The following is a 72,089-nucleotide window of genomic DNA, read 5'->3' as shown; positions in this document are numbered from 1 at the left end:
GCTTTCAATCTGTTTTAATTCTGCATTATCTAGGTTTTTGCAACCTGCTGCTGAAATGGTATATTAAATGTGCATGATTTTTGCTGTTTACAGCTTAGGATTACATTTACCACTAAAGTTTGAACATACTTTCCATTTAGTTTGTTTTAAACCACATAAAATAAGAGGTTTCAGCATGTAGGAAGGCTGTTTTCAAAACATTCAGCGTTGACTGTGTTTGCCTGACAGGCATGGGGCTTATAAAAAATGAGAAAATGGCGAAAAATTAAATTTTCAAGGAAACTAAAAACCAACACCTTTCCTGTATTTCAAATGCATCCCAATGCTACAACAAATGCATCAGAATATGTCTAGGTGCAGTCAAACCCTAACCCTAACCCTAGCTCGGGCACTTCTGGAACAAATTTTAAAATCCTGGTCTGCTGAAAAAGTGCTACAAAAGTTAGTAAAATGAGTACAAATTGTTCAGAAACATTCACAATGGCAGTATTTCAGTACTTTAAAGGTATCTGCTTTCAATCTGTTTTAATTCTGCATTATCTAGGTTTTTGCAACCTGCTGCTGAAATGGTATATTAAATGTGCATGATTTTTGCTGTTTACAGCTTAGGATTACATTTACCACTAAAGTTTGAACATACTTTCCATTTAGTTTGTTTTAAACCACATAAAAAAGAGGTTTCAGCATGTAGAAAGGCTGTTTTCAAAACATTCAGCGTTGACTGTGTTTGCCTGACAGGCATGGGGCTTATAAAAAATGAGAAAATGGCGAAAAATTAAATTTTCAAGGAAACTAAAAACCAACACCTTTCCTGTAATTCAAATGCATCCCAATGCACAACAAATGCATCAGAATATGTCTAGGTGCTGTCAAACCCTAACCCTAACCCTAGCTCGGGCACTTCTGGAACAAATTTTAAAATCCTGGTCTGCTGAAAAAGTGCTACAAAAGTTAGTAAAATGAGTACAAATTGTTCAGAAACATTCACAATGGCAGTATTTCAGTACTTTAAAGGTATCTGCTTTCAATCTGTTTTAATTCTGCATTATCTAGGTTTTTGCAACCTGCTGCTGAAATGGTATATTAAATGTGCATGATTTTTGCTGTTTACAGCTTAGGATTACATTTACCACTAAAGTTTGAACATACTTTCCATTTAGTTTGTTTTAAACCACATAAAAAAGAAGTTTCAGCATGTAGAAAGGCTGTTTTCAAAACATTCAGCGTTGACTGTGTTTGCCTGACAGGCATGGGGCTTATAAAAAATGAGAAAATGGCGAAAAATTAAATTTTCAAGGAAACTAAAAACCAACACCTTTCCTGTATTTCAAATGCATCCCAATGCACAACAAATGCATCAGAATATGTCTAGGTGCTGTCAAACCCTAACCCTAACCCTAGCTCGGGCACTTCTGGAACAAATTTAAAAATCTTGGTCTGCTGAAAAAGTGCTACAAAAGTTAGTAAAATGAGTACAAATTGTTCAGAAACATTCACAATGGCAGTATTTCAGTACTTTAAAGGTATCTGCTTTCAATCTGTTTTAATTCTGCATTATCTAGGTTTTTGCAACCTGCTGCTGAAATGGTATATTAAATGTGCATGATTTTTGCTGTTTACAGCTTAGGATTACATTTACCACTAAAGTTTGAACATACTTTCCATTTAGTTTGTTTTAAACCACATAAAAAAGAGGTTTCAGCATGTAGAAAGGCTGTATTCAAAACATTCAGCGTTGACTGTGTTTGCCTGACAGGCATGGGGCTTATAAAAAATGAGAAAATGGCGAAAAATTAAATTTTCAAGGAAATTAAAAAAACAACACCTTTCCTGTATTTCAAATGCATCCCAATGCACAAAAAATGCATCAGAATATGTCTAGGTGCTGTCAAACCCTAACCCTAACCCTAGCTCGGGCACTTCTGGAACAAATTTTAAAATCCTGGTCTGCTGAAAAAGTGCTACAAAAGTTAGTAAAATGAGTACAAATTGTTCAGAAACATTCACAATGGCAGTATTTCAGTACTTTAAAGGTATCTGCTTTCAATCTGTTTTAATTCTGCATTATCTAGGTTTTTGCAACCTGCTGCTGAAATGGTATATTAAATGTGCATGATTTTTGCTGTTTACAGCTTAGGATTACATTTACCACTAAAGTTTGAACATACTTTCCATTTAGTTTGTTTTAAACCACATAAAAAAGAAGTTTCAGCATGTAGAAAGGCTGTTTTCAAAACATTCAGCGTTGACTGTGTTTGCCTGACAGGCATGGGGCTTATAAAAAATGAGAAAATGGCGAAAAATTAAATTTTCAAGGAAACTAAAAACCAACACCTTTCCTCTATTTCAAATGCATCCCAATGCACAACAAATACATCAGAATATGTCTAGGTGCTGTCAAACCCTAACCCTAACCCTAGCTCGGGCACTTCTGGAACAAATTTTAAAATCCTGGTCTGCTGAAAAAGTGCTACAAAAGTTAGTAAAATGAATACAAATTGTTCAGAAACATTCACAATGGCAGTATTTCAGTACTTTAAAGGTATCTGCTTTCAATCTGTTTTAATTCTGCATTATCTAGGTTTTTGCAACCTGCTGCTGAAATGGTATATTAAATGTGCATGATTTTTGCTGTTTACAGCTTAGGATTACATTTACCACTAAAGTTTGAACATACTTTCCATTTAGTTTGTTTTAAATCACATAAAATAAGAGGATTCAGCATGTAGAAAGGCTGTTTTCAAAACATTCAGCGTTGACTGTGTTTGCCTGACAGGCATGGGGCTTATAAAAAATGAGAAAATGGCGAAAAATTAAATTTTCAAGGAAACTAAAAACCAACACCTTTCCTGTATTTCAAATGCATCCTAATGCAAAACAAATGCATCAGAATATGTCTAGGTGCTGTCAAACCCTAACCCTAACCCTAGCTCGGGCACTTCTGGAACAAATTTTAAAATCCTGGTCTGCTGAAAAAGTGCTACAAAAGTTAGTAAAATGAGTACAAATTGTTCAGAAACATTCACAATGGCAGTATTTCAGTACTTTAAAGGTATCTGCTTTCAATCTGTTTTAATTCTGCATTATCTAGGTTTTTGCAACCTGCTGCTGAAATGGTATATTAAATGTGCATGATTTTTGCTGTTTACAGCTTAGGATTACATTTACCACTAAAGTTTGAACATACTTTCCATTTAGTTTGTTTTAAACCACATAAAATAAGAGGTTTCAGCATGTAGGAAGGCTGTTTTCAAAACATTCAGCGTTGACTGTGTTTGCCTGACAGGCATGGGGCTTATAAAAAATGAGAAAATGGCGAAAAATTAAATTTTCAAGGAAACTAAAAACCAACACCTTTCCTGTATTTCAAATGCATCCCAATGCTACAACAAATGCATCAGAATATGTCTAGGTGCAGTCAAACCCTAACCCTAACCCTTGCTCGGGCACTTCTGGAACAAATTTTAAAATCCTGGTCTGCTGAAAAAGTGCTACAAAAGTTAGTAAAATGAGTACAAATTGTTCAGAAACATTCACAATGGCAGTATTTCAGTACTTTAAAGGTATCTGCTTTCAATCTGTTTTAATTCTGCATTATCTAGGTTTTTGCAACCTGCTGCTGAAATGGTATATTAAATGTGCATGATTTTTGCTGTTTACAGCTTAGGATTACATTTACCACTAAAGTTTGAACATACTTTCCATTTAGTTTGTTTTAAACCACATAAAAAAGAGGTTTCAGCATGTAGAAAGGCTGTTTTCAAAACATTCAGCGTTGACTGTGTTTGCCTGACAGGCATGGGGCTTATAAAAAATGAGAAAATGGCGAAAAATTAAATTTTCAAGGAAATTAAAAAACCAACACCTTTCCTGTATTTCAAATGCATCCTAATGCAAAACAAATGCATCAGAATATGTCTAGGTGCTGTCAAACCCTAACCCTAACCCTAGCTCGGGCACTTCTGGAACAAATTTTAAAATCCTGGTCTGCTGAAAAAGTGCTACAAAAATTAGTAAAATGAGTACAAATTGTTCAGAAACATTCACAATGGCAGTATTTCAGTACTTTAAAGGTACCTGCTTTCAATCTGTTTCAATATTGCATTATCTAGGTTTTTGCAACCTGCTGCTGAAATGGTATATTAAATGTGCATGATTTTTGCTGTTTACAGCTTTGGATTACATTTACCACTTAAGTTTGAACATACTTTCCATTTAGTTTGTTTTAAATCAGATAAAATAAGAGGATTCAGCATGTAGAAAGGCTGTTTTCAAAACATTCAGCGTTGACTGTGTTTGCCTGACAGGCATGGGGCTTATAAAAAATGAGAAAATGGCGAAAAATTAAATTTTCAAGGAAACTAAAAACCAACACCTTTCCTGTATTTCAAATGCATCCTAATGCAAAACAAATGCATCAGAATATGTCTAGGTGCTGTCAAACCCTAACCCTAACCCTAGCTCGGGCACTTCTGGAACAAATTTTAAAATCCTGGTCTGCTGAAAAAGTGCTACAAAAGTTAGTAAAATGAGTACAAATTGTTCAGAAACATTCACAATGGCAGTATTTCAGTACTTTAAAGGTATCTGCTTTCAATCTGTTTTAATTCTGCATTAACTAGGTTTTTGCAACCTGCTGCTGAAATGGTATATTAAATGTGCATGATTTTTGCTGTTTACAGCTTAGGATTACATTTACCACTAAAGTTTGAACATACTTTCCATTTAGTTTGTTTTAAACCACATAAAATAAGAGGTTTCAGCATGTAGGAAGGCTGTTTTCAAAACATTCAGCGTTGACTGTGTTTGCCTGACAGGCATGGGGCTTATAAAAAATGAGAAAATGGCGAAAAATTAAATTTTCAAGGAAACTAAAAACCAACACCTTTCCTGTATTTCAAATGCATCCCAATGCTACAACAAATGCATCAGAATATGTCTAGGTGCAGTCAAACCCTAACCCTAACCCTAGCTCGGGCACTTCTGGAACAAATTTTAAAATCCTGGTCTGCTGAAAAAGTGCTACAAAAGTTAGTAAAATGAGTACAAATTGTTCAGAAACATTCACAATGGCAGTAATTCAGGACTTTAAAGGTATCTGCTTTCAATCTGTTTTAATTCTGCATTATCTAGGTTTTTGCAACCTGCTGCTGAAATGGTATATTAAATGTGCATGATTTTTGCTGTTTACAGCTTAGGATTACATTTACCACTAAAGTTTGAACATACTTTCCATTTAGTTTGTTTTAAACCACATAAAATAAGAGGTTTCAGCATGTAGGAAGGCTGTTTTCAAAACATTCAGCGTTGACTGTGTTTGCCTGACAGGCATGGGGCTTATAAAAAATGAGAAAATGGCGAAAAATTAAATTTTCAAGGAAACTAAAAACCAACACCTTTCCTGTATTTCAAATGCATCCCAATGCTACAACAAATGCATCAGAATATGTCTAGGTGCAGTCAAACCCTAACCCTAACCCTAGCTCGGGCACTTCTGGAACAAATTTTAAAATCCTGGTCTGCTGAAAAAGTGCTACAAAAGTTAGTAAAATGAGTACAAATTGTTCAGAAACATTCACAATGGCAGTATTTCAGTACTTTAAAGGTATCTGCTTTCAATCTGTTTTAATTCTGCATTATCTAGGTTTTTGCAACCTGCTGCTGAAATGGTATATTAAATGTGCATGATTTTTGCTGTTTACAGCTTAGGATTACATTTACCACTAAAGTTTGAACATACTTTCCATTTAGTTTGTTTTAAACCACATAAAAAAGAGGTTTCAGCATGTAGAAAGGCTGTTTTCAAAACATTCAGCGTTGACTGTGTTTGCCTGACAGGCATGGGGCTTATAAAAAATGAGAAAATGGCGAAAAATTAAATTTTCAAGGAAACTAAAAACCAACACCTTTCCTGTATTTCAAATGCATCCCAATGCACAACAAATGCATCAGAATATGTCTAGGTGCTGTCAAACCCTAACCCTAACCCTAGCTCGGGCACTTCTGGAACAAATTTTAAAATCCTGGTCTGCTGAAAAAGTGCTACAAAAGTTAGTAAAATGAGTACAAATTGTTCAGAAACATTCACAATGGCAGTATTTCAGTACTTTAAAGGTATCTGCTTTCAATCTGTTTTAATTCTGCATTATCTAGGTTTTTGCAACCTGCTGCTGAAATGGTATATTAAATGTGCATGATTTTTGCTGTTTACAGCTTAGGATTACATTTACCACTAAAGTTTGAACATACTTTCCATTTAGTTTGTTTTAAACCACATAAAAAAGAAGTTTCAGCATGTAGAAAGGCTGTTTTCAAAACATTCAGCGTTGACTGTGTTTGCCTGACAGGCATGGGGCTTATAAAAAATGAGAAAATGGCGAAAAATTAAATTTTCAAGGAAACTCAAAACCAACACCTTTCCTGTATTTCAAATGCATCCCAATGCACAACAAATGCATCAGAATATGTCTAGGTGCTGTCAAACCCTAACCCTAACCCTAGCTCGGGCACTTCTGGAACAAATTTTAAAATCTTGGTCTGCTGAAAAAGTGCTACAAAAGTTAGTAAAATGAGTACAAATTGTTCAGAAACATTCACAATGGCAGTATTTCAGTACTTTAAAGGTATCTGCTTTCAATCTGTTTTAATTCTGCATTATCTAGGTTTTTGCAACCTGCTGCTGAAATGGTATATTAAATGTGCATGATTTTTGCTGTTTACAGCTTAGGATTACATTTACCACTTAAGTTTGAACATACTTTCCATTTAGTTTGTTTTAAATCAGATAAAATAAGAGGATTCAGCATGTAGAAAGGCTGTTTTCAAAACATTCAGCGTTGACTGTGTTTGCCTGACAGGCATGGGGCTTATAAAAAATGAGAAAATGGCGAAAAATTAAATTTTCAAGGAAACTAAAAACCAACACCTTTCCTGTATTTCAAATGCATCCCAATGCACAACAAATGCATCAGAATATGTCTAGGTGCTGTCAAACCCTAACCCTAACCCTAGCTCGGGCACTTCTGGAACAAATTTTAAAATCCTGGTCTGCTGAAAAAGTGCTACAAAAGTTAGTAAAATGAGTACAAATTGTTCAGAAACATTCACAATGGCAGTATTTCAGTACTTTAAAGGTATCTGCTTTCAATCTGTTTTAATTCTGCATTATCTAGGTTTTTGCAACCTGCTGCTGAAATGGTATATTAAATGTGCATGATTTTTGCTGTTTACAGCTTAGGATTACATTTACCACTAAAGTTTGAACATACTTTCCATTTAGTTTGTTTTAAACCACATAAAAAAGAAGTTTCAGCATGTAGAAAGGCTGTTTTCAAAACATTCAGCGTTGACTGTGTTTGCCTGACAGGCATGGGGCTTATAAAAAATGAGAAAATGGCGAAAAATTAAATTTTCAAGGAAACTCAAAACCAACACCTTTCCTGTATTTCAAATGCATCCCAATGCACAACAAATGCATCAGAATATGTCTAGGTGCTGTCAAACCCTAACCCTAACCCTAGCTCGGGCACTTCTGGAACAAATTTTAAAATCTTGGTCTGCTGAAAAAGTGCTACAAAAGTTAGTAAAATGAGTACAAATTGTTCAGAAACATTCACAATGGCAGTATTTCAGTACTTTAAAGGTATCTGCTTTCAATCTGTTTTAATTCTGCATTATCTAGGTTTTTGCAACCTGCTGCTGAAATGGTATATTAAATGTGCATGATTTTTGCTGTTTACAGCTTTGGATTACATTTACCACTTAAGTTTGAACATACTTTCCATTTAGTTTGTTTTAAATCAGATAAAATAAGAGGATTCAGCATGTAGAAAGGCTGTTTTCAAAACATTCAGCGTTGACTGTGTTTGCCTGACAGGCATGGGGCTTATAAAAAATGAGAAAATGGCGAAAAATTAAATTTTCAAGGAAACTAAAAACCAACACCTTTCCTGTATTTCAAATGCATCCCAATGCACAACAAATACATCAGAATATGTCTAGGTGCTGTCAAACCCTAACCCTAACCCTAGCTCGGGCACTTCTGGAACAAATTTTAAAATCCTGGTCTGCTGAAAAAGTGCTACAAAAGTTAGTAAAATGAGTACAAATTGTTCAGAAACATTCACAATGGCAGTATTTCAGTACTTTAAAGGTACCTGCTTTCAATCTGTTTTAATTCTGCATTATCTAGGTTTTTGCAACCTGCTGCTGAAATGGTATATTAAATGTGCATGATTTTTGCTGTTTACAGCTTAGGATTACATTTACCACTAAAGTTTGAACATACTTTCCATTTAGTTTGTTTTAAACCACATAAAATAAGAGGTTTCAGCATGTAGGAAGGCTGTTTTCAAAACATTCAGCGTTGACTGTGTTTGCCTGACAGGCATGGGGCTTATAAAAAATGAGAAAATGGCGAAAAATTAAATTTTCAAGGAAACTAAAAACCAACACCTTTCCTGTATTTCAAATGCATCCCAATGCTACAACAAATGCATCAGAATATGTCTAGGTGCAGTCAAACCCTAACCCTAACCCTAGCTCGGGCACTTCTGGAACAAATTTTAAAATCCTGGTCTGCTGAAAAAGTGCTACAAAAGTTAGTAAAATGAGTACAAATTGTTCAGAAACATTCACAATGGCAGTATTTCAGTACTTTAAAGGTATCTGCTTTCAATCTGTTTTAATTCTGCATTATCTAGGTTTTTGCAACCTGCTGCTGAAATGGTATATTAAATGTGCATGATTTTTGCTGTTTACAGCTTAGGATTACATTTACCACTAAAGTTTGAACATACTTTCCATTTAGTTTGTTTTAAACCACATAAAAAAGAGGTTTCAGCATGTAGAAAGGCTGTATTCAAAACATTCAGCGTTGACTGTGTTTGCCTGACAGGCATGGGGCTTATAAAAAATGAGAAAATGGCGAAAAATTAAATTTTCAAGGAAATTAAAAAAACAACACCTTTCCTGTATTTCAAATGCATCCCAATGCACAACAAATGCATCAGAATATGTCTAGGTGCTGTCAAACCCTAACCCTAACCCTAGCTCGGGCACTTCTGGAACAAATTTTAAAATCCTGGTCTGCTGAAAAAGTGCTACAAAAGTTAGTAAAATGAGTACAAATTGTTCAGAAACATTCACAATGGCAGTATTTCAGTACTTTAAAGGTATCTGCTTTCAATCTGTTTTAATTCTGCATTATCTAGGTTTTTGCAACCTGCTGCTGAAATGGTATATTAAATGTTCATGATTTTGCTGTTTACAGCTTAGGATTACATTTACCACTAAAGTTTGAACATACTTTCCATTTAGTTTGTTTTAAACCACATAAAAAAGAAGTTTCAGCATGTAGAAAGGCTGTTTTCAAAACATTCAGCGTTGACTGTGTTTGCCTGACAGGCATGGGGCTTATAAAAAATGAGAAAATGGCGAAAAATTAAATTTTCAAGGAAACTAAAAACCAACACCTTTCCTGTATTTCAAATGCATCCCAATGCACAACAAATGCATCAGAATATGTCTAGGTGCTGTCAAACCCTAACCCTAACCCTAGCTCGGGCACTTCTGGAACAAATTTTAAAATCCTGGTCTGCTGAAAAAGTGCTACAAAAGTTAGTAAAATGAGTACAAATTGTTCAGAAACATTCACAATGGCAGTATTTCAGTACTTTAAAGGTATCTGCTTTCAATCTGTTTTAATTCTGCATTATCTAGGTTTTTGCAACCTGCTGCTGAAATGGTATATTAAATGTGCATGATTTTTGCTGTTTACAGCTTAGGATTACATTTACCACTAAAGTTTGAACATACTTTCCATTTAGTTTGTTTTAAACCACATAAAAAAGAAGTTTCAGCATGTAGAAAGGCTGTTTTCAAAACATTCAGCGTTGACTGTGTTTGCCTGACAGGCATGGGGCTTATAAAAAATGAGAAAATGGCGAAAAATTAAATTTTCAAGGAAACTCAAAACCAACACCTTTCCTGTATTTCAAATGCATCCCAATGCACAACAAATGCATCAGAATATGTCTAGGTGCTGTCAAACCCTAACCCTAACCCTAGCTCGGGCACTTCTGGAACAAATTTTAAAATCTTGGTCTGCTGAAAAAGTGCTACAAAAGTTAGTAAAATGAGTACAAATTGTTCAGAAACATTCACAATGGCAGTATTTCAGTACTTTAAAGGTATCTGCTTTCAATCTGTTTTAATTCTGCATTATCTAGGTTTTTGCAACCTGCTGCTGAAATGGTATATTAAATGTGCATGATTTTTGCTGTTTACAGCTTTGGATTACATTTACCACTTAAGTTTGAACATACTTTCCATTTAGTTTGTTTTAAATCAGATAAAATAAGAGGATTCAGCATGTAGAAAGGCTGTTTTCAAAACATTCAGCGTTGACTGTGTTTGCCTGACAGGCATGGGGCTTATAAAAAATGAGAAAATGGCGAAAAATTAAATTTTCAAGGAAACTAAAAACCAACACCTTTCCTGTATTTCAAATGCATCCCAATGCACAACAAATACATCAGAATATGTCTAGGTGCTGTCAAACCCTAACCCTAACCCTAGCTCGGGCACTTCTGGAACAAATTTTAAAATCCTGGTCTGCTGAAAAAGTGCTACAAAAGTTAGTAAAATGAGTACAAATTGTTCAGAAACATTCACAATGGCAGTATTTCAGTACTTTAAAGGTACCTGCTTTCAATCTGTTTTAATTCTGCATTATCTAGGTTTTTGCAACCTGCTGCTGAAATGGTATATTAAATGTGCATGATTTTTGCTGTTTACAGCTTAGGATTACATTTACCACTAAAGTTTGAACATACTTTCCATTTAGTTTGTTTTAAACCACATAAAATAAGAGGTTTCAGCATGTAGGAAGGCTGTTTTCAAAACATTCAGCGTTGACTGTGTTTGCCTGACAGGCATGGGGCTTATAAAAAATGAGAAAATGGCGAAAAATTAAATTTTCAAGGAAACTAAAAACCAACACCTTTCCTGTATTTCAAATGCATCCCAATGCTACAACAAATGCATCAGAATATGTCTAGGTGCAGTCAAACCCTAACCCTAACCCTAGCTCGGGCACTTCTGGAACAAATTTTAAAATCCTGGTCTGCTGAAAAAGTGCTACAAAAGTTAGTAAAATGAGTACAAATTGTTCAGAAACATTCACAATGGCAGTATTTCAGTACTTTAAAGGTATCTGCTTTCAATCTGTTTTAATTCTGCATTATCTAGGTTTTTGCAACCTGCTGCTGAAATGGTATATTAAATGTGCATGATTTTTGCTGTTTACAGCTTAGGATTACATTTACCACTAAAGTTTGAACATACTTTCCATTTAGTTTGTTTTAAACCACATAAAAAAGAGGTTTCAGCATGTAGAAAGGCTGTATTCAAAACATTCAGCGTTGACTGTGTTTGCCTGACAGGCATGGGGCTTATAAAAAATGAGAAAATGGCGAAAAATTAAATTTTCAAGGAAATTAAAAAAACAACACCTTTCCTGTATTTCAAATGCATCCCAATGCACAACAAATGCATCAGAATATGTCTAGGTGCTGTCAAACCCTAACCCTAACCCTAGCTCGGGCACTTCTGGAACAAATTTTAAAATCCTGGTCTGCTGAAAAAGTGCTACAAAAGTTAGTAAAATGAGTACAAATTGTTCAGAAACATTCACAATGGCAGTATTTCAGTACTTTAAAGGTATCTGCTTTCAATCTGTTTTAATTCTGCATTATCTAGGTTTTTGCAACCTGCTGCTGAAATGGTATATTAAATGTTCATGATTTTGCTGTTTACAGCTTAGGATTACATTTACCACTAAAGTTTGAACATACTTTCCATTTAGTTTGTTTTAAACCACATAAAAAAGAAGTTTCAGCATGTAGAAAGGCTGTTTTCAAAACATTCAGCGTTGACTGTGTTTGCCTGACAGGCATGGGGCTTATAAAAAATGAGAAAATGGCGAAAAATTAAATTTTCAAGGAAACTAAAAACCAACACCTTTCCTGTATTTCAAATGCATCCCAATGCACAACAAATGCATCAGAATATGTCTAGGTGCTGTCAAACCCTAACCCTAACCCTAGCTCGGGCACTTCTGGAACAAATTTTAAAATCCTGGTCTGCTGAAAAAGTGCTACAAAAGTTAGTAAAATGAGTACAAATTGTTCAGAAACATTCACAATGGCAGTATTTCAGTACTTTAAAGGTATCTGCTTTCAATCTGTTTTAATTCTGCATTATCTAGGTTTTTGCAACCTGCTGCTGAAATGGTATATTAAATGTGCATGATTTTTGCTGTTTACAGCTTAGGATTACATTTACCACTAAAGTTTGAACATACTTTCCATTTAGTTTGTTTTAAACCACATAAAAAAGAAGTTTCAGCATGTAGAAAGGCTGTTTTCAAAACATTCAGCGTTGACTGTGTTTGCCTGACAGGCATGGGGCTTATAAAAAATGAGAAAATGGCGAAAAATTAAATTTTCAAGGAAACTAAAAACCAACACCTTTCCTGTATTTCAAATGCATCCCAATGCACAACAAATACATCAGAATATGTCTAGGTGCTGTCAAACCCTAACCCTAACCCTAGCTCGGGCACTTCTGGAACAAATTTTAAAATCCTGGTCTGCTGAAAAAGTGCTACAAAAGTTAGTAAAATGAGTACAAATTGTTCAGAAACATTCACAATGGCAGTATTTCAGTACTTTAAAGGTATCTGCTTTCAATCTGTTTTAATTCTGCATTATCTAGGTTTTTGCAACCTGCTGCTGAAATGGTATATTAAATGTGCATGATTTTTGCTGTTTACAGCTTAGGATTACATTTACCACTAAAGTTTGAACATACTTTCCATTTAGTTTGTTTTAAATCACATAAAATAAGAGGATTCAGCATGTAGAAAGGCTGTTTTCAAAACATTCAGCGTTGACTGTGTTTGCCTGACAGGCATGGGGCTTATAAAAAATGAGAAAATGGCGAAAAATTAAATTTTCAAGGAAACTAAAAACCAACACCTTTCCTGTATTTCAAATGCATCCCAATGCTACAACAAATGCATCAGAATATGTCTAGGTGCAGTCAAACCCTAACCCTAACCCTAGCTCGGGCACTTCTGGAACAAATTTTAAAATCCTGGTCTGCTGAAAAAGTGCTACAAAAGTTAGTAAAATGAGTACAAATTGTTCAGAAACATTCACAATGGCAGTATTTCAGTACTTTAAAGGTATCTGCTTTCAATCTGTTTTAATTCTGCATTATCTAGGTTTTTGCAACCTGCTGCTGAAATGGTATATTAAATGTGCATGATTTTTGCTGTTTACAGCTTAGGATTACATTTACCACTAAAGTTTGAACATACTTTCCATTTAGTTTGTTTTAAACCACATAAAAAAGAGGTTTCAGCATGTAGAAAGGCTGTTTTCAAAACATTCAGCGTTGACTGTGTTTGCCTGACAGGCATGGGGCTTATAAAAAATGAGAAAATGGCGAAAAATTAAATTTTCAAGGAAATTAAAAAACCAACACCTTTCCTGTATTTCAAATGCATCCCAATGCACAACAAATGCATCAGAATATGTCTAGGTGCTGTCAAACCCTAACCCTAACCCTAGCTCGGGCACTTCTGGAACAAATTTTAAAATCCTGGTCTGCTGAAAAAGTGCTACAAAAGTTAGTAAAATGAGTACAAATTGTTCAGAAACATTCACAATGGCAGTATTTCAGTACTTTAAAGGTATCTGCTTTCAATCTGTTTTAGTTCTGCATTATCTAGGTTTTTGCAACCTGCTGCTGAAATGGTATATTAAATGTGCATGATTTTTGCTGTTTACAGCTTAGGATTACATTTACCACTAAAGTTTGAACATACTTTCCATTTAGTTTGTTTTAAATCACATAAAATAAGAGGATTCAGCATGTAGAAAGGCTGTTTTCAAAACATTCAGCGTTGACTGTGTTTGCCTGACAGGCATGGGGCTTTTAAAAAATGAGAAAATGGCGAAAAATTAAATTTTCAAGGAAACTAAAAACCAACACCTTTCCTGTATTTCAAATGCATCCTAATGCAAAACAAATGCATCAGAATATGTCTAGGTGCTGTCAAACCCTAACCCTAACCCTAGCTCGGGCACTTCTGGAACAAATTTTAAAATCCTGGTCTGCTGAAAAAGTGCTACAAAAGTTAGTAAAATGAGTACAAATTGTTCAGAAACATTCACAATGGCAGTATTTCAGTACTTTAAAGGTATCTGCTTTCAATCTGTTTTAATTCTGCATTATCTAGGTTTTTGCAACCTGCTGCTGAAATGGTATATTAAATGTGCATGATTTTTGCTGTTTACAGCTTAGGATTACATTTACCACTAAAGTTTGAACATACTTTCCATTTAGTTTGTTTTAAATCAGATAAAATAAGAGGATTCAGCATGTAGTAAGGCTGTTTTCAAAACATTCAGTGTTGACTGTGTTTGCCTGACAGGCATGGGGCTTATAAAAAATGAGAAAATGGCGAAAAATTAAATTTTCAAGGAAACTAAAAACCAACACCTTTCCTGTATTTCAAATGCATCCCAATGCACAACAAATGCATCAGAATATGTCTAGGTGCTGTCAAACCCTAACCCTAACCCTAGCTCGGGCACTTCTGGAACAAATTTTAAAATCCTGGTCTGCTGAAAAAGTGCTACAAAAGTTAGTAAAATGAGTACAAATTGTTCAGAAACATTCACAATGGCAGTATTTCAGTACTTTAAAGGTACCTGCTTTCAATCTGTTTTAATTCTGCATTATCTAGGTTTTTGCAACCTGCTGCTGAAATGGTATATTAAATGTGCATGATTTTTGCTGTTTACAGCTTAGGATTACATTTACCACTAAAGTTTGAACATACTTTCCATTTAGTTTGTTTTAAATCACATAAAATAAGAGGTTTCAGCATGTAGAAAGGCTGTTTTCAAAACATTCAGCGTTGACTGTGTTTGCCTGACAGGCATGGGGCTTATAAAAAATGAGAAAATGGCGAAAAATTAAATTTTCAAGGAAACTAAAAACCAACACCTTTCCTGTATTTCAAATGCATCCCAATGCACAACAAATGCATCAGAATATCTGTAGGTGCTGTCAAACCCTAACCCTAACCCTAGCTCGGGCACTTCTGGAACAAATTTTAAAATCCTGGTCTGCTGAAAAAGTGCTACAAAAGTTAGTAAAATGAGTACAAATTGTTCAGAAACATTCACAATGGCAGTTTTTCAGTACTTTAAAGGTATCTGCTTTCAATCTGTTTTAATTCTGCATTATCTAGCTTTTTGCAACCTGCTGCTGAAATGGTATATTAAATGTGCATGATTGTTGCTGTTTACAGCTTAGGATTACATTTACCACTAAAGTTTGAACATACTTTCCATTTAGTTTGTTTTAAATCACATAAAATAAGAGGATTCAGCATGTAGAAAGGCTGTTTTCAAAACATTCAGCGTTGACTGTGTTTGCGTGACAGGCATGGGGCTTATAAAAAATGAGAAAATGGCGAAAAATTAAATTTTCAAGGAAACTAAAAACCAACACCTTTCCTGTATTTCAAATGCATCCCAATGCACAACAAATGCATCAGAATATGTCTAGGTGCTGTCAAACCCTAACCCTAACCCTAGCTCGGGCACTTCTGGAACAAATTTTAAAATCCTGGTCTGCTGAAAAAGTGCTACAAAAGTTAGTAAAATGAGTACAAATTGTTCAGAAACATTCACAATGGCAGTATTTCAGTACTTTAAAGGTACCTGCTTTCAATCTGTTTTAATTCTGCATTATCTAGGTTTTTGCAACCTGCTGCTGAAATGGTATATTAAATGTGCATGATTTTTGCTGTTTACAGCTTAGGATTACATTTACCACTAAAGTTTGAACATACTTTCCATTTAGTTTGTTTTAAATCACATAAAATAAGAGGTTTCAGCATGTAGAAAGGCTGTTTTCAAAACATTCAGCGTTGACTGTGTTTGCCTGACAGGCATGGGGCTTATAAAAAATGAGAAAATGGCGAAAAATTAAATTTTCAAGGAAACTAAAAACCAACACCTTTCCTGTATTTCAAATGCATCCCAATGCACAACAAATGCATCAGAATATCTGTAGGTGCTGTCAAACCCTAACCCTAACCCTAGCTCGGGCACTTCTGGAACAAATTTTAAAATCCTGGTCTGCTGAAAAAGTGCTACAAAAGTTAGTAAAATTAGTACAAATTGTTCAGAAACATTCACAATGGCAGTATTTCAGTACTTTAAAGGTATCTGCTTTCAATCTGTTTTAATTCTGCATTATCTAGCTTTTTGCAACCTGCTGCTGAAATGGTATATTAAATGTGCATGATTGTTGCTGTTTACAGCTTAGGATTACATTTACCACTAAAGTTTGAACATACTTTCCATTTAGTTTGTTTTAAATCACATAAAATAAGAGGATTCAGCATGTAGAAAGGCTGTTTTCAAAACATTCAGCGTTGACTGTGTTTGCGTGACAGGCATGGGGCTTATAAAAAATGAGAAAATGGCGAAAAATTAAATTTTCAAGGAAACTAAAAACCAACACCTTTCCTGTATTTCAAATGCATCCCAATGCACAACAAATGCATCAGAATATGTCTAGGTGCTGTCAAACCCTAACCCAACCCTAGCTCGGGCACTTCTGGAACAAATTTTAAAATCCTGGTCTGCTGAAAAAGTGCTACAAAAGTTAGTAAAATGAGTACAAATTGTTCAGAAACATTCACAATGGCAGTATTTCAGTACTTTAAAGGTATCTGCTTTCAATCTGTTTTAAGTCTGCATTATCTAGGTTTTTGCAACTTGCTGCTGAAATGGTATATTAAATGTGCATGATTTTTGCTGTTTACAGCTTAGGATTACATTTACCACTAAAGTTTGAACATACTTTCCATTTAGTTTGTGTTAAATCAGATAAAATAAGAGGATTCAGCATGTAGAAAGGCTGTTTTCAAAACTTTCAGCGTTGACTGTGTTTGCCTGACAGGCATGGGGCTTATAAAAAATGAGAAAATGGCGAAAAATTAAATTTTCAAGGAAACTAAAAACCAACACCTTTCCTGTATTTCAAATGCATCCCAATGCACAACAAATGCATCAGAATATGTCTAGGTGCTGTCAAACCCTAACCCTAACCCTAGCTCGGGCACTTCTGGAACAAATTTTAAAATCCTGGTCTGCTGAAAAAGTGCTACAAAAGTTAGTAAAATGAGTACAAATTGTTCAGAAACATTCACAATGGCAGTATTTCAGTACTTTAAAGGTATCTGCTTTCAATCTGTTTTAATTCTGCATTATCTAGGTTTTTGCAACCTGCTGCTGAAATGGTATATTAAATGTGCATGATTTTTGCTGTTTACAGCTTAGGATTACATTTACCACTAAAGTTTGAACATACTTTCCATTTAGTTTGTTTTAAACCACATAAAAAAGAGGTTTCAGCATGTAGAAAGGCTGTTTTCAAAACATTCAGCGTTGACTGTGTTTGCCTGACAGGCATGGGGCTTATAAAAAATGAGAAAATGGCGAAAAATTAAATTTTCAAGGAAACTAAAAACCAACACCTTTCCTGTATTTCAAATGCATCCTAATGCACAACAAATGCATCAGAATATGTCTAGGTGCTGTCAAACCCTAACCCTAACCCTAGCTCGGGCACTTATGGAACAAATTTTAAAATCCTGGTCTGCTGAAAAAGTGCTACAAAAGTTAGTAAAATGAGTACAAATTGTTCAGAAACATTAACAATGGCAGTATTTCAGTACTTCAAAGGTATCTGCTTTCAATCTGTTTTAATTCTGCATTATCTAGGTTTTTGCAACCTGCTGCTGAAATGGTATATTAAATGTGCATGATTTTTGCTGTTTACAGCTTAGGATTACATTAACCACTAAAGTTTGAACATACTTTCCATTTAGTTTGTTTTAAATCAGATAAAATAAGAGGATTCAGCATGTAGAAAGGCTGTTTTCAAAACATTCAGCGTTGACTGTGTTTGCCTGACAGGCATGGGGCTTATAAAAAATGAGAAAATGGCGAAAAATTAAATTTTCAAGGAAACTAAAAACCAACACCTTTCCTGTATTTCAAATGCATCCCAATGCACAACAAATGCATCAGAATTTGTCTAGGTGCTGTCAAACCCTAACCCTAACCCTAGCTCGGGCACTTCTGGAACAAATTTTAAAATCCTGGTCTGCTGAAAAAGTGCTACAAAAGTTAGTAAAATGAGTACAAATTGTTCAGAAACATTCACAATGGCAGTATTTCAGTACTTCAAAGGTATCTGCTTTCAATCTGTTTTAATTCTGCATTATCTAGGTTTTTGCAACCTGCTGCTGAAATGGTATATTAAATGTGCATGATTTTTGCTGTTTACAGCTTAGGATTACATTTACCACTAAAGTTTGAAATACTTTCCAGATAGTTTGTTTTAAACCACATAAAAAAGAGGTTTCAGCATGTAGAAAGGCTGTTTTCAAAACATTCAGCGTTGACTGTGTTTGCCTGACAGGCATGGGGCTTATAAAAAATGAGAAAATGGCGAAAAATTAAATTTTCAAGGAAACTAAAAACCAACACCTTTCCTGTATTTCAAATGCATCACAATGCACAACAAATGCATCAGAATATGTCTAGGTGCTGTCAAACCCTAACCCTAACCCTAGCTCGGGCACTTCTGGAACAAATTTTAAAATCCTGGTCTGCTGAAAAAGTGCTACAAAAGTTAGTAAAATGAGTACAAATTGTTCAGAAACATTCACAATGGCAGTATTTCAGTACTTTAAAGGTATCTGCTTTCAATCTGTTTTAATTCTGCATTATCTAGGTTTTTGCAACCTGCTGCTGAAATGGTATATTAAATGTGCATGATTTTTGCTGTTTACAGCTTTGGATTACATTTACCACTAAAGTTTGAACATACTTTCCATTTAGTTTGTTTTAAATCAGATAAAATAAGAGGATTCAGCATGTAGAAAGGCTGTTTTCAAAACATTCAGCGTTGACTGTGTTTGCCTGACAGGCATGGGGCTTATAAAAAATGAGAAAATGGCGTAAAATTAAATTTTCAAGGAAACTAAAAACCAACACCTTTCCTGTATTTCAAATGCATCACAATGCACAACAAATGCATCAGAATATGTCTAGGTGCTGTCAAACCCTAACCCTAACCCTAGCTCGGGCACTTCTGGAACAAATTTTAAAATCCTGGTCTGCTGAAAAAGTGCTACAAAAGTTAGTAAAATGAGTACAAATTGTTCAGAAACATTCACAATGGCAGTATTTCAGTACTTTAAAGGTATCTGCTTTCAATCTGTTTTAATTCTGCATTATCTAGGTTTTTGCAACCTGCTGCTGAAATGGTATATTAAATGTGCATGATTTTTGCTGTTTACAGCTTAGGATTACATTTACCACTAAAGTTTGAACATACTTTCCATTTAGTTTGTTTTAAACCACATAAAAAAGAGGTTTCAGCATGTAGAAAGGCTGTTTTCAAAACTTTCAGCGTTGACTGTGTTTGCCTGACAGGCATGGGGCTTATAAAAAATGAGAAAATGGCGTAAAATTAAATTTTCAAGGAAACTAAAAACCAACACCTTTCCTGTATTTCAAATGCATCACAATGCACAACAAATGCATCAGAATATGTCTAGGTGCTGTCAAACCCTAACCCTAACCCTAGCTCGGGCACTTCTGGAAGAAATTTTAAAATCCTGGTCTGCTGAAAAAGTGCTACAAAAGTTAGTAAAATGAGTACAAATTGTTCAGAAACAATCACAATGGCAGTATTTCAGTACTTCAAAGGTATCTGCTTTCAATCTGTTTTAATTCTGCATTATCTAGGTTTTTGCAACCTGCTGCTGAAATGGTATATTAAATGTGCATGATTTTTGCTGTTTACAGCTTAGGATTACATTTACCACTAAAGTTTGAACATACTTTCCATTTAGTTTGTTTTAAACCACATAAAAAAGAGGTTTCAGCATGTAGAAAGGCTGTTTTCAAAACTTTCAGCGTTGACTGTGTTTGCCTGACAGGCATGGGGCTTATAAAAAATGAGAAAATGGCGAAAAATTAAATTTTCAAGGAAACTAAAAACCAACACCTGTCCTGTATTTCAAATGCATCCTAATGCACAACAAATGCATCAGAATATGTCTAGGTGCTGTCAAACCCTAACCCTAACCCTAGCTCGGGCACTTCTGGAACAAATTTTAAAATCCTGGTCTGCTGAAAAAGTGCTACAAAAGTTAGTAAAATGAGTACAAATTGTTCAGAAACATTCACAATGGCAGTATTTCAGTACTTTAAAGGTATCTGCTTTCAATCTGTTTTAATTCTGCATTATCTAGGTTTTTGCAACCTGCTGCTGAAATGGTATATTAAATGTGCATGATTTTTGCTGTTTACAGCTTAGGATTACATTTACCACTAAAGTTTGAACATACTTTCCATTTAGTTTGTTTTAAACCACATAAAAAAGAGGTTTCAGCATGTAGAAAGGCTGTTTTCAAAACTTTCAGCGTTGACTGTGTTTGCCTGACAGGCATGGGGCTTATAAAAAATGAGAAAATGGCGTAAAATTAAATTTTCAAGGAAACTAAAAACCAACACCTTTCCTGTATTTCAAATGCATCACAATGCACAACAAATGCATCAGAATATGTCTAGGTGCTGTCAAACCCTAACCCTAACCCTAGCTCGGGCACTTCTGGAAGAAATTTTAAAATCCTGGTCTGCTGAAAAAGTGCTACAAAAGTTAGTAAAATGAGTACAAATTGTTCAGAAACAATCACAATGGCAGTATTTCAGTACTTCAAAGGTATCTGCTTTCAATCTGTTTTAATTCTGCATTATCTAGGTTTTTGCAACCTGCTGCTGAAATGGTATATTAAATGTGCATGATTTTTGCTGTTTACAGCTTAGGATTACATTTACCACTAAAGTTTGAACATACTTTCCATTTAGTTTGTTTTAAACCACATAAAAAAGAGGTTTCAGCATGTAGAAAGGCTGTTTTCAAAACTTTCAGCGTTGACTGTGTTTGCCTGACAGGCATGGGGCTTATAAAAAATGAGAAAATGGCGAAAAATTAAATTTTCAAGGAAACTAAAAACCAACACCTTTCCTGTATTTCAAATGCATCCCAATGCACAACAAATGCATCAGAATATGTCTAGGTGCTGTCAAACCCTAACCCTAACCCTAGCTCGGGCACTTCTGGAACAAATTTTAAAATCCTGGTCTGCTGAAAAAGTGCTACAAAAGTTAGTAAAATGAGTACAAATTGTTCAGAAACATTCACAATGGCAGTATTTCAGTACTTTAAAGGTATCTGCTTTCAATCTGTTTTAATTCTGCATTATCTAGGTTTTTGTAACCTGCTGCTGAAATGGTATATTAAATGTGCATGATTTTTGCTGTTTACAGCTTTGGATTACATTTACCACTAAAGTTTGAACATACTTTCCATTTAGTTTGTGTTAAATCAGATAAAATAAGAGGATTCAGCATGTAGAAAGGCTGTTTTCAAAACATTCAGCGTTGACTGTGTTTGCCTGACAGGCATGGGGCTTATAAAAAATGAGAAAATGGCAAAAAATTAAATTTTCAAGGAAACTAAAAACCAACACCTTTCCTGTATTTCAAATGCATCCCAATGCACAACAAATGCATCAGAATTTGTCTAGGTGCTGTCAAACCCTAACCCTAACCCTAGCTCGGGCACTTATGGAACAAATTTTAAAATCCTGGTCTGCTGAAAAAGTGCTACAAAAGTTAGTAAAATGAGTACAAATTGTTCAGAAACATTCACAATGGCAGTATTTCAGTACTTCAAAGATATCTGCTTTCAATCTGTTTTAATTCTGCATTATCTAGGTTTTTGCAACCTGCTGCTGAAATGGTATATTAAATGTGCATGATTTTTGCTGTTTACAGCTTAGGATTACATTTACCACTAAAGTTTGAACATACTTTCCATTTAGTTTGTTTTAAATCAGATAAAATAAGAGGATTCAGCATGTAGTAAGGCTGTTTTCAAAACATTCAGTGTTGACTTTGTTTGCCTGACAGGCATGGGGCTTATAAAAAATGAGAAAATGGCAAAAAATTAAATTTTCAAGGAAACTAAAAACCAACACCTTTCCTGTATTTCAAATGCATCCCAATGCACAACAAATGCATCAGAATATGTCTAGGTGCTGTCAAACCCTAACCCTAACCCTAGCTCGGGCACTTCTGGAACAAATTTTAAAATCCTGGTCTGCTGAAAAAGTGCTACAAAAGTTAGTAAAATGAGTACAAATTGTTCAGAAACATTCACAATGGCAGTATTTCAGTACTTTAAAGGTATCTGCTTTCAATCTGTTTTAATTCTGCATTATCTAGGTTTTTGCAACCTGCTGCTGAAATGGTATATTAAATGTGCATGATTTCTGCTGTTTACAGCTTAGGATTACATTTACCACTAAAGTTTGAACATACTTTCCATTTAGTTTGTTTTAAATCAGATAAAATAAGAGGATTCAGCATGTAGTAAGGCTGTTTTCAAAACATTCAGTGTTGACTGTGTTTGCCTGACAGGCATGGGGCTTATAAAAAATGAGAAAATGGCGAAAAATTAAATTTTCAAGGAAACTAAAAACCAACACCTTTCCTGTATTTCAAATGCATCACAATGCACAACAAATGCATCAGAATATGTCTAGGTGCTGTCAAACCCTAACCCTAACCCTAGCTCGGGCACTTCTGGAACAAATTTTAAAATCCTGGTCTGCTGAAAAAGTGCTACAAAAGTTAGTAAAATGAGTACAAATTGTTCAGAAACATTCACAATGGCAGTATTTCAGTACTTTAAAGGTATCTGCTTTCAATCTGTTTTAATTATGCATTATCTAGGTTTTTGCAACCTGCTGCTGAAATGGTATATTAAATGTGCATGATTTTTGCTGTTTACAGCTTAGGATTACATTTACCACTAAAGTTTGAAATACTTTCCAGATAGTTTGTTTTAAACCACATAAAAAAGAGGTTTCAGCATGTAGAAAGGCTGTTTTCAAAACATTCAGCGTTGACTGTGTTTGCCTGACAGGCATGGGGCTTATAAAAAATGAGAAAATGGCGAAAAATTAAATTTTCAAGGAAACTAAAAACCAACACCTTTCCTGTATTTCAAATGCATCCCAATGCACAACAAATGCATCAGAATATGTCTAGGTGCTGTCAAACCCTAACCCTAACCCTAGCTCGGGCACTTCTGGAACAAATTTTAAAATCCTGGTCTGCTGAAAAAGTGCTACAAAAGTTAGTAAAATGAGTAAAAATTGTTCAGAAACATTCACAATGGCAGTATTTCAGTACTTTAAAGGTATCTGCTTTCAATCTGTTTTAATTCTGCATTATCTAGGTTTTTGCAACCTGCTGCTGAAATGGTATATTAAATGTGCATGATTTTTGCTGTTTACAGCTTAGGATTACATTTACCACTAAAGTTTGAACATACTTTCCATTTAGTTTGTTTTAAATCAGATAAAATAAGAGGATTCAGCATGTAGAAAGGCTGTTTTCAAAACATTCAGCGTTGACTGTGTTTGCCTGACAGGCATGGGGCTTATAAAAAATGAGAAAATGGCGAAAAATTAAATTTTCAAGGAAACTAAAAACCAACACCTTTCCTGTATTTCAAATGCATCCTAATGCACAACAAATGCATCAGAATATGTCTAGGTGCTGTCAAACCCTAACCCTAACCCTAGCTCGGGCACTTATGGAACAAATTTTAAAATCCTGGTCTGCTGAAAAAGTGCTACAAAAGTTAGTAAAATGAGTACAAATTGTTCAGAAACATTCACAATGGCAGTATTTCAGTACTTTAAAGGTATCTGCTTTCAATCTGTTTTAATTCTGCATTATCTAGGTTTTTGTAACCTGCTGCTGAAATGGTATATTAAATGTGCATGATTTTTGCTGTTTACAGCTTTGGATTACATTTACCACTAAAGTTTGAACATACTTTCCATTTAGTTTGTTTTAAATCAGATAAAATAAGAGGATTCAGCATGTAGAAAGGCTGTTTTCAAAACATTCAGCGTTGACTGTGTTTGCCTGACAGGCATGGGGCTTATAAAAAATGAGAAAATGGCGAAAAATTAAATTTTCAAGGAAACTAAAAACCAACACCTTTCCTGTATTTCAAATGCATCCCAATGCACAACAAATGCATCAGAATTTGTCTAGGTGCTGTCAAACCCTAACCCTAACCCTAGCTCGGGCACTTATGGAACAAATTTTAAAATCCTGGTCTGCTGAAAAAGTGCTACAAAAGTTAGTAAAATGAGTACAAATTGTTCAGAAACATTCACAATGGCAGTATTTCAGTACTTCAAAGGTATCTGCTTTCAATCTGTTTTAATTCTGCATTATCTAGGTTTTTGCAACCTGCTGCTGAAATGGTATATTAAATGTGCATGATTTTTGCTGTTTACAGCTTAGGATTACATTTACCACTAAAGTTTGAACATACTTTCCATTTAGTTTGTTTTAAATCAGATAAAATAAGAGGATTCAGCATGTAGTAAGGCTGTTTTCAAAACATTCAGCGTTGACTGTGTTTGCCTGACAGGCATGGGGCTTATAAAAAATGAGAAAATGGCGAAAAATTAAATTTTCAAGGAAACTAAAAACCAACACCTTTCCTGTATTTCAAATGCATCCCAATGCACAACAAATGCATCAGAATATGTCTAGGTGCTGTCAAACCCTAACCCTAACCCTAGCTCGGGCACTTCTGGAACAAATTTTAAAATCCTGGTCTGCTGAAAAAGTGCTACAAAAGTTAGTAAAATGAGTACAAATTGTTCAGAAACATTCACAATGGCAGTATTTCAGTACTTCAAAGGTATCTGCTTTCAATCTGTTTTAATTCTGCATTATCTAGGTTTTTGCAACCTGCTGCTGAAATGGTATATTAAATGTGCATGATTTTTGCTGTTTACAGCTTAGGATTACATTTACCACTAAAGTTTGAACATACTTTCCATTTAGTTTGTTTTAAATCAGATAAAATAAGAGGATTCAGCATGTAGAAAGGCTGTTTTCAAAACATTCAGCATTTACTGTGTTTGCCTGACAGGCATGGGGCTTATAAAAAATGAGAAAATGGCGAAAAATTAAATTTTCAAGGAAACTAAAAACCAACACCTTTCCTGTATTTCAAATGCATCCCAATGCACAACAAATGCATCAGAATATGTCTAGGTGCTGTCAAACCCTAACCCTAACCCTAGCTCGGGCACTTATGGAACAAATTTTAAAATCCTGGTCTGCTGAAAAAGTGCTACAAAAGTTAGTAAAATGAGTACAAATTGTTCAGAAACATTCACAATGGCAGTATTTCAGTACTTCAAAGGTATCTGCTTTCAATCTGTTTTAATTCTGCATTATCTAGGTTTTTGCAACCTGCTGCTGAAATGGTATATTAAATGTGCATGATTTTTGCTGTTTACAGCTTAGGATTACATTTACCACTAAAGTTTGAACATACTTTCCATTTAGTTTGTTTTAAACCACATAAAAAAGAGGTTTCAGCATGTAGAAAGGCTGTTTTCAAAACATTCAGCGTTGACTGTGTTTGCCTGACAGGCATGGGGCTTATAAAAAATGAGAAAATGGCGAAAAATTAAATTTTCAAGGAAACTAAAAACCAACACCTTTCCTGTATTTCAAATGCATCCCAATGCACAACAAATGCATCAGAATATGTCTAGGTGCTGTCAAACCCTAACCCTAACCCTAGCTCGGGCACTTCTGGAACAAATTTTAAAATCCTGGTCTGCTGAAAAAGTGCTACAAAAGTTAATAAAATGAGTACAAATTGTTCAGAAACATTCACAATGGCAGTATTTCAGTACTTTAAAGGTATCTGCTTTCAATCTGTTTTAATTCTGCATTATCTAGGTTTTTGCAACCTGCTGCTGAAATGGTATATTAAATGTGCATGATTTTTGCTGTTTACAGCTTAGGATTACATTTACCACTAAAGTTTAAACATACTTTATATTTAGTTTGTTTTAAATCACTTAAAATAAGAGGATTCAGCATGTAGAAAGGCTGTTTTCAAAACATTCAGCGTTGACTGTGTTTGCCTGACAGGCATGGGGCTTATAAAAAATGACAAAATGGGGAAAAATTAAATTTTCAAGGAAACTAAAAACCAACACCTTTCCTGTATTTCAAATGCATCCTAATGCACAACAAATGCATCAGAATATGTCTAGGTGCTGTCAAACCCTAACCCTAGCTCGGGCACTTCTGGAACAAATTTTAAAATCCTGGTCTGCTGAAAAAGTGCTACAAAAGTTAGTAAAATGAGTACAAATTGTTCAGAAACATTCACAATGGCAGTATTTCAGTACTTTAAAGGTATCTGCTTTCAATCTGTTTTAATTCTGCATTATCTAGGTTTTTGCAACCTGCTGCTGAAATGGTATATTAAATGTGCATGATTTTTGCTGTTTACAGCTTAGGATTACATTCACCACTAAAGTTTGAATATTCTTTCAATTTAGTTTGTTTTAAACCACATACTGTATACATTGTAACCTGTGAAACATGAAAATTTAAAGTTGAAATCAGATTCCATGCCAATCATTACTCATCCTCTTAATTTCTTCTTTTTTCTCATGTTTCCTTAATTCCATCAATCTTCCTTGCTTTTGTTATAATCCTCTTTTATTGCTGATAGCAGTATTATTAGTGGTAGTCATGACTAGCAATGACATCAGTAGAAAAGCATTTTCAAGCTGTAGGGATGGTACTTTGCAGACTTGCTCAGACTCAGCTCTAAATCTTACAAGGATGAATTCTGAATCAGCTCAATTTAGGAAAAAAGAGCACAATTCTTTTGAAAAATTAAAACTGAAATACTCAGAATCTTTTGGTATACAAGGCATGGACTTCAAACACTGTGGTCTATCAAAGAGAAAATCAATGGTTATGCACTGTATAAGGAAGAACCTGACTTCTAAAATAGGACATTATCCTGCCTTGCTGCAAGTATTCAAAATTACAGGTACAAGTACAGTGGAAGCTTAAGAAAAGTGATGTTAAATGTAATAACTATGAAACATGTAGAGCAATTATGTAAAAAATACAGCATGCTGTAGCACCGGTGACGTGTAACAATTTATCATGTATACTCAAAACCGAGCCAAGACTGAAGCCACATTTTCTTCAGGTTTTACCAAAAGTAAGAACCAAACTATCATCATTTTGGAAAGACACAAAGGTTAATGGTAAGTGCTGTGTGTGTGTGTGTGTGTGTGTGTGTGTGTGTGTGTGTGTGTGTGTGTGTGTGAGTGAGTATTTCTGTGTTGGAAACAAGGATGTTTTTTTGTCAAACTTGAACATAATTATACTTGTTTTGGCAGGTCTTCTCCAAACAGTCAGGAGGAAAATGCTTGGGACAGAAGTTCCAGATTCTCCACATGGATGAATCACTGTCCATTGTGATGGATGTGTAATGTCACGCAACCGCTTGAAATGTATCCAAGACCTGTGGTTGACGTCAATAGACAACATCTGATGTGGTCAATGGAAATCCAACGGTTGAAACAAACAAATTATGCCTAATGGTCATAATGTTTTGATGAACTTAAGACTGAGACTAGCCTTTGCTTTTTCCTTTTTCAGTTTTCCTCCAGATAGATTTAAGGTGACAAGAGTGAGAAATGAAAGGTGTGATAGAACCTGATATAACCAGATAAATAATAGCTCATTTTGCCAGGCGCAAAAACGTGGAATTTGAATTCTTTATTATTCCGTAAAGAATGCTAACATACTTTATAATCAATGACAAAGAATATTCAACTTCCCACATACGGCTACAATATGATATAATACAGTGCAACTGACATCTGAATATAATATTTTTAAATAAACAGAATTGCTAATCCTGGTATCATGCAAGAACAAGAACATTGACTCATAATATTTGGCATGTTTGCTATTGGCTTCACTTACAGCATGTTAAAGGTCTTTCTAAACTCAAGATGAGGTCTTCTCCATTCCTCAATGAAACCAACATTGTTTATACGTTCAAATGTGTCAGTTCCTTGTCCTGAATTTTTCAATTTTCCTCTGTATGAACTGTGCTGCTGATGTGCTATGGGTGGTGCTCATTATATTCACCAAGCAGAATCTTGGTATTATTAAGTCAGCAGAATGCTTTTTTTTTCTCTGTGCTTAAGCCAGACATACAACAGTGACGCCTGTCTTTCTTAAGACTCAGCAAAAAAGTTTCTGCACTCATTTCATTTTAGTGACAGACATTGCAAACATGTTAAAATCTGTTTTCTTTCTGTGCCCAGTCTGCTTAAAATTATTTCTCCACATCCAGTACCCCGTTTGACAACATCCTGAATAATGGATTTGTGGGCATGTTGCTATCTTCTACTGTGGTGCCCTCTTTCCCCTCAAGTGACAGCTGTATAATTGTCATGTGTCCCTCATTATGATTCAGAATTATGACATGAGGTTTTAGTTTTGCCTGTGAAGCATACAGCTATTGTGTGTTTCAGAACTTAATTTTCAAACGGACCTCATAGAACTGCTCATAGAAACACACTCTTTTGTGTTTGCTCTCAAGTATTATGCACTACATTGCCAGCAGCCATATCGCCCCGCAACTCACAGCTGCCAGCCCACTGAAGCACAGCAGGTGTGAGCCTGGCCAGTACAGGGATGGGAGACCTCCAGGGAAAAACTTGCGGGTTTTCCAAGTTGCGGCTGAAAGAGGTGTATTTGGGCCAGTAAGAGCCGCTCACCCCGTGGTCTGTGTGGGTCCTAATGGCCCAGTAAAGTGACGGGGACACTGTACTGTTAAAAGGCGCTGTCCTTCAGATGAGACCTAAAACTGAGGTTCTGACTTTCTGTGGTTATTTAAAATCCCAGGGGGTTTCTTGAAAAGAGTAGTGGTGTTACCCTGGTATCCTGGCCAAATTTCCCATTGGCCTCTACCAATCATGGCCTCCTAATAATCCCCATCTATGAACTGGTTTCATCACTCTGTTCTCCTCCCCACTGAGAGCTGATGTGTGGTGAGCATACTGGTGCACCATGACTGGTGGATGCTGCACATTGGTGGTGGTGGAGGGGAGTCCCCATTACCTATAAAGCGCTTTGAGTGGGGTGTCCAGAAAAGTAAGTGTAAGCAATTAATATTATGTAGGACTGTGCCATCAGTGTGAGCAATCCTGTTCCTGTGTTACCAGGTGCATTGTGGTTTTACTCTGAAGCAGTACTTACTGTATGTGTATGCTCTAGGTCTTTTTGAAAATTGACATCTGTGCAGTATACGATAAATCAGATAAGCACAATAAAAATATCAGAAGATTCACAACACTTCTACTTATCATAGTTCACATTATCTTAATAGTACTGTTATTGAAAAGAGTAACATTACTCCTTTCTCGGAACAATTACATTGAAATTGAAATTGATATTGTTTTATATGCTCCAATCAGTGCACTGTATAGTAACAGTTAGAACAGGGTTAGAACTTGCCTGCACTGTTCCAGAAAGTTGTTGTAAAATTTTAAACATTTTTAAACAATTTTGAAAAACCTTGAAACAGAGTTCCTTGTATTTCTTACCAATTATACTGTATGTGTGACCAAATCCTCAGTGCAGAAAACAGTAAAAAAAACACTTAAGATTAATAAGATTAATTAAGAGCTCACATAGCGTGAAATACTAGAATACTGTAAACAGAGGTAATCGAGGACTAGGACTGGGAAATTCCTGTAGATGGTATTATGAAGGTTCAGAGGAATGAGCAAATTTTAGGCTAGTACAGGCCTATAACCCTGGAGTACAACTATGAGAGTCCTTATAAGGTAATAAGATACTTGAGGAGTGAGACTGGAAGTGCTTGCCAGATTACTGAGAGAGGTCTGTTGCTGAGACTTGGCACATGTTTGTGTTCAAAGATACAAATCAGTTGTTCAGGGGTACACATTTCTGTTTGGCTTAGATGCTATGTAAGTGTTTGACCTTATGTACAGGTCAACTAGAAGATTTTTTTTTCATTCATGGATGTGAGAAGAAAAGAAAAAGGCTGAAATTCACATTTGTTTCTGCCCTGATATACAAGATAAATTAGGCAGTATTCACTTTTCTTTGCTCTTTTTTTTGTGTGTTCTACTTTCTCTTCAGTAGCACACACAGAGGGTGGAAATACTGTGATTGGGAGGGAAGCTAACAATTCAAATGGATGGAAAAAAGATCCCTACAGTAACTAGTTGTCGGTGCTGTATGAGTACATTAAAATAAATTAAATTAATCCTCGCAAATTTAGAACAGTATTGAAAAGAACTTGAAAATATTCTGTGTAAATGCTGAAAATCTTGAACCTTTTGAAAAAAAAATGTCTACATAGTAATAAAGGCCAATGTCTTTTGTAGGGCAGCAGGGTGGTGCAGTAGTTAGTATTGCTGCCTTGCAGTGTTGTGGCCCTAGGTTTGATTCCAGACCTGAGGTGCTATCTGCATGGAGTTTGCATGTTCTCCCTGTGTTCACATGGGTTTCCTCCAGGTGCTCCAGTTTCCTCCCACAGTCCAGAAACGTGGGTAATTGGCTTCTGGGAAAATTGGCTTTGGTGTGAGTGTGTGTGTCTGTATGTCTGTGTGTGCCTTCAGATGGCCTGATATACAGAGTGTGTATCCTTCCTTGCACCTGTTGCTTGCTGGGATAGGGGCTTCCCTATTCCCTGCTCCCCTGCAATCTCATAATGGTTAAAGCTGTCAGATAATTGATGTTTTCTTTTTGTATATCTGTTCCTTAGTAGTTTGCTACCTAGACATGACTGAAATTCCAAAGGCTGTCAGAGCGCAAAACCAAGACAACCCACTATTCTTTACTGCTGGTTTTGATTTTAGTTCAGGAAAAAATGAAAACACAGTGCTTTCCCACTGTCATCCTCTGAAACTCGCTACAGACACTTATGACACACACAGACATTGTAAAAGTTGTTTGTCCCACAGTGAACATGGTTAAGCTATTGACTATTGTCATGATGTGAGATTGGTAGCTGTGCCCTTTTTTTAACATTGCCAGATGTGCCATTTCATCCTTGAACAGAGTACATTTTGTCCATCAAATCTGTCTGCAAGCTATTTCAAGAGTACTGTACTGACTTTTGCAGAGTAATCGCATTATAGCGCAACAGAAGCATCTGGAGGTCTGGACCTGCAGAGCTCTGCAATGTTTGTATCTGGAGCTCAGGTCTGTGATGTGCATTTGTCATTACCGTGATAAAAAAATCCAGTGGAAAATTATAGCACAAAGAGAGAGCCTATTGATCTTGCAAAATCTGCTTTCTGTCATTTTAAGAAAGATTTGCACAACTCGACAAACTTCTGCACAACAACTGACAGATATGAACCAGATTTTGAATTATTGGTAGGGATTCTTGCACTTACTGATGTACAGTCCTTTTGTACAGCATTTTTTTTGTTCTACAGTACCAGCAATTCAGTGGCTTAGCGTATAAAATATGCTATGTTACTGCTACTCTAAAATGAAATTTCCAGAGAAGTTTTGTTTTTATTCTTAAATGTGAAATATCACTCGAATGCATCATTTTGTGTAGACAGATAAAACACTCCCTGCGAGCATCTTTGTTTTGATCATACCTGAAGGAAAAAAAAAGTTACCTTAACCGCAGCACATGGTCAAACAGCTGCAAAAGCATGAAATACAAAGCAGCTTTTTGTACGAAAGCAGTTTTACTGCAGCTTAAAGCAATCCAAGGTTAAAAAACAGACCACCACCTCCCTTGCCAAAACCTTTAATGCTGAAGTATCTTAGAAATCTAACTTTTTTGACTGTTAAAAAAAAAGGCTTCTCTTTTGACAGTCCTCACCTTAATATTGAAAAATAGCTAAAGCTACTTTTTTGTACTGAAAATGAGGTTTTAAAGTTGGTTTTACTTTTGCAGAAAAAAATGACTGATTCCACTGTGTAAAGTGAAATGTAATTGAATATGATGTATGTGCACCTAAATACACAATACACCTTACACAGTTCATTTTGTGAAAGGTATTCCCGAGTTCTTCATTCATGTTCCTTCCTCTATGTTAGTTAAATGAGTGACTGTAGCAGTTAGTACAGTATGTTAATATTTTACCTAAATGTGCATGTCTTTTTCTACCTACGTTTTATAAGTGATTTAGTCACTGTACCTCAACACCATAAACAGATTTTGACTTATTTCTCCATTTCCAGTTTCTGGGCATAATTTGTAATAGTCATTGTCTATTATTTCACATATACTACACAAATCTTCCTGCTGTGTAATCCCCAATGCGCAACACTATCTTTTGTGTTGAAATCAACAATAGGGTAGTGTTTAAAAGTTAATATCAACCTCAGCATATTCCTTTTAGAAAAGACTTAACTCTGAAATATACTGTAAACGTATAAACTTTATTTTCAGAATTCATCATTTAACCCTTTGGAGCATGCTGTATATATTGATTTTACTTTCTGAAAGCTTTTAAAATTGTCTAAAAGTGCGCTGTTCAATTTTTCATGAGACTCTCCGCTCTTTAAGGACATTTTAAGGCGAAACTTCTGGCACAGCATGTGCTGAAATGTTGTAAATGAACAACAGGACCAAAGATTCTGAGCCCAGCAGTGTCTTCCGAGCTGGAGGCCTAAGAACTTAAACACATTTCGGCTGACAGTGAGTGATGAAGGGCCATTACAACAAAGTATAACAGTTTACAATTTCTTTTTATAACAATAAATCTCTGTGTCATGAGTAAAAGTAAAAACGTAAGGCATGCCTGGCATTGTACCAATTACGCAGATATATTTTTTGTTGTTTTTAGAGTGAGAGGAGGGGCAATGAGATAGATTCTTTAATTTCCCTTGGGATCTAAGGACAGTTGAGGAATTGCTATCTGCTTAGTATTGCTTTTTCATTGGAGATACAGAAATTGCACAGGGAGTCTATAGCTTTGCTCTTGAATAATTAAATTGTTTTCTCTTCTGTAGAACAAGAGAAACCCGGAATAGCTGACTTTGAGGAGCAATTCAGTCCACCAAAAACAAAGATGTCAATATATGAAACATCACGACAAATTCTTAATTAATTCACCAAAGATAGAACTTGAACTACACTCCTGAGTGCCATTGTTTAAAGCTGATGTCACTTTTGTTTTGACATATGCTTTCTTACAAAAGGCAAAAACTGCCAACACAAAGACACTTGGGATGATAAGAGAATCATATGTCTATTCAAAGTGTATGATGACTCTGGAACATGCGTCATCATAATGAAACGTGCCAGGCCTTTTTTTTTCCTCTTTCCGCATTTAAGTGATCTGTTCTTTTCTTTCAGGCCCCCTCCAAGATCCTAGAGCAACTCAGTGGTCCCCACTCTGGGAAGGCTACTCTTCACCTAGTTTCACAGCAGTCAATATAGCTCCACCATTAACTCTTTGCTCGCCCTCTTCATTAAATCACCAGACACTAGAGCATTTGTATACACTTTCTGGGACAGGAGAACTTCACTCATTACTCTACAACACCTGCTTTAACTCCAAAACACTGGAGAGCTAAACTCGGCTTAACCCTTAACGTTAGGTCTTTAAATCTCCACTTAATCACTATTCACATTACAAAAGGTTTGTTCAATACTCTAGCATCCCAGTTCTCCATTGTCATATCAATAAGCATTACAACCTCTTCTATCTCACCCTTCACCAAGCACCAGATCTTGATGAGCAACCACTTACTGTTCGCCTATTACTAAAACTTCTAGCTAATCCTGTTTGGCCAGGGACATACTGCTCTAAAATGTGACCCCATGACACCGCAGTCACTATGATGTGAAATTAGATAGGCAGTCTCAGACTGCTTTCCCTCCATCTGCAAAAAATGACACAGGGTGATAATCAAGATACAACCTGTGCCATCTAGACTCCTCTGTCTCACGTATAAGAGAGGTACACTCCTACAATAACCAGTAGTAACACCTACCATTAGCACTGGTTCAACTGCAACCCCATTGAACCTAGCAAACAAATACCCATCAGCTGCTTGTCCAGTACCTCAGTACAAAGGTAAGCTGTATTTTCTTAAGAATCCATCACTGAGTATAACAGGCCTGTAAGCCAGCTCAATCCAATGGTATAAGAACTTTACACAGTACTACTCTCATCTATTCTGTCATATCAGGCTACACTCCTGACAGAATGAAGCCTATGTCCTCCTGACTGCTCTTATAAGCCTCACAATAATCCCGGAGGTGTAAGCAATTACACAAAGCCTATCCCACCAGCATCTGTCCTAGTTACTCATTTTGAACAGCTGTGTCTCATTTAACAGGTTCTTCCAATGAACAGCCAGTCAGCCTGATGGAGTGTTTCATTGTTTGAGGCGACCATGCATGTAGGATTCTGAACGGATGGGATTTTGGAGTGGCACCAGGTAAGATATGACAGAGAAAAATGTATCCTCAACTGTATGGAAAAGTACTGTAAGAACAGTACTTTGAAGACCTTCTGCTTATGTGTACTCATCACTACTCCTTCATAATAACAATATTGGCATAGAGTTAGAAAAATTGGTGATTTTCTGAGCAAAGAATGAGTTGGGGTTTAATCTGGGAGAGGTTTTCATGACTAATCAAAATAAGGATTGATATTTTATACATTAGACTGCTGCAATGTTTGGCCTTATGTAGAGAAAAGTATATTTCCTAACTTTGCCTTAAAGGATTCATCATTATACACTATGACAAAAAAAAAGAAATGATCTGAAATGCTATACCCTTAAATTGCTGAAACCATTTGTACTTTTTCTTTTAGTATCCTAATTGTGTTATTGGCCAACCAGTTTGTGACCGTTTTCTGTAGGAATGCCAGGATATGCAGCGTCATGTGATTATGAAAGCACCAATCACTTTCAACCTGGTTTCCATGGCTGCAGTGTCATACAGACTACAGCTTTCAGCAAGCTTTTTTTGTTTTCTTTGTAAATGTTGGAGTGAGGGCCAAAATACTTAACAAAACCGGAGTTATTAATTGAAAGACAGATTTGTTTGATTTGCATTTGTTTTCAAATATTATATATGCTGTTATACTGATGCTACTTGTAATGTAAGTGAATGTCAAAGATACAGTTTCATAATGTGTAGCATAGCCCTGTCATATAAAAAATGCAGCAGCTCAGGGGGAAAAACATTAGTACCTCTTTGTTCCCTCCTGGAGTCATTTCAGGGAATAACATTTCAGTGCTGGTAGCCTGTACCTGATAGAGAGCAAGGCCATTAACTAATATACTGTAAATGTAATCTTTATTTATAAAACTACATTTTGTCAGTGATAATAAAATAAAGGGGTTGTAGGGAACTGTGAAGTAATACCTCATTCAAGCTGTGAAAGGGAAAGGCTTAACTTTATTCTGTTATATGAATAAAAGGTCTCTTTTGGCACACAGACACCGTACTTTACTAGTGAGAGCCTGGAGATCCTGGAGAGTCTAAAAATGTTAATGAGAAGAAGAAACTGTGTAGAAGAACAGAAGAAACTACTGCTCGTTAGTGGGACCAGTAGGGATCACTCAATCTATGTAGACCCTAAAATCCCAGTATAGTGATGGGGACACTATACTGTAAAAAGGAGCCATCCTGGCCAGCATCCGGGCCAAATTTTCTCCTGGCCTTTACCAGTCATATCCTCCTAATAATCCCCAGCTACAAACTGGCTTCATCATTGTGTTCATCTCCCTACTGATAGCTGGTGTGTGGTGAGCATACTGGCACATCCAGGTGGGGCTACACACTGGTGGAGATGGAGGGGAGTCCCCATTACCTGTAAAGTACCCAGAAAAGTGCTAAATAAAGGTAAAGATTATTATTATTTCCAACTGACTACTGAGTATCCAATACACTTATGATACTTACAATACTTCAGAAGTATTATTGAAAGACAAGTGTAAAAGTGGCAAATAATCACATTGAAAGTTACCAGAACTTGATTTCAACTACAAGGTACCTACAGTACACTGATGGCAGCAGCTGTACGTTCGCTTACTGGAACAGTGCTCAAGATGATGTGTTAATTTAAAAGTCTAAGAAATATACAAGGTTTTCAAAAGAAATACCGATTGAGCGCATTAACCTATTCTACGGACTGCCCTTGCAAGAATTACCTGTGTTTGCATGGGAACCTGCTAAAATAACACTCAACACCTGAAGAAAGAACAATTCGATCCGTCAGTAACACAAGAATAGTACCCGGTTTAAATGCACAGACCTGAAAATAAACCTTAATCCCCCAATTGTTAGTACAATACATTTAGAATCAAAACATATCTTTACATCCTTTGGTTGGAACAAGTAAGAGATTTAACATTGTTCTTAATAACCACTCCTCGTTCCCTTTAGGTAATGGAAACCAAAACATCAGTTACTGAACGTCTACCAAGCACCGACTGAACCCAGGGAATAGCCATAAAAATGTGCAAGACTTCTGAGGAGCAAGAGTACACAGACAGCTTGATAATTTCATTGGATGATAATACAGTTTACACAGTTGGGAAAGGTACAATCAAAAACCTAAGAGCTCTGCTATTTCTAAATGCTGGGTTCCAAGCTGAAGCCATTTTAAATGTTACCCCCACTGATCACTGAAATAATCAATAGTCACTGAGAGAGTGCCATACAAAATGAAACACCTGGAAATACGTTCCATTTTTCCTTGCTCCTTCTACAATTTCAGTTTCTTGAATATGCCTTAGCGAAGTGTTTATTAAGAGGTCAATGCCATCAAGAGGTTGAGAACATATGTTTCTATTTTTAGTTCTCTGCCAAAGAATTGGATACTATGCTCCTTTTGCTTGTAAACATTGTAAAGCTAATCCTACCTTTTGTTTGCAAAGCAATTGGAGTTAATGACTCTCATTTTTAATTGCTAAAAACAAACCATTAGTTAATATTTAACAATGGTGGCAGCTTTTTCATTCTGTTAGGATTCTTTGATTTCAGGAAATGTCAGCTGGACACATTATCCCAGGAATGCAACAGATTAATACAAAGTCTGTGTGTATTTGTACGATATAAGACATTTTTAAATGCTTAGTTTTGTCAGGTTTAGCTAAAAGAGTTTGCTCAGTACCTGCTTATACAAGTATACCCTTGAGAGTGACATTTAATATATTACAATATATTATAATATTAATATGCTGTATATCTATATATTTTACAGTGGTGTGAAAAAGTGTTTGCCCCCTTCCTGATTTCTTATTTTTTTGCATGTTTGTCACACTGAAATGTTTCAGATCATCAAACAAATTGAAATATTAGACGAAGATAACACAAAATGCAGTTTTTAAATGAAGGTTTTTATTATTAAGTAACACTTTTTCACACCACTGTATATACATCTTTTGTATTCATATACAGTATATAGGCCAAAGTGCCTAAATAAAGTCATTTTGAAGCCAAAAAGTAAGTGAAATATGTTTTTTTTTAATTATTTTTGTTCATTGAAATGTTTCTAAACAGCTTTTGTATCCTGGAGAGACTTGTGTTTATTTGTATTCATGCATATTCATTTACAGCCATTTTGCAAGACCCTTTAGTCACAGCTGCATTTGACTGGCTGTCACCTACTTTACAAATGTTTGAAAATCAACTAATCATATATAATCAAAAGTAGGTAAGGGTAGTCTTATCAGGTAAAAATATAAATTAAGCTAGTGGTTTATATGAATATTAATTATGTTTTAAATAATTATGGAGGTGATTAGGATATTTCTGAAGAAATATAAACATGAATGTGTGAAAAATAGGCAATACTGTGGAGTGCTACATTGTTTCCTAGATGTCTATAGTACCCCACAGCTCTTATACCCTTGAGACTGACTGGTCAGCTGCACAAACGGGTAGAAAAATAAGTCACTGGAATTTTTTTTTAAGGTATTAACATTATTAATAAAAAGATGTATACTGGGCTTCCTATAAGATATGTTCTACAAAAATGTCAATGTGTTATTTCTCACCTTCTTAAGATTTTAAAGACATGACAATTATAGTCTTTAGTATTTATTTCAGACATTAGTTATTAATTACAGGTTCCATTAAAGGCATAGTGATAGACACATAAACTTGGGGTCCATTTCTTCTGAAGCACCTGGACATGCAGGATCATCTGCTTTTTGTGATGTGAACGTCCACAGTGATCATCACAAACAGCTAGAGGATGTAAATATTTCATTTTTGACTCCCTCATTGTGAGACTGAAAAGTAACAAAGACTACCAATGTTTGAAAAACATGTAAGAAAACTCCCACTATTAAATGAGAAATCTGTGCATTGTGTGATAAATATCAGAGAGGGAGAAGAATACATTCTTTATATGCAACCATGTATTCTACTAATCTTTTGGAAATTACTTTTTTTTTAATGAAAAGGCTGTGTATAAGTGAAATTTGCTGATCTTCACAAATTCCTGAGGGAGTTAAGTGGACTTACAGCTGAGGTAAGTTAAGCATCATAGTTCATACTTGTTCTCTATTGTGACAGCTACACTTGAATGATTTAATGGTGTTTTAAAAGCTATTATTAATGCAAATTTGGATAACTTAAAATATTAAGAAAATGAAGGCTTAAAATGCATGGGAGTGTGAGAAAGCAATTCTTTATTATCCTATGCGTTGGACTAAAACTAGCCAAAAAATCCAAAAGCACTTCAAGAAAAGTCTTAATTAGGGTTTAAAGCTACAATTTAAAAAAGAAGAAAATGTGTGTAAGTTTTTGGCGCAAAATAACAAAAACCTACAATTAGAAATTCACAAAACCTGGTCTGGCTTAACCATGCAATCTCCTCTTAAGCAAGAATAACAGGGCGACAATGTTAAAATTTCATATTTACCGACATTTAAAACCACAAACTTTCGCAAGGCTGCTTCTCATACTTCTAAGTTTTATCCCTTTGCTGTCAGCAAAATTTTGTTAAATTCTGGCATCTAGAGAACGGAATATGCAAAGCAGCTATTGGCAATCGGCACAAAACTAATTTACATCTTCAGCTGCACTGAAATGTGGGAGTAAAACTTAAGAAAGAGCACTCCATTAAACAATGACAAATACACATACATGAAAAGACAACAGACAAGAGTTCTGTTTTTTTGTTATGAAGTTGGGAAAAAAAAACATAATATGGAACTATTGCTATAAGTGCAGGCAGTCTTAACCTGTAGAAATCATCAGTTTCTTTGTATCTGCACATTGCCTTGGGAGATTAAATCTGGGAAGAGCCATTGCTAGACAGCTTTAATTATTTGCTGTATTCCAAGGTCTTTCTTTTACTTCATTTGGCAAGATCAGTCCATCTGGAAAGCATTACAGGAATACAGACTGCTTGCTGTCTTACTTTCCATTTTACCAGATAATTTACTGAACTGTCTGTAAGCTCCTGAATTTCAGGAATGATACAGACTTGTGAGAGCTGATCACGCCTGTCCCAGTCAATGGAACACCACACTGTGTTTTGAGAAGTTACAACACGACAGCACAGGAAGAAGTGTGGCTTTTTCCGCAGGCTAGGTTTCATGATTGATTAGCTTGAGGGAGAAGCCATGATTTCAATATAGAGAGAAAGATATGGTGGTAATTGTGTGGCCTGGAACATATGTTCCAGGCCACCCCCGAAGTAAAAGCAAACAAGCACAAACAAGGCCACACACATAGGCAGCAGTCTTACCTGTCTATCTTACTGGAGTGTCAGCGCTGATAGAGGAGAGTGACAAATGTGGGTCTTCACGTTTGCGAGCACACTGAGAAAGGCCATGGCTCTGGTGAGTCTCAGCTCGCCTCAGGATACACAAGCTAATTGATCAGCCTCAGCCAGGCCTCCATTAAGATAACGACAGACACCTGGGAGTAAGTGAGTGAAATGGCCATCAGGGAAATGTGCAGGGCCTTGGAGCTCAGACAGCCTGACACCCAGCAACAAAGGAAAAGCCAAATCAGAGGACTTGGAAAAGGAGAACGTCATCTCAGTTTTTCCAGGCAGGATATTTGGCTTTCTTGTTTGCGCAATGGCATTAATTCTTGTTGGGTCAAGAAGTATTTTTACACCTGAAAGGATTTTATTAACATAAATTACTAACATGAATATCAATATTCTTTTCTAAAACAAAAGTATTCCCCGGTGCCACCTGCTTTGTCGGTCACTGAAAAAAGAAATTGAAATTTCACAGGACACTGTTACAGGTACAGTATGACTGCTGTGAGATGAGGTCCATAGTTATAACACACCCACTCTCACTCTTTTCATTCAATTTTTTTTTTCTGAGGAGGACTTTTTGTTATCGGAGTGAAATATTAACATTGCGCAAAACCGGCTGCATTAAAAACAGGGAGGAGCCAGGGAAGGATACAAAATCACCAGCTTCAAGCGGCAGTTTGAGGAGGTCGTGGAGTTCTGCTCTTAAAATATTGCACGTATGTCTGCCATGGATTTGTATCATCAGTCATCATTAAAAAAAGTGGAAAAATGAAGTGTGGAAGACCATTGTCCTCAGCTGTGAGAAAGGCCAGTGATGAAGCAGAGAGACAACATGTTGTGTTGGGGAGCGTAATGCTGGCAAATGGCAGTAAAATAATATCCCCAAGGAAAAGCATTTTACCACTTATTATGGGCGGATGTTTTTTTGACCTTTTTCTCAAACCAAAATATTTCTATTCCTCTATTCTTGGAAAACCGCTTATTCCTGGCAAGGACTGTGGCAAACACAGACTCCATCCTGGAAGTATAGGGCACAAAGCAGGGCCACACCCTGGATGGCAGGCCATGCACACGCACAGCGACAAATCTGAGACGGTTCGAGAGGGCAGGAAACTTGAAAACGCGCACAAACACGAAGAGCGAGCATGCTCCATGCACAGGAGTCTCAGTGTGAAATCAAATCCAGAATCCAAGAACTGTAGGTAGCCGTATTAACCACAACGCCACTGTGCCAACCCCCTCCCCCCCAGAAAAACCTGCAGCTTTAAATAAATTACCTTACAGTGTGTTCATCATGAATAATTTTACTTCTTTCTGACAAATGTATTAAACCAGGAGGTGCTAACAAGAGTTTTTTTAGGTGTATGTTTGCAGTTACCTGATCTGTACAGAAAGAAAAACCTAGGGATATTTCTGCATTCAACACAACAGTTTTGGCCACTTTGAGGTGTCCAAGCTGGCTCCTGGGAGGCCAGTTTGTCGCAGGTTATCAAGGTCTCTTCTGCAACGGCTGAAGAGGTGACTGGTTTTGCTCATTAAGAGCTGGATTGAAATGAAATCCCACCAGGTCCAGGACTAGACCTCTTCTTTCCAAATCTTTATCCTTGCTTGACTGCTGTCAGGTCTAATATACAAGAAAATAGCCAAACTACTGACATTCATGTTTCAACAGAAAAAAACAAAAAACAAATACAGACTAAAGTGCGACTAAAATGCTAGTTTGGAATGGAGCAGGCACATTTGTTGGCTTTATCAGCCTGCTTTTCATCTATTTATCTCTCTAATTGAAAGGGTATCATTTCCATTTGGCCTTAAAAAGTGGAATCCACTCTGTGCAAGCTTTCTGATAACTTAATCCACACTGATACTGGCTTTCTTCCTCTCAAGTAAGAGGGAGGAACACTTAAGACTGTTCTCCCCCATCCTGAGTGGCAGCAAGGTTCAATCACACTTAAACAAGTCTAAGTGACTCATGGGGCTCAGAGAAAAGGCAGCACTCCTAATAACAACAGCTGGTCAAGATCAGCAGGTAGAGAATGCATTTCACCTTGCAATTTTTTTTTGTATACCTCGCTGCACAAATATAAGAAATGGTTGCTTTTTTTATTCTAGTTTCTTTCTTTTAGTACAGCTTGATAACGGTGTGCAGTTTTGCATGCATTCAATGCTGTACAATATCTAAATAATTCAGCATGGCATTGAATTCCACATACTCTTTAAGTGTGGGATAACAAGGTTCCATCAGCAATTATCAAACACTGAGATTGTGAAAAATCTATGCATGACGTAAAAAAAAAAACTACCACTTTAAATTTTATAAATCCCATAGATAGATTAAGGGACAAGAAATGGTGTATAGATGAGGGTTAATCTTTTATAGAGATTATGTCTGTTGTACATGCTTTTTAGAAGTCAAAAGCAAGACTCAGGCATAACAATCACAATCACAATCTTACCTTCTTGAATTTCTGGTAATGCATGTCTGTTTTTTTATTCATTCACTGAATGCTGACAGGTATTCCCATTTTATTTTTCAATTAAACTTAAAATGTTCTTTATTTATGTACCAAATGACTATAATTACTCTTGGTTTCTGTTCAGAAAGTGATGTTAAGAATAATTCAGAGACATTCACAACCTTGAGAACTGAACATTAAAAACAGAATTCTGCACAATTACTTAAAAGAGTAAAACAACAGACAGGCAGTTTCTACAAATCTATTCTGAGTCTCTAATTGCATATCTTTGAGATGGTTTCTATAAAATATTGCACAATAAACTTTGTTAACTGCTGCAGGTCAAAATTAAACAGATTCTGTTAACAAATATCAGATTTTTAAAAATCAAGTTGCAACTTGCTTCTTACTTTAGAAATCAGGGTGTTCGCATCTTCTGAAGCAAAAGGGTGCCACCCTGGATGATGGATGATATATCCCTCACACAAACAATAGAATGTCAGAGATAATGAGCTCATCTTGGTGTGACAATACACATACAAAGCAAAAGACACTTTTAATAATATAATAATTAATAATTGCTTTCACTTATATAGCGCTTTACAGGTAATGGGGAGTCCCCTCCACCACCCGGATGATGCGACGGCTTTTGTTTTAATCTTTCAATTAGGTCACTTATTGTATATGTGTAAAATCAAAGGAATGTAGGATGTAATGGTTTATTCTCTTACCTGTTGTTATCCCAGAAATTTGTTTTAGAAAATGGCAGTTTGACGGCCAATGAGGTTTGTTGGAAAACTTGCCGACGTTTCTAGTCTCACAGCAAGCATTAAAGGAAGCTTAGACTGGCTCATACTTTATTCAGATCTCCTTCTTTAAAGTGAATCGCTCAGCCCTGAACTTAGCTTTCCATTGGCAAACAACACATGGTCACTTTCACTAAACACCAGTAACAAACAGAAAAGATTAACTGTACATGGTTGAAAAAATAATTTAGGAGGCCAGGAAAAGGAATTGTAAATAACCAGAATTGTGCAAAATTACAAGATGCTGCTCTCTCTTTTAATCGTTCTACTGAACTCAGAAATATTATTGATCGCTCTATTTTTTATTTCTTAGGTCATGGCATTTTTACCTTTGTGTTTGGCATGTCAAAACTACACTTTAAAATTCTCTGATGTTTTATTCCACATAACTGCTGTGACTGGTATATTTTTAAGCTTCACGTTTCTCTAAGTACTGTATCTACCACCAGTACCATTTCAAATAACATTTTTATCCTATAGCAGATTCTGGTTGCTTATCTCGGATTCAGCAGTTCAGTAACTGGCGACTGGCAATTTCCAATTGCATTTTTAGACAAAGTTGAATTAATAATTATATTAGGTTTTTTGCCTGGCCCTGAGCATATTAAAAAAAAATCTTGGAAAAAGAAAAAAACAAAACAGAACTAACTTTTTGTCACCCCTGCAGGGCAGCATAAAATTTTATGAGTTTTGAAAGGAATAAAATATCATAAAGACATTTCATTCATTCACAGCCTGTAATTAAAGTTAGAGGCTGAGATGAATTTATAATGAGGCACAAATGGTAAATGTCAGCTCTGTTGGTGGCTGTAATCTTCGAGAAACAAGGAGACAGTCTTTTCGACTGAACTGTGAAACAGGAGAACTTTTATGACTGATTCGCACTCTTCAACAACCAGCCATACCTGAGGCTACATGTGTGGGCGATACTGACGGGATAGTGTCTTTTTTTTGTAAACTTTGTAGAATGTGCTTTATTAAAGCTGACAGCTCGGATCAGAGACAAGTTCTGGAAGTGTAATGAATGGCCAGAAAGCACTTTTACTAGAACCCAAAACTTTGGACGGCGGAAATGGCTTGGAATGAATAGCTGCTAAAATGTTGACTGGTAAGAGCACGGTGTCTCAAAGCTGTTAATTAACCACTGCGGGATCTTTAAAGTGTTTTAAGAGAAATAATGAATCACTGCATACACAATCCTAAAAATTGCAGCCGTAACCTCGTAGTTTCACCACTGCAGCTTATGAGTATTGTTTAGGAGAGAAAAAAAGCATCCTTGCAGCATTTATCAAATCTGAAAATGTCATACCTAACTGCGTAAATCAGAGACAATTGAATCCAATTTCTTACCACCCGCATAACTGTAGCTTTCAATTTATACAGTTATGCACTTCCCTAAAGAATCTAGTACTCCACTTTACAGTCTTAAACATTATTCACACCCAAAATGAATAGATTTAAATCACTCGCTCTAAGGAGAGCTCTGAATTTCAATGAGCCAGTCTTGTCCCTGGTTTCCCTGTGTCTCAACAGGCAGGATCTACTCATTACTGCTTGTCCTGACTGCAAACACTTGAGCAGCTTTTCTTCAATAGCTGAACAGTCTCACTGCATCACCGTGGGACTGAAGGGAACAACCAACACCCACAGGCTGAAGGAACTGAATCTTTTGAATCTTGACCGGAGAAGCTGAAGACTATGAGGGGGCCTGATACAAGGATTTAAAAATCCTCAAGGTCACAGACAAAGTCAACCCGGCACACTTCTTCAGAATGAGCAGGGAAGCACAAATCAGGGAGCACAAGTGGGAAACTACATGGAAGTGCAGTTAAAACCAAGAACAGGAGGCACTCCTTTTCCCGAAGGGTTTTGGGAGCGTGGAACAAGCTACCCAGCCATGCTATTGAAGCCGATATCCCAACTTCTTTCTAGAAGCAGCTGGATGAGATCCTTAACAACTACCAAATGGGAATAGATGGACCAAATGGCCTCCACTCCTATGTAAGCTTTCTTCTGTTCTTAAGGCCTGTCTTGTGAACGTACCGTATGAACTGCGGCCAAAATCCTCGGTTCATGTACTGATTTTACAATAACAGACGACACATCTGAAAACAGACCTCTTTGTTTCAGGCACTATGGTTTGCAGAAATGAGTCCATACGTGCTGGACCGCGTAAAACGTCACCTTGCTTGAGTTTTGACAAAGTATCGCATCATACAGATCCACAAAAGAATATGAGCACAAGTCAGAAAGGCATCCTATCTGGGCCGGGTGGAGTGTCCAGCTCCTCTCTTCATGGAATCGACAATATGTATTGAATTTGTCGCCAACCAATACACCAATGATGCAATGCTTTCAGGAGGCGAAAGGGAACTGGAACCGCAGCAACCTACTGTATGTTAACACAGGGAGACCACGAAAAACCCCTCAAAGACAGCAGACCCCAGCCCAGACTGAATCCAGTACCCTGAAACTGTGAGGAAACATCACTGACCACCACACCGCTCCTTTGGCAAGGAAAAAGACCATAAGGAACTTTAGGAACAAATAAAAAAAAAAGTGAAACATGCCGAGATTAATTTCACTGTAGGTAGCCACTCGCCAAAAAAAGCATACTTTGGGCAGGTTCTTGCTCATTAATGATTCAAGAAAGGGTAAACACTGGTGAAATTCTTGCTTGATAGTCCTTCAGAGGAGACATACTCACACAAAAGTTGAGCCAAAATTTTCATTACAAAACTCATGTATGTATTTAAGAACTGATATCACATAAGAGAGGCAGTTTAGCAAACGGCCAAATCCGATGGCCAACTGCAACATTTGTAGCCTTGTACGTTGAATGACCTCCTAACAGCGCGATTATTAATGTCAGAACACACACTTGTATAAATGAACCTTCAGCAACAGCTGTTTCTTAAACACTGTATTGAACCTCTTAAACATTCATGAAGAAATCTCTTAAGGATAAGTCTCGTACAGAAAATAGCTGACTGCATTTGATTGTTTCACATAAACATGGAACACTGCTGCTGACGGACGAAACCCTCGTTTTCTCACAGCCTCCGGGGTTTCAAAATAGCTGTGCCCAAAGACTGCCACGTATTTATGCCCCTTTTGTCCTCAAAAAAATTAAGAAGTACAAAGGTCTCTCGCTGTGACTTTGGGTTTTGAGCGACGTCCCACTTCTAAAGACAAAAAATCCCCTTTCATTTCTGTTCTCCATCCATTGATTCGAGTTTTATAAAGGACGGTTATGACATTATGATTTTGAAAAGACGGCTGGAAAAGAACCTCTAACGAGATAGCTGCTAGCAACCAAACAAGCTAGATATACCTTTATCCCCCCCTCTTTGTAACCTTATATTCGTATGAGGAATTATATCACTGAATGCTGGTTACACAGGAGTCAGCGGTGTAGAATAGTGGCTTGGATTCTGGATGTGTAACTAGAAAGCTGGGGGTTTATGTCCCTGAGGAAGCACTGCTGTTGTTCCCTTGAGTAAGGTACTTCACTCAAGATTGGTCCAGTGGGACGTCCAGCCGAGAGAAATGGATACAAATGTAAATTGCTTTAGATAGCATTGCCAACTAAATATTTTATTAAAAGAAAAAAAAAAGATACAATGAGCTGAACTGTATTTTAGGTGTTTACTCTCTGGCAACTACTTCTTGAATACTGAGCAGACAGCTTTATAAATCATTTTTTTTTCTGATTTGTGGCTCCTCATAAATCAATCTTTCCCAAACAAAATCATCACTCTTCATGTGTATATATATACTTTTATTTACAATTTAAGTTTTTGTTTGTACAAAACAACCCCATCGAATATGCTTGCAATCTCAAAACACAACGGTTGGCTAGGGTTTAAATGCATCCAAGAATTAGTAAAGTCAAACAAAAATATATACTTTTCTTTTTTTTTCTACACTGGTAGGTCAATTTCAAAAATGCTCTAGAAAAACATCTAGTATTAGCACTTGTGTACAAAGAAATCCAGGGTTTTTTTTGTGTTTGGAAATCACCAAAGCTTTCATTCTGTAATACTTTTAAAATGTGCGGATATCATCATTGGATGTGTAAAACCATTTAAATAAACTACAGTTTAAATATCAAAAGTCACACAATACAATGTTTTGTTCATCAAATCAAACTAGTTTTTAGCTTAATGAAACTATACATAATATATACAATACAGACATAGTCACAAGTGAACACTATAAGGCTCAGAATCATTTTTGACCGTTTTCTGGTATTCACATTGATTATAAGAATTTCCAAAAATGACATTATCGTTAAACAGTGATTGAAATACAAAATATCACAAAAATATATAGTGACAAAGAGCTACACTTTTTTGATAAACACTATGAACCAGAAATAGTATATCATATATAAAAAGCCAATAATATACCAGAAGAAATCTGTTTAAAAACATTGCACACAGATGTATCAGAAGCAACATCCTGTAAAACAAATAAACCAACAACAACAGGAAAAAAAAACATCCTCCTCATGCCAAATGATATCAGGACAAAGCTAAACGCATCAATATTACAGTCTGGCCTGAGGGCACAAGTCATCTCACTCAAAAGGCAACATTTATCAGTTGAATAAAGAAAGCAAGCACATGCTCTCAAGTTCACAAAACACAAACTTAATGCTCAATTCACAAATCATGGAAACTCAAAATTTAAAACCCAAATGTTTTTTTTTTAAAACAAACTTTTTCACAGGTTTATCTTCTCTAACTTGTTAATCTAAAAGTCACATTGTAATAATGAACTCTACAAGCCAAGCATCCCATTCCTGCACAAGAAAGGACCAGGTAAAAATGATGAAAATCTCTGAAGTATTCAGGGCCTATCTTTCAGTATCACACTGACATTATTTTTTTTTTAAATAACATTTGAAAATCACTTAAATTTTGTGCTGCCAAAACTGACAAGCATTCTTAAGACATCAAATTGTCCTTTGATCTTCCATTATCTGCACAAGAACAGCACTGCATACTTTCAGTGTTGCTCTTAACTTTTAACTTTTAGGTTGTTTACACATCTGAGACATTAGAGGGAAACAATCACTATCTCGCAGATAGCACTCCACATCTGGTCATTAATTGAAGAGAATTCTTGCAGGAGGAAAAATATTGTGAGGTGCAGTGTCTCACATTTAACAGTGTCTCACATTTCCTACCAGATACAAAAAAAAATCTTGTTTTCAGAAAAGTGAAAAATGTAAATCCACTTAAATTCTTAATATCCCGCTATATTAAATGATTCACCTCATTTGGAATTAATAAGCACTTCTAATTACTCCAGTTAACTAAGTGGAGATCACAGAAGTCCTATGGGTTTGTTTCCTATCAATGATTATACCATTAATTGAGACGTTTCAAGGATACCAATGAAGCTGACTGCCAAAGGAATCCTTGATTTCTTAGAATTTAAAAGTAGACCCAACGTTTCTCACACAACTTAATAAATACAATTCGGTGTCCTGTTCAGAGGCGTATTTTTTTCTAAAATTGAACACACCAAAAATAATAGGATCTTGATGTATATAGGGGATACTATAAACATCCAAGAAACTAGGATTATTTCCGTTTTTGTCTTATTTTCTCCAAAGCAGAAAGAAAAAAAAGCCCCAGTGCCAAAGTCAACCCCAGAATTGTGTTTTCAGGACCAGTCATTTGCAAATAATACAATCTTCTGTATAAGAGTTGAGATGTAATAGTTTTAATTATTATTTAAATCATTTTGAAATTAAAAAAAAGTCTTGTAATTTTCAAAATGAGATGTCCGAATCTAACTTAAGTTTTTTTTTTTATTTATTTCACAATGGCACACCTTCTTTTAAAGCACAACTCGAAGTCACTGTCTCTTCACAAGATGATACTTTAGCAATGCCCTTTTGGTATCACGATTAAACAGAATTATTCAAAATAAAGTAGTTGGGATTATTTATCAGCACTGCCTGTAAACCATTGTGGTCATGTTTCATAATCAACAGAGTTTTAAACTCTGACTCTGGGAAGCAGAATCAGCAAAAGGCCATTTTCAAGGATGTCACTTCATAAGAAAGATACATCACACTTGGTGTAATCTACCTTTAGGTCTCACAAATGACTAGACAGAATTCTTAGACCTACACCAAATGAAAGAAAAAAAAACAGTAAATGCCTATTCATTCAAGAGTGCTATGAGAGAGTAGACAACGAAATTTGAAAATTTAAAGAGAACATACTGCATTTTCACATAAAACAGATATTAAAGAGTAATTCTTAGGCTTAGAACTGATTGGGGAAATTAAACGAAAACAAGTTATTCATATTAAAATCAATATCTGGAGAACATGCCAGCATTTTTATGAACTTGTAAAATCAAGCCTTAACCCAAATCATTAAAGGCACTCTATCAAGGAGGCTCCACGGCCGAAACGTTGTTTTTTTTCAGCATGGAATAAACCTATTACTTGTTCCTCTATCAAGAATAAGACTTCTTAGATGTCTTTTTGTTAAGATGAGAATTAAGCACCTCAATCAGATGAAAAATTTATTTGAAACTGAAATTAAGTGCCCCACTTCAGATGTCAAGATTAAGTACTTTACTCAGAATGTTATCACTCAATTCTACAGATACAGTCCTCTGAATCACACAAAGTATCAGAATGTTTTTTTTAAACACTGGGGAAACTAGAGAGTGCAACACCTCCGGATTCTCCTGTGTAATTAATTTCAATTAATTAAAAACCCAGGTGGCACTCAGAAAAGTCAACCTCATGCCACTGAAGAGAAATGAAGTTTCCTGCTGGACAAACTACAATGGCAGTAAAAAAAGCGAGTCCACTTGAGAAACACAGTTTTTAAAATTCCCTACTGCAATGGATTTATGATGACTGGGATGGACAATTCCAGTTTTTTCTCATTTATTTACATCATTTATGAAAAGTGCTACTTAATAATAAAAGGGCAAACTTAAAAAAAACATACTCAGATTAAAAACAACACATATGTAACTGCCATGTGAAACAGAAACACATTTAAAAATCAAGTCTTTCACAAGTTCAGAAACCAATATTCATAGGAAGTCTGAAACCACTGAAATCTACACCACTGATAAGATTAAAAAGAAAAAAAAGAGAACTGTAAAACTGCAAGACAAATAAGGAATCATTCCTTTTGCTCTGCTTACATAGGATGTGGGAAAATATCAACTCCAGCAATTAAGAAGATGGTTTCCTTAGTGTCTGCTGCCTCATCGTGAGCTTCCCGCCTTTCTAGACAACCTGTGTTACAACACAAAAAGGGAGGATAATTTCAGGAACCGGCTAATCGTAAAAAATAACTTCACAAAACCAAGCAAGGACATAATGGAGCTCAGCATTTCCAGTACTTTTGGGGACTGAAGGCTTTGGATTTCTATTATAAAAAATAACATTCTTATGCACATTTATTCAAAGTAATTTTCTGTCTGGTATAACCAGGACTCCTGCTGGCATTTTGTGTGCATGTGTGTCTCACTGCTCGATTACTTTTTTTTCCTTTGTGACTAAAGAAATGACGGGTCATCACACCCCTCAGCTGGACCTGTTCCACTGCAGCTAGACATTTCTGAAAGAAAAGTACTCTGATTACGTCTGGGCCTAAGAGTTCAATTAACTGTGCCCTAATACAGGACAGTACAAAAATTAAAACTGCAACCTCCTTATTTCAGCGTAAAAACTAGAACGGAAAGGGTACAGGTACATGAGTTAGGACAAATTACATTTTCACAGCGGGTCATTATTTGATGTTAGTGTTTTTTTAGTGTTTTCTCTCACATTTATCTTAACCCCATAGTTAAGTTCCCCATGTCAAGTTCCATGCTAGACTTTGCTGTTTTTCATCTCACACACTTAATTTCTACTAGAAGCAGCTGGTAAATACGGATTATTAATAGGGCCTGGAGTTTCACATGACTATGTGACCTTTATGAGCTCCTAACCTGTAGTTCAATTGATATCGTCCAGGTGTCCCTGCCGGCACTCCAATTTCAGTCAGCTCAAGGTAAACAGCACAGGAACTATGCTTAATTATACATTTAGAAGCATATTATGATAAGTTTAGTGGTGCGAGTTAAGAACTTGATCCAAATGGATCAAAGGAAATTCACCTGGAGTACTGTGTACGGACGGGTTTTAAATTTATTTTGCTAAAGCTTATCATTGGACCACGATCAAAAGACAAAAATAGACCAGCTTCAAAACAGCTGAGAAAGACACTGGTGAGAGAGAGTCCTGTACAAAAAACGCAAGGGAAAAGACAGCCTGGAATGCAGACATGCTGTAATTTATTGACAGAACATCGGCCTGTGCCAACAGTCCCCAGGGATAATTCGACCATCCCAAGATGCATGCATTTCTGAGCAGGCATGTAATAAAAGCAGAGGCGATTCCTACAGCAAGTCAACTGAGAAACTACTAACTGCTGATTGCTGATATGAGCAAAAACAAAACTGCAGAACTGCTTGAAACTGCTGATAGTTTATCCAGAGTTACTGCCGAAAAACCAGAGATATAAAAGACCACTGCTCAGCACTGTTCGCTCTGCACGGGCAATTATGTACCAGTGCTGCCAGTTTTTCTAGCAGATACAGTTTACTCGATCTACACCAAAAGCTCCACTGTGAAATGTTTAAAAGCACTTGAAGTTCACTTTCAGAACGTGACTAGATTTGTCTCGGTTAATGGACAAACCTGCCGACAATAAGTTTAACAGCAAAAAATAATACACTGGGGACTTCCTTTGACTGTACTTACATGTAAATGGCATTTACTTGTTCCTTGTCAGCCGTTCTTTTCACACTGTTTTTATACAGGCAACTGCAACTTATTTTATGATTTCAATATTTCTTAATATTTCAAACTGCTTTGAACAAAGCAAAACTATTCTGTTGACATATTATACACATGCTCCCTAATGATCACTGTAATTTATTGCTTGTCTGCAATACTAATAGATAAAATTGACATGTTATTGAAAGTGTCAACAGCCATTTACATTACTGCTAATCTCCATTTTTATGTGCATAATTTGAAGTAATTAAATGACTAATTGATATGAATAAAAGGGCGCAATGGGATACATTTTAATTGCTTAATTAGAAAAGGCTTCTACAACCTCTTGGAGCTAAAGACAGAAATACAAGTCAGAAAATTAGTCACGAAAACTCCAGGCCCTACTTATTATATAACCCCTTGTTCAACTGGAAATATGTGCTGAGATACATTAATTCTCCCCATATGGTATCACTATCATCTTTTCCATTAAAATTATTATGGTACTCAGTGTTTTGGCACATTCAGAATAATAGTTTTCATAGATGACACAACATTTGCTATACAATTTTCAGAGCTAAAACATAAAATACTTAAAAAGACACCCTGACTTTTTTAATTTTGCATTTTTACTCCTGAACAGGTGGAGCTGTATGCCAATTTAAGTGGAGTCATCTATTAATGTACCTTAAAACAATTGCTTTTGTGAACCCTCAGAATAGACTTGCAGTCCACCCCTACACTCAGTGGTATACTTCAGACAGTGACTGACTTATCAGAGCAATGTTCCCAAAAGCTGCCACAGCTCCATGTCCACAGGCACTGGGGATGTCATGGGAGAAGCTCACTGAATTTCAGCTGCACATTTCTCTTCTTTAAAGTGATGCACCACTGTAAAAATACAGGTTTAGCCTGCAAGTCATATGCTAAAAGAGACTGAAAAAAATAACAAAAATCTATTAGAAAAACACATTTTTGGTCTCTTTTTGCACTTTTGTATATACATTAGACAGTTCGAACAGATACCTTCTCAGGGACATTCTGCTTGTTGATAACCGGAGATGAATTTAGGAAAGCAGCAACATAGAGCTTAACACCCCATAAATATTCAATCTAAAACAATAACACACAGCTATTGTATATGTCTGGATTGATAACCAATTTAGAATATCAACATCTAAACCAGTGCTGCGTGTGGATAATATGTATCCTCTGAAAGGCATGAACACTACCTTAAGAGTATTCATGCATTTAAATTATTAAAAACTGTACTTTCTTTTTTCACAGGAACAATAATTACCAGCATACATTATAGGCCAGAAGCTTGCAAAGTTGTTGTTCAATCAGAAAATGAACAAGGTTGAACAGTTTTATCGAGAATATTAAAAAGACAAAGCCATTGCAACACTAATGAATTAAAACAAATGCTTAAAATACTTTTTTAAAAATGTGGTTCATATTCTCAAGGGAAGAAACAAAAACAAAAAACACGCTCACACACACACACGCAAGATTCACAAACATCAAAATATCCAGCCAAGCATCCAAATACAAGCAAATGAGACCTCAAAAATGTAACAAGTCCTTAGTTTGAAGCCACAGCACTTGAAAGTATATACGGAAACCACAGCTTTTCCATTAAAAAAAATATTTCAGGAACACGTTTTCGAAGTTGAAATAGGCACAAAGAAAATTCTGAAAAAAAGAAAGAAACTTTTTTTTTGTTGCTCTCTGTCTCTTTTTGTTTGTTTCTCCCTTTCAGGATGCTGTCAGCATCGGATAAAAGAAATTCAGGCACTTTCCAATTGCAGGGAAGGCTTATTCAAGCGTCATCGCAGCCAGCCCTTTCTTCTGGGGGTCCTCATCGGGGTCCTCAGGAGAGCTGCTGGCATTTGTCTTTGGTTCTTCCGCCACTCCCTCCTCCTCCTCCTTGTCGGTCAGTCCGCCCAGGGGGGCCAGCGGGAAGGTGCTTTCACAGTTCTGCGTGGACGACACCTGGGAGATAACGGGCATCTGGACAGAGGAGCTGCCTTCAAAACTGTGCTCTGGTAACTCGTACTGTCCCAAAGCCTCCTCCTGCACTTGATTCAGGTAGTCGGGCACGAGGAAATCACTGGAGATGAAAATAATAAAACAAAAAGAGAACAGGATGATAAAAGATGCTCCCAATGCTCGCATATACTGGAGTGCCGCCGTTTCTTCGTTGTCGCCGAGGAGGGAAAAGAAGGGAATTGATGTGAACACCTCAGGTCGGGTCATTTTCTTCTCTTGAAGTTGGGAAAGATGAACATGACCCTAACACTATTAAAAATGATTTCTTTATGCACTCCGAACGTTTTGGGCTTCAATAAGATAATCAGAACATGACACACAGCGACAATGTCTTGTTTTCTTTCACACAAGTAGCCTTTTCTTTGTACTAGAAAAGGAAATGTTGATGTGGTTGTGACTTTCTGTACAGTACATGGTACTTAAAATGAAAAGCGAATCCATCACTGAGATAAGTAGCCATAAATATGCATCAGTGATGAAAAGCTGAAAAGAAGATAATATTTCTATCTAAAAAGCACTAAAAGTAAATGTCTTAGAGCCAGTATTTATGAAAAATTTGTATTTTATAAATGTAATGTGCAAGAGACTGACATAATTTTGCTGGGCACAGACTGACAAAACAGCCTCCAAGCTGTGTGACAACAAAATACAGTAATTATTATTGAAGTTATTTCATCTACTGGAAATGCATGCATTTACTGCTTAACAGGCAATGATCTAAATAACACTGAATGCCAACAAAGTATTTTGCCTCAACTGGCCACACAAAGTAACTCTTTGATTTTTTATTTGCTTCAGCTGCACACTTCATAATCACAAGAAAAACAGACACCTGCTTTTAGCAGCAGAAATCCACTAATCTTGCTGCAGAGACAGAGAGCTGTTTTGTATTATACAAGCTGCTGAATAATCAAAACAGTCTACATGATGGTCACCAAGCCAAACATTTGGTTCATGTTTCAATGTTAATGGCCAACCAAAGTATTGCATCAGCGGTCAGCAGGGGATTCAGCTGTAAACTGTTTTGTTTTTTTAAAACACGATGGATGTTTAATCAAATGTGGTTTTCGAGCAGAGTAAAAGATAATTCTCTTCCTACGAATTCTTCCTCGCTTGACAGACCCGAGCAGCACATTGATAAGAGTGCTTTAGCTATGTTGTATGCCATGGGAGAAAGGTTAACAAACACTGAATACCATTCACATCATCTATTAATCTACTTTCAGTTACCACTTTGTGCAGTATAGGGTCATAAGAAGCCTGGCCTGGCAGACACTGGGAACAAAGCAAGATAGATCCTGGATGGGATACACACACATATAGCAGACAATTTCGCGACATTAATTAACTCTGACAGCATGTCCTTCGGAGGTGAGAGGAAGATAGGAAATTCAGAGAAAATCAATGTCAACAAGGGAAGGCCATGCAAACTTCACACAGAAGGCACACCAGGTAGGAATCAAACCCAGGACCCAAGAGCTGGGAGGCTCTTACTAACATGCATTGAAGCAGTAAGCGCACTGAACTCGTTATCCAATGCTCATGTTGAGACGATTCTCTATACCGTCTCATAGGCTTGAGGAAGACAAATGAAACCAAAGTGCATCTGCAGCCTCTAAGAACTTGAGAGCTCCAAATACAGTTGGTTCTGCTATAATGTGAAAGTTGTGTAGAAACCAGAAGTAATCAGTAAGTGTGGATGGTACTACCGCAATAAGGGACACTTTCCAATACAAATGGCTATATTATTTTTAAGCGGTTTTGTTTTATAACACACTGTTATTTGCTTGTCCATCCACTTTGTAATAAGTAAATGCACATTATAGCAAAACTGACTGTTAAATTCTCTTTCCTACCTTTAGATTAAAACCTGTGGAAGATGGGTCCAGGTTTACAAAAGTATGAGAATTTCTTTTTTTAAATGGGTTCTGCTTTTATATATTGCGCTACTTTGAAGAGCAGAAACTTTTATAGAGCGGACTCTGCAAACACCAGCTTTGTAAACTACATCAGCTACAACTGTCCTTGTGAAGTTCGGTTACTGCAGAGCACTGAAGGAGTAAGGACCAAGAGCACTGAAGGAGTAAAAGCTTGATGGCATAACAGATATTATACGTTATTGATCCTAAAAATCAATACCGTATGAGCACAGTGGAGAAAACCATTATGGCAAATATTAACGTTTAATATATACAACCTAAAAATATTTAGAAATAGAAAATCAGTAAAATGTTTGAAACCAGCTGCCAAAACAAAACTTCAACTGGACACATCAATCAAGACAGATTGAGGAAGGCCAGTTTTACTTTGTAAGACAAGATCCAATTGTATGTGATGACTAGATTGTGGGAGTATAGCAATGTGGGCTATAAAGGCAGGAAAATGTCCTTCTGTGTGCTTATGAATGATCAAAAACACATCATTTGGGATATGTTAAACATAAAATATTTGCCATGGTTTTCAAAAAGCAAGCTTCCTCTCAAGCCTGTAAGTTTAAAATACTGTATTAACGATTTGAAAGACTCAAATTCTGTACAAGAGGTGGCCACAGTTTTCCCTCTTGAAAAACACACATGTGCAGTTGGGGGGGGGTAGGGGTGGGGGTTGCGGGGTTTGTGTTTTTTGCCGAACGCCTCACCTGCTCTGGAAGTAGTTTGCTAGCTCTGATGCCTCATGGTTCAGACTCCTCAGGTGTACGATTAAATTTCCAGAGTTGGTGAACATGGCGCCGCACGTTTTGCACTCGTAAATCCGCGGCTTGCGGATTATGTGCCTGGACACCCTCATGTGGTGCTTATATTCACCGAAGGAAGTGAAAGTGGCGCTACATATCTGGCACCGGAAACAGCGTTTACCTTCGTGCTTCAGCCGATGCATCTTTAAGGAGTAGGCCCTTGTGAACTTTTTCCCACAGCGATCACACTGGAAGGGTTTTATGCCTGCGGGCAAAGATAGAGAAGAGGAAATGGTTCACCAGCTGAAGAACAGTGAACGTGCTACATCAGGGCTCCGAATGAAAGCACAGCTAGAGATGCACGGATCCTTCTGAATTTACTATGCCGCTTCAGATTCTGCCTTAGTAGGTGATGTTCATGTTTTCTCAAATTTAGATAAGTCCCCTTGGTGTGTAGCAGAGGGAAGAATGTCAGCTCCTGAATCACTGGACTTCAGACACATCCATTTATCCTCGTGTGTCAGGAGAAAAGCAAGGGTATAGAAATACACTTCAACACTATTTGCATATAATCAGCTCTGTGTCAAGACTCAGCTTCATACAACCACCGCCTTTTCCAAAATAAATCTTATGGGAAGCTTTCTGCTGACAAAAGGTAACTGGAGCTTCATCAAGCAGCACAGCAGCCCATCATATAAAATACATTTTTGAACCAAGGAATTAGAAACACAAATGAGAGAAATTGTGTTGGCTCACAAGGAAAATTTCCAACAGACCGGTGCCTGAGGAATAAAAAAAAAGGCTTGCACTGAATAGGTTATTTATTGGCCTCATAAATGTGCCATGACGGAAAGATTAAGCCCATTTTTTTTTAAGACAGAAATATTAAAACATTTCTAAAGCTAGTTCCAGGCATATGCATACCAAATCTCGACACAAAAGTGCTTGAACCCATTGAAAGCATGTGAAAGACATGCACTGGTTCTGTTCATTAACAAAAGGTAAATGTCTGATGACATAAAACAGGCAGGATATTGCATAGTTTCAAATGCTTGTTTTCTGATCAATTCTAAAGGGAGTCTTTTGACTAACTCATCTAATACCAGGTCACTACAAAGGGAATGGGAGCTCAGATTCCTGCCTTTCCTTTCTTTGCTGTTCATCAAATCTTCCTGGAGCCTTTGCACACCCTGGAACCCTGGGAACTCACACCTAGGCCCAGCAGAAGCAGCAACAGGTCAGAATCTGTGTTCCACTACGCAGTCAGTTATCTTGAGTGAGCAAGGGTCTTAGAGAACCCCTGACTGCACCTCTTGAACATGGGAAACTGTTCTCCTGACCTCTCGGCTTTTTAATCCTGGAAGTGACTTATAAAAAGCTCAATGCCTTGGTGGCCTCAGTGAACTGGAATCCTGTCCGTTAGGATCTCAGCCTAGACCACCAGAGCTCCTTACAGTTAAGGCAAGGCTAAATCTTGTTCAGGATTTCCAAGGTGGTCACAGGTTGCATTTTTCCCCCACTACAAGACTCCACTTAAAACTGTGAGTACACAAATAAAAAAAGTGGCCAACTGCCAGATATTAGTTTTCCTTCCTTTCTGAATCAAATCACAATGGAAACTGGTAACACACAGTATAGTATGATATCACAATTTTATCCCCCACCACCTCTCCTTTCAAACACAACTGTTCAGCCCCACTATCCCGCACAGCTGTTGTAGCAGGAAGGGCACTGAGCAATACCACAGATTTCAGACCTCTAAAGGCACATACCTGAGAGAAAACAGCTGCCATTGTTTTTCTTTGCAGGTTGAGGCACTTTAGTCATGGCACTCCTCCAGGAGAAGGCTGTGCATATACCATAGAACATGATTTTGTCCTTCACATTTTACTCTGCTGTTCATGCACTTTTACAGTTTTACAGTACTTCCTGCAGCTGTGGGGTCACAGAACTACACTTCAGCTGCAGTGTTTATTTAGTTACGCATATATTCCACTGTTCTTTAACAAGTGTACATGTGTGTGGGCATGTTTTTCTCACCGCTGAAAAGCCACACAATCGTTTGTCTTTTCAGTACAGAGTTAATGTCTCCAGACCTTACGATTTGATAGTGATCAGCTCAATTAAGTACAAACCCAATTAAAAACAATTCACAAAGACATACAATAAATACATAACAGATATGTCTTGAAAACCAATATTGGGTCACAAATGACTGCCTGCAATACGCACCTGAGTGGATAAGCATATGCTGCTTCAAGTTCTGGATGCGTGTAAACCTGACTCCACAAGTTGGGCACTGAAATGGTCTGTCAGGACCATTTGTGCTGGGTCTTGCTGAAGGGCTTATATACAGGTGATAAGGATACTGTACGTTTTCTAGCCTGTAAAACCAAACAGAGTCGGTAAAGTGAAGAACTGTACTTTTCTCAAGAACATAAAACACAGGCTAATGCCTTTTCATAACTCATAAGCAGAGAAGACTCAATAATGCAGGAGAAAAACCAATCATTGTGGAAGAAAAAAACTAGAAAATAATTTGTCTGGTTTTCTGTTTTGATGTGTCTGCACTGCATCATTTTAAAGTGGTATTTGCCTAATGCCAGTTACCTATAACCATACCTGACAAATCAAGCTGTGTGTTTTTGTCACAAAACCCAGCAGCTATATCAGCCTGCAACACAACTTGCAGCCCACTGAAGCTTAGCAGGTGTGAGCCTGGCCAATACCTGGATGGGAGACTCCTGGGAAAAACTAAGGCTGCTGCTGGAAGGGGTGTTAGTAGGGTCAGTAGGGGGTAGCTCATGCAGCGGTCTGTGTGGGTCTTAATGCCCCAGTGTAGTGACGGGGACACTATAAAAAGACGCCTTAATTCAGATGAGATGTAAAACCAAAGTCCTGACCCTCTGTCGTCATTTAAAATCCCAGGGTGTTTCTCAAAAAGAGTAGGGGTGATACCCCGGTGTCCTGGCCAAACTTCCCCTGGCCTTTATCATTCATGGCCTCCTAATGATCCCATCTATGAACTGGTTTCATCACTCTGTTCTCCTCCCCACTGATAGCTGGTGTGTGGTGAGAGTACTGGTGGTGGTGGAGTCCCCATTACCTGTAAAGTGCTTTGAGAGGAGTGTCCAGAAGAGCGCTATATAATTGTAAGGAATTATTATTAAAAACATTTAGATTATTTTGATGGTTTCTTCATTTTTTTCCCCAACTTAAAATTCTAATTAAAATAACATAGTTACCAAAAAAATGCATGTGGTAATAACTTAGATCTTAATTCAACCACACACAACTCCTTCTGAACATGTGCTGTAGATGCTGAAACATGTTTGTTGTGAAGAAATAACCATCAATCTTGCACATATTAAAAACAAGCCAATGACCTTAATTGCAAGATGAATAGAAACTCCCAATTTCTCTTTTAAAGATGATCTAGGGATTTGTAGATGTCTTTAGAAAACAGTAGCTCACCTTTCATCATCCTCTGCGTGGCTGCTGGTATTGGATGGACCCTGAAGTGACGGTAACCCTTCTGTGACGCCCTCATCTATTGAACCTTGGGTGAAGGAAGGAAGTGTCACTGCCTTCAGCATTTATTTCTGAATCTTTTCTGAATACAACTGCATCATCTGCAAATATGGTATGCCAAGAACTTCTGAAATATGGGAACGGCTTTGGAAAAACTGCTAATGAGCTGAAAAGGTGGTTCATGAATTCCTAAACCAGCTTTGAAGGTTTTAAGAAAATATTTAAAAGGTCTCCAGTTTATTATTTTTCGTAAAACTAGAGAACAAAGTTTTCAGTTTCAGTAGCAAGTTTCTGTGGGGCATGTCTCAACACAATGTGCTACATTCTGAGCACAAATTCATAATCCATGGCAGCAACTTCAAATACTGCCAGTAAAGTGTTATTACTTAAGGCAATCATTTCCACTGATATTACTGCTACAATTATAATTGTTTAACCGGGTATTATTATAAGTATTATAAACCAAAGCTTTGACACAGCTTTTTAATGAATTCTATAGTTAACATACATATATATTAAATCTAAGATACTACTCTAAACACTCAAAATACGTATTCGTTTATTCTGAAATACAGCCCTTCTCCAATTTATATTACATACTGGAATATACAGTATTATACATCTAATGTATACACAACACAATACGTATCGGTGTCACCAAGTTCGTAATGCAAAATACAGGATATGGGAAGTTATACTTGAAATATGGTTGTAAATCGTAACTATATTCCCATGCGTATTTTTGAAATAGCGCAACAAAAAAACTTAATAATTTCTGTAAGCGTGGTTCCCAACCTGTCTCTTCTGTTTTTTCTGTGGCTCTTTCACCACAGGCTAATGGATCTCCATTTTCTATCTGCTTTTTCTAAAATTTGTGTCTAGCTCTTAAACAAATGAATGGGCGTATTAGCTGGAATGTCGGCAACGACACTCAAACGAAAAACAAATGTGCGCTAGGTACAGTCGCATTCCTACAGATCTTTCCTAAATTGATGTCACCTGTTAAGGGCTTTTTAGAAATAAGGAAGTCAATTATTAGTTAGCAAGCCAAGAAAAGTCTATTAACGTTCTACTTGCTGAAGCTGCACGCCGGAGACAATATACTTTAACTACGGTATTGCTGAAACAAAAGATTGGATGCAGAAACGTCTAAATAAGCAAGTAGATTAATTACATGCATCATTTACCGATGGTAATTAAGGGCCCAGTTGGAACAAAAACCAGAAGACACAGCCGTCCCTCGTAATGAGGGTTGAGAAACACTGATCTCGATAATGACGTCCTAATTTTACTGCAGTCCTATAGCCGAGTACATACCTATGGAGGAAGACTGCGGGCTAATCAGGAGGTCCTCCTGGACTTGCTCACTGCCTGGGACTGTCTGCTGGTCACTCAGAGAACTCTGGGAGGCACTGACAGGCTGGGAAACCTCCTCATGGACCTCCTCGTCGCTGAGCCTCTCCACCTTGACTCGTACATCCTCTTCTGCTGCCAGTGGGGACGTCACCTTCGAACTCTCACAGGTTAGGTAGTCAGCCAACCTCCTAGTCACATCAGACGGCCCCGGCTGCTCCAGACTGTGGGGACTCTCCGGAAGCTTGGGCTTCTCCGACTGAAACCTCCTGTCGATTCCAAAGGGGAAAGTCCACGGGAAGGCCAGAGACGAGTCAATGGGCTGGGTCTGGTTTTCTGGGAAGGAAGGGGAAGGGTTGGGGACCTGCGGGGAGGTGACCTGCGCACTGCACTTCAGGGGGCTCTCGGGAGACATCACGATGAAGCTCTTGCGCTTTCTGCGAGACTCTCGGCAGACGGGTATGGTCCGCTCCATCACGCTGCACTCCGAGGAGACCGGGGACAAGCTGCCGTCTTGAGGGGTTAAGGTGCAGTTAGTGGTGTTCTCAGGAGCAGACTCCTGAGGCTTTTCTTGGGGTGTATTGTTTGCGTTCCACAGAATGCTCGACTTCATGAACTCTGAACAGGTACTAGCTACAGTAAACATCTGCATGTAGCTGGCAGCAGCCAGCACATCAATAATGTTCTCGGTGTTTATAGACAGGGTTGAAGTGTAAGCATACTCCAGAAGCGGGGTGAAGCCGCTCACAGTAACGTGGTGCAAGTCCAAGACAAACTTGTCCTCCTCATCTGGCTTGCCCACTAGCTTAGAGCGGAAGAATTCGCTGCAGCAAGCTAGAACCACCTTGTGCGCCATGAAGAGTTTGTCTTGCACCCGGATGGTGACATCACAGAAATGACCCTCGTTCCTCAGGGTGTTCAGCTTTTCTAACATTTCTTGGCTGTGGGTGGGGGAACTGTGGGTAAATGTTTTGACGCCCATCTCTACTCACTTCCGTCCCCTGTGTGCTGGTGAACTGTTTTACCTACCTAAAAAAAATGAAAAGGAGTTTTAACAAGTTTAAAGTTAAACAAGTTCAAGGAGAAATGTCCATTTAATTATAATGCCTAGAAAGGAAATTAGTTGTATGCTTCTTTTATTTCCATTGATCAAAACAAAGATAGATTTGACCCTGCTAATTAATGAACCTTCAATGTTGATTCTTATCAAAACGGGAAATAGAGCATAGGATTTCACAGCAAGTGCCTTAAATTCACAGTCATCAAAATTCTGTTGCATCTCCTTTCAAAGAAGTTATTATAGGAATATTTTCCTATTCGACTCCTTAAGGACAAAAAAGTCTTTACTGCTGTGTGACATTTACAGTAGACTGATATGTTTTTGTGGCTGTTAGCATAACTGTCTCACAGCTCCTTATTCTCCACGTGCTGCATGTCTGTGCGGGTTTCCTCCAGGTGCTCCAGTGTCCTCCCCAGGTCCACAGACGAAGGCCAGCTAGGTGAACTGATGACACTGAATTGTCCCTGTGTGTTTGCATGCTAAGCAGTGGAACTGGCTTTCCCCACCCAGTACGCAGTCTCACCTCACACCCTCTGGGATAGGCCTGAAGTTCACTCTTCCCAGGAAAAAGCAGCTTTCTGATAACCGACGGATGGACATATATAGTACAACAATAAGACATAGCTCCTTAGAACATTACAATTAGGAGGTCTGCTTCACAGGAGGAATGTCGTACAACATACAAATTAAATATTCAACGGCAAATCATACACCACAGTACAACCTCTATCACTGGTTACACAACAGTAGTTAGAGCAGCTATGCTGCTTTTCAGAGTTAAAAAGCAGACCTAGAGACTGTTGATACCAGAGAATATAGGGAAATATGTCAGAAATTGAACATGAATATATAGGCAAAAATGTCAGAAATGATAAAACAAAACCCTAGATCACAATTCCCAAGGAGGATCAAGGAGAACAAAGTGACGATGCTAACAAAAAAACTCAAATGCAGATTCCATAAAGTATGTGCCACATGAGTTTTTAGCAATTAGGCCATGATTGGCCATGACACACATTTCCAGGGCAAAAGGTATGAGTGGAGGGATGTCCAAGGCATTTGGAAGCCCTTTCTCTTCAGATTGATTTCAAGTGCGTCTCTCTCTGGCTCGGTCCTCTGTTGGAGCAGAAAACCACACAGTGCAGTTAAGAAAGCCTTCATTAAAATGCACCTGACAATCCACAGCAAAAAAAACACGCATAAAAAAATGCTTATCAGATTTCAATTATGTATATATAGTTTTCTTTCTCTTCTGTCTTCCTCCTATTTCCCGTACTGAGATAATTAATCATGACGTAATGAACCATACAGCAAGTCAACTTTTTTCCACCTTTCCATCACACAGATACATCCCTGGAAAGCTTATTTTAAATGTCAGATATCAGATTATAATAACATTTAATAGACTGTTGATGCAAGACTCCATCTGTGAGCAGATTAATAAAAAGGATATAGATGCTATTAAATGTCACTGGGCTTTCTGCAAGCTGAAATCTGTTTGGAGTCTGAGACATTACGCTACATTCAAGCAATGCACTGCAATTCCATTAAAAATAATCAACGGAAAAAAAACAAAAAAGCAATCTCTCTTCTTTTCAGTTTGGGCTATTAGCTCTTGCTTTATCACACACTGTGATTTTAAAGACAAAAACCTAGTGTTTCTTACTGCGCCCTTAACATTCAATACAACAGACCCACTCCTCACAGCTCCATTAACAAAAAGATTGGGAAGATACCATTCTTGTCCTTATTCCCATTTGACAGCCTCTTAAAGAAAGGTCATAGCCAGTGGGACAACTACTCATCCTATTATCTCGTTAAAGCCACTAAAAATCAAAGCGCGACTGATTGTGAATGCGGAGCACTTGAAAAATAGCGATTGAGAGCATTTGCTAATTTAAGATTCAAGACTGCTACACCCATTTATCTAGCTGGGTGGACAGAAGACATTGAGGTTCAGTATCTTATTCAATGGGAGTTTCAACACAAAACTTTAGGCTTCAAATAGTAGTCCACGGGGCCATCAGTTACTGAGTAAACAACAAAAAGGTAGGCCAAAAAAGGAAAGGCAGATGCGCCTGAGACTTAAAAATAATCACTAACATTACCCAAGAAAGACATCTGCCGATTTGTTCCTGAATGTCAAGACATGAAGACTTATCTTCTGAGGGGTGGAAAGAGACAAAGGTTTTGATTAAACTAGATATCTGAATCCCCCCCCCCCCCCCCACACCCCTAACACAAAATGCAAATACCGCAGAAAAAAAGCTAAGGGAAGAGCTGGAAGCAGTGCCACGTTACATAAGAATAATCAAAGCAGATGCATCGCTCTGGGTGCCAAATTCATGTGGAGTCCACTACAGGACGCACTACATCTGCTCTATCAGGCATATGTCTTCTCTGAGGCATGAGATTTTCCATCACATCAATGCTCTTCTGAAGGGGCTCACTTTAGGGATGTTCATTTGATCTAAGTCACAAACAGATTTGCACTCTATCTGATTTGGCTACGTTTTTGATTAGAATAAAATACTGTCAATTCAAACAGCAAAAAAAACTGCATTCTGAATCATTTCTATTCAGATAATATTATTCCAAAGCCCATGTGAAAAGTAACATTTTTGTGTCCTGACTGTCTTGAAGATACCTTCTCTTATATATTCAATTGAAACAATAACACAGTCATTAAGATATTTTATGTTATTTGAAATCAGCTATGCTGTGTATCTGATTTTGTAAGCAACATTTTACTAATTCTTAGTGTCTTTCAAAACTACTGCACTGAACAAAAACAAGATTTAATAGGATTTAATAGGCTTCCTGCACATTTTCCTCCTGTTTGAAATCATTTCAACTATTACCACCTTCAGAACAAAACAATACTATCTGGGACTGATGGTTACATTTTTCTGAAAGAAAAGTTAACGTGCTTTGAACGTATTAACATCTGTTCCTGGAAAAGCCTCACAATTTGTACAGCAACAATAAAGCTGTAGCTATTAATGACCAAGTTAGGTTTGATTAAAACAGTGCTCTAAAAGAAGGGCTAAATTAAGGAGCTAACCAACCGAAACAAAAACAAAGTAAAATGTCCAAAGTGACATAAACAGAACATAAAATTAAAAAGCAGGTATTCTGAGAATGACACATATGCATAAATCCTCAACAAAACTGGGATAAGAGAACTTATTTTGATACAGAGATCACGTCTTTGTTAGCGAATGAAAATCAACCTGATAATATGAAAAGAATATTTGTCTAGTTACCAACTTTCCATGGCAGTGGGAAACAAAAGCCAAACCAAATTCTTTGAAAATGACACGCTCTTTCATATATACACAAATCAAAAGAATTTGCCAATCCAAGCAGGAAAGCACTGGCCGGCCAAACAACTTCCTCCTTCTGCAGCTGTAAAGTGCACCTTGACTACTCCAACAAATCAAGGTAGTGAAGACAAAAAACTCACACTACGACACTGATGATACTAACGTTATTTCAGAATTAAGTCTAGTTTAAGCATTACAGCGACCTGTTCCAGTCAGTTTGAAGTTAACTGCAATGCTTTTGTCTGGACCAATGCTTTAAGTTTGCAGCAGGAGAAAAGAAGAAACAGATCCTGAAAATATATTCGTTTTCAACTGTTTTATGAACCACAGTTTGTCTATACGTTTCCGACTTCTATCTTGAGGGCAAAACAAAAGAATACAGACAAAGCCCATAGTAACACTCAACCAAAGATACAGGCCATAAAATGCAAGTTGAAAAAGTGTCCTTATTTGACCCCTTTTCTGAAAGGAATGGCTATTGCTATGCAGCAGTTTAATCACATAGAAAATGCAAATAAACGGGACCTTTTGTTTAAAATCAGTGGCGCTTACTGTAATTGCTTACTGATCCGCGAACAATGGAGTTTGCCATAGATTGACTTTTGGTGAAAAAAAAAATGAACATGACACATACAAAGTATAAATTCAGACCTTGTGTTTGGCTGCCAAAGCATTCATGTCATCCCCTATTCCATTCAGTAATCAAAGATAGGAGGTAACATTGTCTGCTGAGCCAGTACTTGGAACCACTTACCTCATCCACTGGCATGTCATTAACAGACACAAGATTAATACATTTTACAAATGGGAAAAATCTGTTTCCATGGAGGTTGTATTTGGAATTTAGTGGCATTTTTGGCATGTTACTGAAGAGAAAAATTAAACGTGCTGGGGCCTTCCGAGTGGCTTAACCAGTAACGTTGAGATGGGTGCAGGTGGACGTCTAAGATCCAGGAATCGCGGGTTCCAGTCTGGATGAGGTCACCAGTGGAGTGTGACTGGGATTTGCCCACCAGCAGAACACAACTGGCCAGGAGACAGGGAGCTCATAAATGGCCTGGGATCTCTCAGTTTACACAGAGACCCCTGTGGTCTTCTGGGCACTTGAAGTGCTATCAGTAAGAAACACGTCTCCTCTCCAACTGGCACTGAACCCCTAGGACAGGGCTGTGTTGCCTGGGACATGCTGCAAGGAGAATAAACACACAACTGCCAATTCTAAAATTGGGTGAATGTAAAATAACTGATGATTCTAAATTTAAAAAAATAATAATTTCAATGTGCGTTGAACTTTAGTCACGGAGCTTCTTGAATCCAGAGTACACACTGTGATCCTCTGTAAAAGCCTAACCATGTTATGAAGCGGTGTCTGTGAAATACTTATGATCGGAGTGAACGAACGACAAGCAAGGTGATTCTCTCCAAGTCGGACCACAAATTCCTTCTTTCTAAAACTTCTTCCCTGCTGAAAGCCCACTCAGTCTCGCAGCTGTCTGCCCACATAACCTTCCATAGAAAAACACACAGCGCTTTATGCTATCTATTTTGTCATGTCTCAGACAGTCAGATTAAATCCAGCAGAATGATATATCCCCAGACTCCTGGGACACCCAGAGTCCATTCTGAGTAACAGGCAGAACTTTCACCAAGAATCAAAAGGGCTTTAGGAGGGTCGCCTTATTTTTCAGTGAGAAATTATCTATCCCGTCTGTTTCAAAAGTTGCCGTTCGAAGTACATCTGATTACAGCATAAACAAATCAACTGTACTACAGTACAAGGGAAGAAGCAGGCCTCTGTAAATGCAAAATGAAAGAAATTTCACCTTGTTTCCTTTTTTTGTGCACACACTCGCACAATTGGTACGTTAGGATGAAGAAACCATTCAGTCTCTATGTCCTCTTCTTCAGTGGTTTAAAGAAAAAAGAGAAGACTGTACAGGAGCATTTGTCTGCCTTTCAAAGAGCCATCCTGTTTCTTACTACCTCAGAAACAGAACTACTGATAAAGTCAGGAGAATAAATTTGCGCTAGGGAGTATATACAGACCCAGGCTCCAGCGGTCATAAATCCGTTACAGCTTTCCTTAGGTTTCTTACACTGGTAAAGTACTTCTTAAGACTCTGATCTCTAAGGCTCATAATCTTGAAGTACAAGCATGAAACAAATGGGCAATAATTCAGCATCTTTGCACACAATGAATTACTGCTGTCCGGCTCACTCACCTGTGTCCTTCAAAGCTGATGCAAAAGCCAGCAGAAAACAGGGCTGTTCTAATGAAATACTTACCATGGAAGCTATAACTTTGGTTTTAGAAGGCATTTCAAATTAAGGTAACATATCGAAGATGGAAACCATCGAAATTCTGTGCACCCTCCAAAAACCAAATGCCCTTTGAAGAGAATTCTTCTTCTTACAATTTACAACTCCAGACGATATGTTCATTTTGCACATGACAAACGCTGCCCCATACAGCAGTACCTCACCCTCCACATCACTGCATTAAGGAACACGAGACAGGTTGTAGTCTTTTGAGTCGCCAAAAATGTCAAGTTGTAGTTTTTTTTCTGTGCAGTTTATGCTTTTTAATGCCATTTACAAAACATTTTACCTTTGAAGAAGGAAGCGTCAGTTCAGAAATGTCAATCTTAAATCACTTAAATGACTACTCAGTAAAACAAAGCCTAGTTTTCGAGGACCTTTCAACTGAAGAACTTAACTCAATAATAGAGTTCTTTCTCATAAAGGCACTTCCATTTATTTTATTTGTTAACACTTGGGCATAGTCTTCCTTTTAAGAAACAGTACCTTAAAGCTTCTGTGGTGCATAATATTTCATTTTACTACAATACCCGGGACTGAAAAAACTACAGGAGAGACAGTATGCGGAGACAAGAATAGTAACCAACTTTTAAATGCAAAGGAGTTATATTTGGGAAATCTCCACCTTTTTTTGGGGGGGGGGGGGGAATCTTGTGTAAGCCTAGCATTCTTCATTATAACTGTTTCATTCGTGTAGGAAATGTAATGGTTTAAGTAAGTTAGAAACTGCAGACATTTCACCAGCCTGGGGAAGAGAGATGCCAACAGTGAGCTAAAAGCTTAAAAAAAAAAACTTTGGTACAAGCTGAGTCTTGCTGGGCTTTGATCCGACAAAGGTCCATTCTTCGGAAGGTATACAAATGTGAAATTCCATCCTACTTTCAGTCTTTCAACTGCTGTCCTTTTAATAAAAAAACAAAACGTTGCAATACAGAGGAGGCAACAAAAGTGAGCCAGGAGAAACGACACAAGATTGTTCTAAAGGGGAAAAGAATTTCATTCACAAGAGTAAAAACAATCCACTGTATAGACATTGCATTTAAATTCCTAATTGATACACCTGCACACCACGAAAACAACTGAGATCGCAATGCAACCAGTCGCTCTCAATCATCAATGCCCAATTCCCACATTAATAGGAACCAGTAATTACAGGGCGCTGCACAATTACAGTTATCTATACTGACATTTGCCTGGAAGAGTTAACATCTGGAGGCACCACGAAGTACCAAGCCATGAAGCCGGAACATCAGCGTTATTCTCCTCCTGTATCTCTGACCGAACCCACCCCAAGTACAGTGAACTCAGCCACATCAGTTACACGGCCAAAGGCGCAACTTTCAAGAAGCAGAGCCCAGCGCAATCCAAGATCGGAGCGCATCATCCCAAACTCCCTATCTGATCGGAAGCTTCTAAAACGCCAGGAATGCACATCGGCAGTCCGGCAGCGACCAATATCGCGTTACAATATCTGGTCGCTTCATGCTGGTTTCAATGGGCGACCTGACGTTTTCGAGGGGGCGGGGCATGAAAGGCACTATCTCACCTTGTTTACAATGCACTTTGCAACATGCGGCTCGCTTCCACATCCCCTTAAACTTGCAACGGAATAGCATCTGCTCACAGGGCAGGATAAATGGCAAGTTCTGCTTGTGTAGCTTTTCAAATAGAAACCCTTGTCTGGGGGGCGAGAACGTATACCCACCCCCCACGACCACCACCACCACCACTCCGCCTGTACTGTAAAAACGAGCAATGTCAGATTTCTCGACCAAACCCAGGTCATCAACTGCAAAACAACCGCGGCGATATAGATTGCTGCAGTTTGCAACCGGTAACATATACCGACAGGTAACGACAGCTTGTGCACGCCTCGATTTTCGCCTGCCGAGGCGCTCAGATAAATCCGCTTGTTGCCCTGGGCTTTGAAACCCGGCCGCTTTCCGATGCAAGAAAGGAGTCGAGCTCTGGGGACGTTACCTTGCGCAACAGAGAGCCGAGCGATCCGGCCTGCCGTTCCGCTGGAAGCCTCGGGCTGGCGGTGTCGTGGAAGGCCGGGATAAACACAACGCAGGCGGGCTCGCAGCTCGGATGCTACAGGCTGCTTTCCTCTCAAGATTAAACACCCATTTCTCCGACGAATCTTTTTGCAATCACCGCATTATTCGAGTTACGGACCCCCGGCCTGCAAGCACTGCCTTGTGCCTGAAGTAATATTATTCTGCAACACGCGATGTTTGAAAGTTTACTGTAGACCTTTACGCTCCGTCTTTGCTTCTTTGTCCCCTCTGCGGAATTTTTTTTTGCACTTTATTTTCGTCCCACAATGCCCCGCGCGCGCTCTTCTCCAGTATCACCACAGCAGCAATACCAGGAGGAGAGAAGTTGGGCTTTCTGCTCAAGTTTCAGCGCCACAGTTCTACGAAAATGAGATATCAAACTAAACGTGCTCTTGTGTCTTCGCCTATGAGTTCCCATTAACCTGGGGGAATAGTGCTTGTGTGCTGAATATTGGGTGCACTGTAGCATCCGTTAACATAGAACTACATACTGCACAGTAAATAAGAACTTCAATAAACCCCAGCTGCCACGCTTGCTATCCAGAAGCATATTTTGATTGACCTACTTAAATCACTGTATTAACCATCAAACGTGCATCCACAGAATCAGTTGTATATGCCATGCAATATTGTTACAATAATAGCATTTGCAATGGTATTTTCAAGTTATTTCATATTATTTTTCATTAGCTCAGTTAAAACCCTTTGCTAACGTTTCAGAGAGAAAAACATACTAATCGATACTGCTTAAAGAGATGTAAAACAGTTGCCTGAAGGGTGCAAATGACAAATGTAGCATTTATTAAAAATAAGCAGATCTTTTACATTCGTAATAGATGTTCTTAAGGAGCTGTTGCTTTCTTTCAAGACAATGTTGTTTACAATTAAAATGCACATTTAGAAGTTAAATTTTACATTCAGCAAAAATGACCAATACCAAACAAAGTTATACTGTAATTTACTTTTTTAGACCTTCTTATTGAAGGCATCCTAGCTTTGCACATTACCATGAGTTTTCAAGTTCGCATAAATGTAAAGTTTGAAAGCATGCATCTGACCTTTTTTTACATAAGCGATTTTATATGGATTTCATACATAGTTATCAAAATTACTCACCCCCCCCCGGACTTTCCACAATTTGTTGTGGTACAATATGGAATGATCCTCTTTCTTCTTTGGAATTTTCGCCATTGATTGACACAAAACACTCCAAGTGAAAACTAAATTCTACAGATCCTCATGAAGTAATGATAAATATAAATCAGAAAATAACTGATTGAATATGTATTCACCCCCCTTTGTTATGACGCACCTAAATAGAATCTGGTGCTCTGATGCAACCAGTTATCTTTTTAATTCACATAATCAGTTAAATGAAGTCCCCCTGTGTGCTATTAAGGTGTTTCACATGAGTTCAGGTTAAACACACCAAACTCTGAGAGGTCCCACAGTTGATTAGTACAGTGCCCAACAAAAATGACATAATGAACACAAAGGAACATTCAAAGCAAATACAGGATAAGGTTATTGAAAAGCAACAAAGGGGGAAGGGGAAAAGAAAATTCCTAAGGCAATTGAATGTCAGGGAGGGCACCAAGAGGCCTATGACAACTCCAAATGAATTAGTCTTTGTGGGCTGAGATGAGACAAACCGTGCATACAACACTTTCCTTGATGCTTCGTGGGAGAGTGACAAAATGAAAGCCATTGCTGTAACCTCCCATCAAATCTCAACTACAATTTCCCAGAAGGCTTATGGGACACTC

At 37.3% G+C, this 72,089-nt stretch overlaps 1 protein-coding gene across 1 annotated transcript; it reads right to left on the bottom strand.

The window, feature by feature from the left end:
- Positions 1 to 50,324: 50,324 nt before the first annotated feature.
- Positions 50,325 to 70,619, bottom strand: zbtb44 (zinc finger and BTB domain containing 44). The gene is made up of 6 exons (XM_006642259.3): positions 70,244 to 70,619; positions 61,523 to 62,587; positions 60,149 to 60,233; positions 58,907 to 59,058; positions 56,639 to 56,939; positions 50,325 to 54,061 (listed from the first exon to the last, which is right to left on the bottom strand). The coding sequence occupies exons 2-6, from the start codon at positions 62,538 to 62,540 to the stop codon at positions 53,767 to 53,769; spliced, it is 1,851 nt and encodes a 616-aa protein (XP_006642322.1). The 5' UTR covers positions 62,541 to 62,587; positions 70,244 to 70,619; the 3' UTR covers positions 50,325 to 53,766.
- Positions 70,620 to 72,089: the final 1,470 nt, after the last annotated feature.

Source organism: Lepisosteus oculatus, chromosome 23, assembly GCF_040954835.1.
Source record: "Lepisosteus oculatus isolate fLepOcu1 chromosome 23, fLepOcu1.hap2, whole genome shotgun sequence".
In the NCBI taxonomy this organism is placed as follows: domain Eukaryota; kingdom Metazoa; phylum Chordata; class Actinopteri; order Semionotiformes; family Lepisosteidae; genus Lepisosteus; species Lepisosteus oculatus.
Note: the sequence above shows the minus strand (reverse complement) of the source record. Positions and strands in the feature narration are given on the sequence as shown.

Excerpts from the sequence above, each read along its gene's own strand:
- zbtb44 (XM_006642259.3), bottom strand. The coding sequence starts at position 62,540 with ATGGGCGTCAAAACATTTACCCACAGTTCCCCCACCCACAGCCAAGAA. Across the intron at positions 60,234-61,522 it reads CCCGCAGTCTTCCTCCATAG|GTTCAATAGATGAGGGCGTC; the intron begins GTATGTACTCGG and ends CCTTCACCCAAG. Across the intron at positions 59,059-60,148 it reads CACGCAGAGGATGATGAAAG|GCTAGAAAACGTACAGTATC; the intron begins GTGAGCTACTGT and ends TTGGTTTTACAG.